The 72,089-nt window shown below is 43.1% G+C and overlaps 1 protein-coding gene and 2 long non-coding RNA genes across 5 annotated transcripts; all 3 read right to left on the bottom strand.

Moving 5' to 3' along the window:
* Window positions 1-10,442: 10,442 nt before the first annotated feature.
* Window positions 10,443-11,969, bottom strand: LOC123653219. Its single transcript, XR_006742894.1, has 2 exons — window positions 11,030-11,969; window positions 10,443-10,636 (listed from the first exon to the last, which is right to left on the bottom strand). It is a non-coding gene; the product is annotated as an uncharacterized LOC123653219 (long non-coding RNA).
* A 10,587-nt stretch (window positions 11,970-22,556) lies between these two features.
* On the bottom strand, window positions 22,557-28,881 carry SOCS2 (suppressor of cytokine signaling 2). Of its 3 annotated transcripts, none has more exons than XM_036456378.2 (3): window positions 27,516-27,831; window positions 25,718-26,081; window positions 22,557-24,060 (listed from the first exon to the last, which is right to left on the bottom strand). In XM_036456378.2, the coding sequence occupies exons 2-3, from the start codon at window positions 25,854-25,856 to the stop codon at window positions 23,603-23,605; spliced, it is 597 nt and encodes a 198-aa protein (XP_036312271.1). In that variant the 5' UTR covers window positions 25,857-26,081; window positions 27,516-27,831; the 3' UTR covers window positions 22,557-23,602. The 3 variants fall into 3 exon arrangements, 2 of the variants coding, with proteins under 2 accessions (XP_036312271.1, XP_036312272.1); XM_036456379.2 differs by lacking the exon at window positions 27,516-27,831 and adding an exon at window positions 26,855-27,118; XR_006742893.1 differs by having other exon boundaries at window positions 24,021-24,062; window positions 25,873-26,081; window positions 27,516-28,881.
* Window positions 28,882-32,223: 3,342 nt separating this feature from the next.
* LOC123653218 lies at window positions 32,224-53,280 on the bottom strand. Its single transcript, XR_006742892.1, has 4 exons — window positions 53,270-53,280; window positions 48,825-48,832; window positions 41,843-41,845; window positions 32,224-33,463 (listed from the first exon to the last, which is right to left on the bottom strand). It is a non-coding gene; the product is annotated as an uncharacterized LOC123653218 (long non-coding RNA).
* Window positions 53,281-72,089: the final 18,809 nt, after the last annotated feature.

The raw sequence follows: 72,089 nt of genomic DNA, 5'->3' as shown, positions 1-72,089 counted from the left end.
TGCTTCCTTTACATGAAAAGGTGAACATTTTCAACTTAATAATAATATAATTTAAAAATGTGCTAAGTTTGCTGAGAACAAATCCTCTATCTGTGAAATTGGGAAGGAAAAAGAAATTCATGCTTGTTTGCTATTGTACCTCAAACTGGAGAAACTGTGGCTACAGTGCATGACAAGTGCTTAGTTAAGGTGGAAAAGGCATAAAATTTATAGGTGAGGACATGAACAGAAACATGTTCTGATTGATGGCAGTGTGTTCCACCAGAAAGCACTGAGCCTATAAGAACACTTCAGCAAGGGATCCCTAAAACAAGTGACAACAAACTATTTACAGCAAGTAAGGGATGGTTACTCAGGTTCAGGAATAGGTCTCTACTGAAAAACATAAAAATTACTGGAGAGGCTACATTGGCTGAAGAAGAAGGTGCTGCTGCCACATTTCTGGCAGAATTAAAGTTGATTAAGGATACTCTCCAAAGCAAGCCTTCAATTATAGTGAAACTGGGCCCTCCTGGAAGAAGATGCCCAATAGAATCTATATTCAGAGAGCTGCAAAGGAGGCATCAGGACATAAAACATGGAAGGCCATGCCCTAGCCAGTTTGGCTCAGTGGATAGAGCATCAGCCTGCTAACTGAAAGGTCCCAGGTTCAATTCCGGTCAAGGGCACATTCCCAGGTTGTGGACTAGATCCTCAGTGGGGGACTTGCAGGAGGCAGCTGATACATGATTCTCTCTCTTCATGAATGTTTCTATCTCTCTCTTCCTCTTACTTCCTCTCTGAAATCAATAAAAATATATTTTTTTAAAAAAAAACATGGAAGGCCAGCTTTGCCAAAACCAGTTTGGCTCAGTGGTAGAGCGTCGGTCTGTGGACTGAAAGGTCCCAGGTTCGATTCCGGTCAGGGACATGTACGATGGTTGCGGGCACATCCCCAGTAGGGGGTGTGTAACAGGCAGCTGGTAGGTGTTTCTCTCTCATCGATGTTTCTGGCTCTCTATCTCTCTCCCTTCCTTTCTGAGGAAAGCCAATAAAATATATTTAAAAACAAACAAACAAACATGGAAAGCCAGCTTAACTGTGGTACTCAGTAGCAATGCTGCAGGCATATGGTAAAGCTGAGAGCAGTGTACAGAGCAAAGAACCCATGCATTCTAAAAAACAAACAAAAATGATCTACCATGTTTTAGAAACGTAACTAGAGAGTATGGTGACAGTCACCTTGTCTATGGAATGGTCCCACCAATGTATGACAAAAGGAATGTTGAGTACAGTAGAATATTTTGAGAGAGAGAACACATTCACATAACTTTTATTGTAGTATATTGTTATAATTGTTCTATTTTATTATTTATTATTTTGTTCACCTCCTTCTGTGCCAAATCTATAAATTAAACTTATAACAGGTGTGCATGTATAGGAAAAAAACAACACATGCAGGGTTCTGTATTATCTGCAGTTTCAGGCATCCATGAGGGTCTCAGAGCAGAGCCCCCTCTGATAAGTGGTGACTACTGTATCTATTTTACCATTTTTCACACAGTTACAGATACCTGAAATTATCCTATTTAGTCATATATTTATACATTTAAGGCAAGGGTTTTGCCTTATTCACGACAATGTTCCCAGGGTCTAGAGTAGGACCTAGCACATAGTAAACACTCAATAAATATTTGATTTATTTATGTAAATTTTTAAACATACAAAACTATCCTATCTAATAAAAGAGTAATATGCAAATTGACCACCACTCCAACACAAGATGGCTGCACCTATGTGGTCAAAGATGGCTGCCCCCATGTGGACAAAAATAGCCACCACAAGATGGCCTGCAGGGGAGGACAATTGGGAGGGACCAGGTCTTCAATGGAGGGCAGTTGTGGGCAATCAGACCAGCAGGGGAGAGCAGTTGTGGGGGACCAGGCCTACAGGGGAGGGCAGTTAGGGATGACCAAACCTGCAGATGAGGGCAGTTAGGTGCAAACAGGCTGGCAGGGGAGCAGTTAGGCATATATCAGGCTGGCAGGTGAGTGGTTAAGGGTGATCAGGTTGGCAGGCAGAAGCAGTTAGGGCAGTCAGGAAGGCAGGCAGGTGAGCGGTTGGGACCCAGCAGTCCTGGATTGTGAGAGAGATACCCAACTGCCCATTTAGGCCTGAACCCACCAGGATAAGGCCTAAACGGGCAGTCAGACATCACTCGAGAGGTCCCAGATTGGAGAGGGTGCAGGCTGGGCTGAGGGACACACATACCCTCCTCCATGCACGAATTTTGTGCATTGGGCCTCTAGTATAGATATAAAAGCCTAAGTGACTGTTACGACCGGATGACTGGCCCATAGCTATGACCCATGCTGATGACCAAGGGGCAGACACTCAAAGCAGGAGCTGCCCCCTGGTGGTCATTGTGCTCCCACAGCCAACCTCCTGCGGTCCCTTCTCCTAGTCAGCTGGCCTGTCCCAATCGGCCCCTACCAACCCTGATCACTAGCCAGGCTGAAAGACTCCACTTGTGCACAAGTTTGTGCATTGGGCCTTTAGTTATTAATAATGAACTACAGCTGAAACCGGTTTGGCTCAGTGGATAGAGTGTCAGTCTGCGGACTGAAAGGTCCCAGGTTCGATTCGGGTCAAGGGCATGTACAATGGTTGCAGGCACATCCCCGGTAGGGGGTGTGCAAGAAGCAGCTGATCGATGATTCTCTCTCATCGACGTTTCTAGCTCTCTATCCCTCTCCCTTCCTCTCTGTAAAAAATCAATAAAATATATATTTTTAAAAAATAAAAAAATAATGAGCTACAACATTTGCTAATGACTGATTACTATAATCGTGTTGCATTAATTTTCCTTATGCACCTTACACACAGGCTCACCATTTCTCTCCACTAATAGTAGAACAAATATTTTAGCAGCCAATTGCCATGTCATTAGTCTTGGACTGACTTGTTTGGCGTGCACAACAGGAAATATTTCACTTTCAGAGAACAAGAAAAATATATTATTTGTGTTACGCTTATTAATTTGTGCAGTTATTCAGTGTCTGGTAAGTTAATGTTGAAGAAAAATATTAATTTTTATTTAAATATTCTATTATTTTATGTTAACAATTACTCATTTATTTCAGCCCTTTGTATTCAGCATGTCTCTTTTGAAATAAACCTATGTTTCTATGAAAGTTGAAGCTTTTGTTTTTTGGCGGCCCACATAAAGTTACACCTTGATTGATTATTTGGCCCATGTTAGCCGTTGAGTTTGACATGCTTGGTCTAGACCCTTTAGTAGCTCTTTGTTGGGGTTCTGATATCACAATGACTTCCCATTGAGTAACTCAGGCTGCACTGCATAGCTGAAGATCCCAGATATGAAATATCAAATCAGATATTAAAGTTGCATAGCCTGGCTTGAAATCCCAGCTCTGCCACTTAGTAAGGGATTAACCTACTTCAACCTCTGTGAGCCTCAGTTTCCTCATCTGCAAAATGAGGACAATGTAATTAATTATATGCCACACCTGGAGTTCAAATCAAATAATATAATGTACAATGCTTGGCATAAAACTTGACACATAGTAAGGATACAATTAAGTCAAAAGACATAGCCTATTACCGGTGAAGTAAACCCAAATACATCAATTTGTTCAAGTATAAAACCAGGCGAAATGTGAAGGTTCTTGCTGAGAAGTATTAAATTGTGGGTACGTGGAGGTAGGGATAAGAAAAGAAGTGAAGCAAACTCAATAAAATTACCACAATTGTCTATGCCCTCTATTTGCTATGAGAAAGTAGCAGGGAATCCCTTGACCAGTGTGGCTCGGTTGTTTTGGCATCATCCTATGCATCAAAAAGTTGCAGGTTCGATTCCTGGTCAGGGTAAATGCCGGGTTTGGGGCTTAAAATCCAATAGGGGGCATGCAGGAGGTAGCCAAAAATATTTCACTCTGACGTTGAGGTTTTTCTCTCCCCTGGTCCCTTGCTCTTTTTCTAAAAACCCATTCAAAAACATTTTTATTTTAAAGAGAGAGAGAGAGAGGAAGTAGCTGGGACAACCATACCCCCATCAGAAAAAAAAAAAAAAAAGAAAAGAATATAAAGTGAAGTGGCTCATTTTGTTTGTGTAATCCTATAGACTACCATAGGGTATAATAACAAATTCAGTGCCGAACAATAGAGAATTAGGTTAACTAGACACAAAACCTAAAATAGCTATACACTTGAAGTTCCAAAATACTAGAGTGAGACTATAGATTGTGGTTGTTTAAAATTAAACAGAAAAATGTGGGCACTTCTTTTCTTTGGTCGTGAACCAACTAAATTTAAAACGTCTGAAACTAGGTTTGATCTGAGAGGAGCACCAGGCTCTACTTTCAGTTGCCGAAGAAAAGCATGCCAGCTCCAGAAGCGCACACACACGAGAAATTGGAGACTTAATTTATTCTCAAAAGGTACATTAACATTGACTACAAACCCACTTGAAAATATAAAATCAAGACTATAAAGAAAGTAGAAGGAATTGGTCTTTCCATTGAATTTCTAACGACAAGGTAGGTGTGAGACCTGTCTTCCAAAACATATAAATCAGGTATTAAAAGATGAAACAATCTAAAATAAAACTATTTGTAAAACTAAATCACAAAAAGTAGTTAAAATATGTGAAGTATTGCTAAAGTGACTTGGAATCAGTAAAATGGGTGTCTATTATAAGAAGAAAAAAAATAAAGGTAAATCGTATTTTATTTTCAGTAATGAGTGAGATTCCAAAAGCATAACCATTCACCTTTATAAATGCTTTTAAATCAGTAACATTTATGACAAAAAGTACTTGTTTCATTTTTGACAAGATATTAAGTACATCAGTAAATCTAAGTTTAATACTCATCACGTGTTTTGCAAAAAATAATGATATTGAGGTAATAAAAGAACTCTTAAGAAATCCCTACTTTTAAAGTATTGCTGTGGAGGGGAGGGATAAGGGGGAGAGATCAACAAAGGACTCGTGTGCATGCATATGAGCCTAACCAGTGGTCACGGACAACAGAGGGAAGGGGGCATGCGTGGGGAGGGGTTTGGATGGGAATGGGGGGATAAGGACAAATATGTGATACCTTAACCAATAAAGAAATTTAAAAAAAATAATAAGTATTGCTGACAAGAAGAATCAATACTCTGTGTTTCTGGTTGGATTATTCAATTTGACATATTAGTTGAATGTAGTAAAATTTCTTTTAATTTTTATTTAAAATACAAAGTTTTAAATGATCAATGATCTACGAGCACAAATTTTTCCTTTAATTTCAGTGTCTGAGAGCTCATATTCCCCCACTAACTCCCTTATATAACATTTTTCCTAGCAAAATGGGAAAATATGTATTCATATTATCAACTGTCAGAACAACAGAATTCTCTACAATGAATTAATTTCACATTATTTACAAAAGAAAAGAATTACATCTAAAGAAATAAAATGAGAATTATAAAATGAACTAGAATATTTCTTATGGAAAATAAAAATGGAAAAGTCATATCAATTCCATTAGTAAATTGTCAATTAAAGAATAGATTTTGGGGGAAAAATATCTTCTAAAGTCTAAATGGACTTAAAAAGTTAGAAGAGTTAGGCAGTGGAGATTACAATAGTCAAGAGACATCTTTGTTTCACTTTTAAGCTTTTTTTCAGAATATGTAAAGAGATCTAAAAATGAAAGTACTGTAATATTGAAGGTCAATTTTGGTCAAAGTAGGAAAAAGAGATTCAGAGTTAAGTTAAAATTTCGTATCTTGTCAGCTGCATCCTTTCCTAAATTTAAATGCATTTTTAATTTAAATTAATTATCATCAGAATTCAGATTATAAAAAAAGTATGGTTGTAAAAGTATTAAAAAGCAGCTGGATTCAGAAACCAATTTATTTTCCCCTTCTTATTTCAAAAACAATTTTCAAAGTTCTAAAGCCATCCCCCAGGTGCTTCCTGCCAGTTGTGAAGGACGTTCTATTTAAGGGTGACAGGGAACAATCCAAATCACCTCCTCTCTTCCTGCTGGCTCCCAATGTGTTACAGGGAAATTGAGAGTTTGAAATGGAGAGTTTTAATTAGACAAGCTCTCTATGCTGTTGGTTTGTTTCCTTTATTTTAAGGCAGAAGTCTTTGTATGATAATGGAGTAGCTTGCACAGCCATAGAGAGTCAGACCTTAAATGGAAACTTCATTTATGTTTACTTTGGGGCTTATTTGTTTTTTGACACCTAGATTCTACTCCAATGCGACTGCCTTTGTTTAAGAGGAGTTTTGAGGGTGAGGGAGCTGAGTTTTGAAAGAGCCACTTTCCAAAGAAGCAGGTAATTTGTGAAATAAAATACTTGTCAAAATCCTGTAATTCCCAAAGAGTTTGCTATGATCTAAAAGGTACTACATGTGCCACTTTGATCACTTATTAAGCAATTGAATAGCAACTTGAGCCATAGTTTTTTTGCAACTTGACTTACAGCTTGGTCTCTGGTTATAGTTTGGTTTCATCTGTAATAGCTGTTAAACTAAAAAACTTAAAAATAAGAAATGAAGTTGTTTCTGGATAGGTAGAATGCTTTGAGCATTTGAAGTCATAAGCAGAAGGGGAAGAATCTAGATAACACGGTTGGCGCACTGTGGTAACAGCCACTGGCATAGTTAATTCCCTCTCCAGAACCACCTTTTCCATTGCAGAAAATCAATTCCTTTGTCCCCAAAACTGAACACCCCTCTGGTATCACGAGTGGTGGTATACCAAAATTAACAAACACAAAAGGAAGGAGAGAAATCTAGGAGAGGGGGATAGAGTGGGGATGACAAGGAGCTGGAGAAGGAGGAACTTTTTACCACAGTTGTGCTCAATCGGATGTCTTTTGAACAGAACTAATTGAAGAGGATATTATTAAACATTACATTTTGTGGGGGGGTTTTCCCATTCTGTCCCAGGATTTCTATCTGGAGTCACCGGCAAAGCTTGAAGCCATGTGCCTGCCTTTTAGCTCTGAAGTCTCTGGTCAGGCGGCTCTAAGGCTCTCCAGGCTGCTGGGCTCAGCCTCTTGCTGGTTCTAAACGCGGGCCCGGCTCTTAGCACTCCAGAGACATTCCTCCTGGAATAAAGATTTAACTTGCAGTTCATTTAATTAGCAAAGGAGCAAGCTTATTTGGTCTCAATTCTAATTATGCTATTTTAAAATTAATAGTATTTTAAGAAAAACCCTCAATTATATTTACAACTTATAAGATAGGAATTTATTTAAGACTGAAATATTAATTAGTGCACCTTTTTTGGAATATGGTTTGGAAATACTTAACATGTTAATACATGGTCCTGGCTGGGGAGCTCAATTGGTTAGAGCATCGTCCTGATATGCCAAGGTTGTGGGTTCAATACCCATCAGGGCATATAGAAGAATCAACCAATAAATGCCAAAATAAGTGGAACAACAAATCAGTGTTTCTCTTCTTCTCTCTCTCAAATCAGTAAATAAAAATAAAAAATAATGCTAATGCACATATTCTTTGACCCTAAAATTCCACTGCTGGAAATTTATTCAAGATATATATCTCCAGAAACACGTTAGTATAGAGATATTTCTTGCATTGTTGTTTGTAATAGCAGAAAGCTAGGAACAATTGGTAAGGGGACTGAGTCAATGAATAGTGGTGCATTCTATACCATGGAATATTGTGCAAATGTGTATGAATGAGGTTGAACTTTTTGTTACCATAGGTACATATAAAGCTATGTAGATAGATTCTCAAATGTTAAATTAAAAAAAATTGCAGAATTGCAAAATGTAGAATTCTATCTAGGTGTGCTTTTTAAAAACAATTTAAATATATGCTTATCTTGCATTAAAAATCTCTGGAAGAAAAGAAAAAGGATTTTTTTTTTTTTAACAACAGTCACCTCTGGAGAGCGGGAGAGGTTGGCCATTTTATTTTTCCCCTCTCAGCCTTCTGCACTGAGTAGATTTCTAACCATGGTAATAACCATGCCATTACTTTTAGATGACTTGAGAACCAGCTCATAATAGGAGGTTCCATTACACGTACATTAACAGAAACAGGACAGGACGGACGCTCTTTTCTGAGCCCGCAGGCGGGAGCCTCTCTGCCTAGCCACATTCTCCTCCGCGTCAGGGGCACTGAGGCTACGCGAACAGATGTTAACCCCTTCCGCGTAAACACAGCTGTTGACTCTCAACACGCCATGCATCCGGTGTGCTTTCCATTTCAAACACGTTGGCCTCGTCAGTTTCTAAACACCTCCTTTCCTCCCAGTCTAGCTTGCAGGCAGAAGGTCCCGGAGCTGAGCGGCGCGGCGCGGCGCTGTCCGGGAGGAGCTGCAGGAGCAGGGACCGGGCTGCGCTCGGCAGCTGCTCACCGGCAGCTGTTCGGGCATCAGCGGCGGCGCCACGGCCAGTCCCCGGCCCCGTGGGCAGCCCGAGCGTCCCAGCCCTGCGAGCCGCCGGGAGCAGCGCGGGTCCAACATTCCCCAGGAGGAAGAGCGGAAACTGATCCGAGATTCCTCCTCCCGCACACAGGCACTTTCTTCTTCTTAAATTCTGTGGGGTTTTTGGTTTGTTTGGTGTGTTTTTTTTTTGTTTGTTTTTTTTTCACTTCTAGTGCTGTCCTTTTCATTCTCCCTTAACTAGTTCCTAGAAACATCTGCCTGCTTCCTTTCTGGTCTGCTAGGCGTAAATCAAAGTCACTCCTTCCCCGTCTCGCTGGGGCCGGGGTTGACCTTCTGTGTTAACCAGGAACCTTCTCTCTTCCCGGGCTTCATCTTTAAACGCTTTTGAAGAAGTTGCGTTTGAAAGTCTGCAGCTTCAATATTTCTTCCAAATCTAAAATGTTCCTCCTCTAAAAAATTATATTTCAAGAAAGCATTTTTTTTTAAGTCATTTTGCTCCAAGGTTAGTATTGTGAGCCTTAACTACTACAGTGCCAGCAAGTACGGGCTTGTTAACCAGGCACGGTTTAAGGGAGAAGCCAGTAAGTTTAAAAAAAAGTTAACTCATCGTATTACCAGGTAATTTCTCTCATTTCTTCACTAGCTCTAATGTGCTTCTCGAGTAGATATAATATTAATGAAGGGCTGTGATTTTCATGTGTAAACTGGGAAGCTAATTTTTCCCGAGTCCGTTTCTCTCAAACATTACTCTGCCTATCCTCCAGAAAACAGCAATCAAATCTCCAGGTTAACCCCAAAGTAACCCCCACCCCCCGCGTTCCAGGATTGAGAAATGTTATTTAGAAAATAAAGGGGGAAATATGCATTTTTCTAAACGTTTGGGGGCTAGTCTAGTGTCAGTAGCTAAAACTGTATTTTACTGTATCGGTAACTCTTAAAAGTCCAGATACTTATTTTTGCCATAAATCCATACTAACAATCCAGTACTTTGTCAACTTTCTCAGTTTGGGCACTAATGGAAGGGTGCTATTAACAGCCCTCAAAACTGAAGTTCCTTTATTTCTTTTGCCATTTGAGAAAAAGTTTGAGAAAAAGTTCTGCTACAAAATTGTAATAACATTAAGTTCCTACAAATCAACTTGGAGATATCTAAATGTGTGTTTCCTAGAAAAAGCACCAGACATCAGTTTTACTGGCAAACTTCAAAGTATCTCATACCACAGAACTATATACATTTCTGGACCTCACAGGAAGCACGGCCAGGAACTTCAGCCAGCCAACCAAAGGTCTCAGCTGCCACTCCATCTGCAACTCAGCAAGGCAGCAATAGGGAAATTAACCACTGCTACCAAGACAGGACAGGCACTCCCCACCCCCCACTCCCCACCCCCCAAAAAAAGTAATGGATAGAAATTTCAAATCCACCTTCTCAATTTCTGGTGGGTTTTGTTGTTTTGTGGTTGTTAATCCTCACCCAAGGATATTTTTCTACTGATTTTTAGAGAGAGTGGAAGATAGAGGGAAAGACAGAGACAAACATCGATGTGAGAGAAACACATCAATTGGTTGCCCCTGCATACGCCCTGCATGCCCTTGATGGGAACTGAACCTGGGACTCTTCGGTCCACAGGCTGAAGCTCTATCCACTGAGCCAAACCAAGTATTAGATAGCTCATTTTGTGATCACTATATTTAACTAGAGAACCAGTCATGAAATTTGTGCATTGGTAGGGTCTCTAGGCCTGGCCAGCTATCAGGGCCGATTGGGGCCTTCCTTCCCCAGGCTTCTGGCTGCTGACCTTCCTTCGTTCCACACCGCCCCCTGGTGGTCAGCACACATCATAGTGGGCAGTTGAACTCCCAGGCAGTCAAACTCTCCAGAGAACATTTTGCATATTAGCCTTTTATTATATTGGATTATATGATTTCTGGGCGCAATTTCTCGTTTTTGATTACATAGAATTATGCAACCCACCATCACACTAAACTCACACAAAAACAACCAGAAAGCCCAAGTAAATGGGATTTTTATTTGCACATTCTGTGTAATTTTATGTAAAAACAAATGACAGAAAACTTGAGAATTTTAGGTAAAAGCACCATGTCCTAGAATGTCACAGTTGGTATAAATTCTGGAACTGGAGTATGATACAATTGATGTACATAAGAACCTTGAAATAGGAAGTGCCTTTGGAATCTATCAGTCATTTATTCAACTCCTAAAATGAAAAACATAGTGAGGATTACAAGGCATTTCCTGCAGAGAATTCCCAGTCTAGCTAAAAAGATAACACTGTATAAGTTTAAAAAAACAACAACAAAAAACTTACAGGATTGTCAGATAGAGAGGAGCAAGGGATGGTGGTTTTTGGTTGTCTTTCCATAGTGCCTGATTTTAAACCACTTACTTACTTACATGTATGACTTTGAAAAAGGTTTGAGTTAAGTCATGATTGCAATGGAAAGGGGGGAAAGGGACAAACATGGCAAGAAATAGGAAGAATTCTGCTCTGGAAGTAGGGTGCATGTGGGTCCCTCCCTCTGCTTTCTGCCAGGATTTATCAGCAGGTTCACTCTGCCCCCAGAACCTCCCACAAATTCTCCCTCCTCACCTTCCTTCCCATTCCTGCTTTAGGTTGAAGTGACCTCCTCACGAACACCTTCCTCTGGTGCATGAGTTCTGAGCTTTTATGACCCCTTTGGCAGTCAAGGTGAAAACTATGGAACCCGTTCTCAGGACACAGTGTTTAAATCATATAATTAATTATAGAGATCACAAAAGATGGATTCTAAAATGCACATATACATCATTTTTAAGTTGTGGTGTAATAATACATGTTCTCCTTTATTAATTCATTAAATGATAAGATGTAGCTCAGGGTCTAATGGCTATAGTAATTTGGGTTTAGTGAAACATGTAAAGTGTATTTTGAGATATCTGCAATAACTATACAATGATACCAAAATACCTGACTTCTACTGGCGATAAACTCACTTCTTCTGCTAATTCTACTGTCATCTGCTGCCTACAAATAGTTGAAGAAGATGCTTAATTTCAGTTAAGAGTTTAGTGACAATAACAATGTCATTTTCTTTTCTCTCCAAGCATACCAACCATGGACCTCTTGCAAGTCCTAGGACTGAGTAAGAAGCCCTGCTCTGGGTCCTGGTTCTCCAGATCAGCCTCCCATCTTGCCACCAAATCTGATGCTGTCATCCTTCTGCTCAAAAAGTCTTCAATGGGTCCCTTACTTTCCAGGTGGCATACAAACTTCTGAAAAGCAGGCAAAGCCCTTGGTGCTCTGGTCTCTGCTCACCAACTCAGGCTTATTCCCCATTCCCAAAACTATTAGTTTCCTATTTTGCATTAGAAGCTTCACACAATAGAACTTTGCTCTCTCATAGCTTCATGTCCTCTTGGCTTGGAACTCCCTCATCTGTTAGTCAGGCCAACTCCTTATCTTTTTCTTTTAAATCCTCATCCATGATATATATATTTTTTTCTATTGATTTTAGAGAGAGGAGAACAGAGAGGGAGGGAAGAAGAGAGAGAAAGAGAGAGAGAGAGAGAGAGAGAGAGAGAGAGAGAGAGAGAGAGAGAGAGAGATCGGTTGCCTCCCTCACCCAGAAATTGAAACTGCAACCTAGGTGTGCCCTGACCAGGAATGTACAGGATGGCACTTAATCAACTGAGCCACCTGCTGAGCTGGCCAACTCCTTTCTTTTCTCCACGCTGAGGCCTTACCTGACACCTTCAAGAGTTTCATCTCTGCTTCCCCTACTCTTTGTATATTTGTTATCTTATTGTATAGATGACCCTTGAACAATATGGGGGTTACAGGCACCAAATCTCCTACCTCTCACAATCGAAAATTCACAAATGACTTTTTACTCCCCTAAAACTTAACTACTAACATCCTACTGTTGACTGGAACCCTTGCCGATAACAAAAACAATTGATTACCACCCATTTTGTGTGTTATATATGTTATATGCTGCATTCTTACAATAAAGGAAGCTAGAGATAAAGTTATTGAGAAAATATATTCACAGTATTAATTGGGGGGAAAAATCCTACACAGTCAAACCCTTGTTGTTCAAGAGTCAACTGTACTATAACTGCTGGTAAGTGTGTCTTCCCACTACCCACAATCTCCTTAAGGGCAGAGACTATTTTTAACTTTCTCCAGGATTTTGCCTTGTGCCTAGCACAAGTAGATACTCAGTATGTATCTATTGAGCGATTGAGTGAATAACTAAATAAGTGAAAAAAATAAATATATGGGGAGGAGTGAGGGATTGGAATGGAGGGTTGAGGACAAATATGTGATACCTTAATCAATCAATCAATCATCAATAGAGAATATATGCAGAATTATCACAACTATGTAAAAAAACAGCATAATTTTCAGTGTTGAAATAAAAGTGAAAATTACTCAAAAAAAAAAAAAGATAAATATAAAGAGAAGTCAACCTCTGGCTGGTATTGCTCAGTAGTTGAACATCGACCCATGAACCAGATCACCAGTTCAATTCCCAGTCAGGGGACACACCCAGGTTTGAGGCTCAATCCCCAGTAGGGGTCGTGCAGGAAGCAGCTGATTGATGTTTCTCTCTCCCCCTCCCTTTCTTTCTCTCTTTCTCTATCTCTAAAATCAATAAACATATCCTCGAGGATTAAAAATAAATAACACTACAATTTCTGATTTGGGTTAATGTAGAAAAATGAAATGGAGAATGAAAGGGGAAATTATGTAATAAAATTTTGAATTAATTAATTTTTAAATATTTTAATTTTTTTCAAAGATAATAACTCATGATACAGTAGAGGATAATTGTCCATTAAAACACAGCATTTTTTCTGGCATTCTGATTATACATAAATATGCTATAGAAAAGACCCCAACTAAAAACAGGTTGCATTCTAAAACAAGACTTGTAGACCAGTTGTCTGGAATTTATAATACAACTAGAGACCTGGTGCATGAAAATTCATGCACTGGAGGAGGGGGGGGGGATCCCTCAGACTAGCCTGCCCCTCTCACAGTCCAGGAGCCCTCAGGGGCAGGAGGTGACCCAGTGATCAGGGGAAGGCAATGCCCCATCACACCTCTGCTGCTGCCACTGCCAGCAGTGCAAGCCTCAGCCAGCCCTGGTTACCTGAGCCTCAGGCAACCCTGGGCGGCTGTGGCCCTGAGGGGACTGGGGGACTCTGGAGGCAGGCTCACTGAGCTTCCTGCCACCCATGGGGCTGAGGGGACTGGGTACCACAATCTTGTGGCTGTGGGCACTGCCATCTTTGAGGGTGGGGCAGTCAATTAGCATATTACCTTATTGGCTGTGGTCACCTCCATCTTTGTGATGGTAAGAGGGTAATTAGCATATTCCCTCTTTACTAGATAGGATTTTCCTTAGAAGCCAATTTAAATCAGTGATAAGGTATCCAATTTTCACGCTAAAGTTCATTTGATTTATAATGTGCCGGAATGGATCTACATTTAATTTAAAATTGGCAGAAAATAATATTATTCAACACTATTGCAATATAGCTAATTAAGCAAAATACTAAGCAGTAGAAGTGAATGTCAGCATTATTTGTCTTGAATATTGACAAGGGGGGAAAGATGGGTTTAAATATAGCAGGGCGAGGAAGCCCAGGGAGACATTTGTGAAAAACAGAAGGAATCTCTAGTTATTTCAGAGGCTTTTGAGATGAGTAGCCCTAGCTCTTTAATATGTATAATTTCACTTCAAGTCCTAGGACCTTCCCTTGTGGCTCACAAATGACTCACACAAAGAGAGAAATTATTTTGCAGTAATTGAAAAGGTTTTAGAAGACAACAAAGAAAGGAAGAATGAAATTAAAGAAGCTATGTGGATCCTATAAAGTTTACTTAGGTTGAATTAGCCAAACTAAAGAGAAAAAGGAAGAAAGTATACATGGCATGGTATATGTGGTGGTGATTATTGCTGCTCACCAAATATTTGATTTTCTCCTCTTGGGCCCAGGGGACTGCTTGGCACCTTGTGGTTGGGTGGCACCAGAGTCCTGACCAAGGGATTGGGAGAAGTGATAGGGCAATTAAATGCTAACAGAGATCCTTGAATTTCTCCCTCCACACTGGCTCAGCAACCTAGCCATAATGGAGGAGGTAGCTGCTTTGTCAGCCTGGGTTCCTGAATGACTAAGAAAAGAGCCTACCTATGACACATGACAAACATAAATGGGTAGAGAAATCTTCATTATTTCAAGATACGAACAATTGTAATTTTAAGCCTCTGAGGCTTTGGGGTTCTTTGTTTTGCAGTATAACCTAACTTATTATGACTGACGCATTCATTATTCATATAATTTGCCTCCAGAGAAAGGAAAAGGGTTATAAGGAAGAGATGGTGGGTTATAGCTGCACTGGATAGATCCATAAAGGAGATTAGAGAAAGCAAGGAGAGGTATAAAATCTGATGGAGGAAATCCTTCCAAGCTGTATGCTTCAGGTTTGGGGAAATCTTGTATCATCTCTGAAATAAAAATCCTAATAATACCATACTCACAACTGGGCAGACAGCGTCATAGCCCTCTACTAACTGCATATGACTAAAAGGTACATGGCCTAGCAAACACCATTGAGGTATATGCTGGCTGCAGGCCTCAGAGCTTAGAAGCATTTGTAAGCATACTGAGAAATAAGATATAAGAATGAATAAAAGCATGGGTTTGGAGTCAGGCTGGCTTGAGTTCAAATCTCAGCTCTCCCTCTTAAGTCATTAAATCTTTCTGTGTCAATCTCCTTATCTCTAAAGTGGATATAAAAGCAGAGCCTACTTAAAAGGTTTGTTGGGAGCACTAAATGAGGTCATATTTGTAAAGTGTCAAGTGTAATGCCTGGCATTACTAAATGTTCTTTTTCCAGTTCCCTGGAAGGGAAGCCCAAGAATTAGTTTGTTATAGAATGGCCACCTCACTGCCATGCCTGGAAAATCATAAATCCCATGGTAGCTGCAACCTGGAACTCTTGGGACTTTCAGCCATTAGCAGGCTCAGAGATGTGCTTCTGCCTCTGCCTGTAAGGTCTGCACACACCCACCCTCCTAGAGTGTGCCCCAAAATCAGAGGTGTGCCCCACTTTAAAACAGATCCAGAGAGATCCAAATAGGCAAAGACTAATAGATTAGGGCAGAATCATTTATGCTCCAAGATTCTTTTCACTGTACCAAAGAATCTAAGAATTCCCTTAGAACTTTCCAGTTTTTCTGTGATATCTTTTCATCTTCTTTTCTTTCCTTCCTATTCTGTTTTCCTTCTTTCCTTCCTTCCTTCCTTTTTTTTTTCCTTCTGTTTTTTCTTTGACTTGTGACAGAAAAAGAAAACTAAAGCTCAGTAGTATCCTTGTCCACTGAAGATCAATCAGAAAAGCAAACAATCTATGTAAATGGGAAAAATTATTTGCAAAACATATCATTTGCCCTCAGCTGTCTGGGATCACATCTGTGATACTGACTCTGGGAGCAGAGCAAAGATAGCCATCCAGGTCCCTTGATAATGAAAATTCATTCGAAGCGTTATTGTGATGATGGCCAAAACACAGCAGATTCCTATTTCTCCATCAGAACCAAAATCTGAAAATCCAAGTCCAAAATACTCTTTGCTTATAAGGGTAGCACTCAAAGATCCACAGCCAGACGAAAATGCAAAATTCTTTTAACCAGTTGTTGAAAAGTCCAGAGTTAAGAGGAAGTTACTGTTTTGTTTTTGTTTTTCAAAATAAATGAGAATATATTAAGGCAGAAAGACAAAATCTTCCTACCGTTTAAGTAGAAACTGAGACTACCCAGAAATGTGGAGCTTGCCTCTCCTCTGGCACTCCCACCCCATTGGGAGAGAGACTGTTCTCCTATCCGGGCACAGGGAGTACTTCCCTGGAGCAACCAAAAAGCATGAAAGCTCCTCATTTTACAGACGGAATAACAGGCTCTGGGAGACTCAGGGTTTTGTTCTTGGTCCAACAACAGAAGTGGACCCCAAGTTCTCAACTTCCTAATCCAGAATTCGGCCCAGTGCACCTCAGCTTCCTACTTTCCTGGGAATGGACTCTGAAAGCTACCAACCTCCCCCAGTGTAGAAGCTGGCCTTCGAAGAGAAGCACGGGTCTATGGAACCCAAAGCTCCAAACTCCAGCACAAATGTGAGCCTTCAGACAAGGGGTGTCGGTGTCTGCACCTTCCCCAGCCTTCTCCCCAGCCACTGCCTCCTTCCCACCCCTTCACACCTATCGGCTCACACCTGACCAGCCTCCTGAACTCCACTCTTTTTTTTTCAAGCCATTTTCCAAAGGGCCTCCAGAGGATATAAAATAAAAGGCTAGTTCAGTTACTCGCCCATTTAAAAGAAGCTTTTCTCCACAGCCCTCTGGATAAGTTCCAAGTTCTTCAGCAAGGCCTACAGGTCTGTGCCCTGCTTACCTCTATCCTCCTCTTCAACCTTTTTGCGTAAAGACCTCCAAGGAGTCTAACGACATTAATTTGGCCCTAGCCGATTGCTCAGTGATCAGAGCATTGGCCTGCAGGCTGAAGGGTCTCAAGTTCAATTCTGATCAAGGACATGTACCTAGGTTGCAGACTCAATACCCAGCATGGGTCAGGACGCATGCAGGAGGCAACTAATTTATGTGTCCCTCTCACATCAATGTTTCTCCCTGTCTCTCTGCCTCCCTCCCATTCTCTCTAATAATGGAAAACATTTCCTAGGGTGAGGATTAACGATAGATGATACATACATACATACATACATACATACATACGTTAATTTGTAGGGTCTGCCACCTTCCATAATGTAAATATTCCCACCATGGCTGATTTCTCTTTACCAATGACTTAACTAGAGTTAGTGTATTTAACAATTGCCTCCCAGTTCAGCACACCACTCATTCTCCAGCCTCCTCAGTTTTCTCATCTTGCCATCTTTTTAGTCACTTTGTTTTTAATTAACACCCCCCTTGCCCGATGGACAGGGAAAATAAAGTGAGTGAACAAAGAAGCAGGCAATTTTTCTATCACTGGCTCTAGCAAAGGAGATTGAGTGGGGAGAAAGTTGAAACCAGTATTAGCTAGATGTTTGTGCTCTACCCCGTGCTCTCTGCCCCTAATACTGCAGATAACTAAAAGCAGATGCCATAATCAAATATACAAAATGCAAACACACTTTCTGACCACAACCTGGAAAAAGCAAAGAAGAGAAATAAACTATGCTGGAAACCCAAGAAGGGTCACGTTTATCAAGATGGCAGACAGGAGGTTAAAATGGGAAACCAAACAACTTCTCTGGGTAGAAATAACATGGAAAATATTTTTCTGAATGTTAAAGATCTAGCAGCTCTCTGGACCAATATCTAAGCAGGAAAAAACATACCAAACAAAAACTGTTTAGCAAAATGTCAATTTTTATCTTAACACGATTGGAAACCGGGGGACGATTTTCTGGAGTTCTGTGATCGAGTCTCACTCTCTCCACCACAGAAATGGGCTCCTTGGGTGGAATTTATGTGAAGACAGAAGAGGAAGGCAGCTGGCCGTATTTCCTTCCCTCTCTCTAGGACTCTGGCTTGCCTTCCCCTCCCTCCTGTTTCTGACAGAGGCAGCGCCACATGAATGATGGCTCACAAACTGTGTGCCTGATCTCCAGGGCACGTCGGAGTTCCTCTGCATTACGGAGGTCGTTTCACGTGAGACGGCCTGTAAAAGCCGTCTTATTCCTGTGGCTCACTGAACATTCCTGACGCGAACCCCTCTCTGGGATGACACGTGCCAGAGAGGGCCTCTTGCTGACAAAGCTCCGGGAGGGCAGAAAGGAATATCCAGCTTTGCTCCATAATTTCAGCTTACATTCTTCCCAGGCATTGGGGATTCCCGGGCTTTTAAAGGCTACAGTAGCAACAGCTGTTACTTGACTTTGGCAATATGGTTAAGGGACCTGAACTCAAGCCACATAGAAAAAAATATGTAAAGATGGGAATTATATACATATATGAGCATATATATATATATATATATATATATATATATATATATATATATGTATGCCTGCGAAGGAGTGAAACAGGACTATCACACAATCATTCTCACATAGACAAGGGGAAGGAAGGAATGGAGGGCACTTCCATTTCAATCAAATGAACTGCAACTTAAGAAGCCTGATACTAAGAGGAAAAAAATTAAAGCATGCACATAACAAAAGTGTCGTTGGTATTTGAGGCTGGCTATTTGTTTCAAAATCTGAAAAGAATCAGAGAGTAGAGGAGACAGATTTAATCTCAAGGTATTCTAAACCATTGAGTTACCCAACGCAGGGAGAATATAATGAGCCTCTTTCACTGAAGTATAATATGGTCAGCAGAGCTGTGTCTGAGGAGCTCAGAGGGCAACTTAATGACACAGAAGGGAGAAAGTGAGGCAGGCATTATCTGTGCCATCATGCCCATGAGCGAGAAAAGAGGTGGGCAGCCACCCGGACGTGGCCGTGTGTGAGTCACATCTGGCAGAGGCAGAAATGAGATCATGAAAGAGCAAGGATGGCAGATGGTTAGACGTTAAAACAGCAAATGGTTACAAACCTTGACGAGTTAAAATGAATGCAAAACTCTGATGTGGACCAAACCATCCTGAAGCCCAGCAGAAGCCGATTATTTGAGGCAGGGTGCAAGGAGGCGAGAATTGGAATTATCCTGTACAGTATTCCAAAGGCCAGCTAATTTCAGAGGAAGAAAACTGTGGTGTTAAAAGAACTGGAGGGCTTACTGGGCAGCAAGATAGAATACTGACAATTTAAACAGAGTAGAAGGGTGCAGTTTTTACAAATACTAAACTGTAAAACTATTTGATATGTGTTGGCTGACTCTGCCACTGATTTGCTGGGTTATGTGTGTGTTCCTGTGTGCATATACATGCAAATTTCCTGACTTCCCTTGGCCGGATGGTCTTCGTCAGGTAAAATGACAAAACTAAAATACAAGATTGGAGCCGAAACTGATTTGGCTCAGTGGATAGAGCGTCGGCCTGTGGACTGAAAGGTCTCGGGTTCGATTCCGGTCAAGGGCATGTACCTTGGTTGCGGGCACATCCCCAGGAGGGGGTGTGCAGGAGGCAGCTGGTCGATGTTTCTCTCTCATCGTTGTTTCTCTCTATTCCTCTCCTTTCCTCTCTGTAAAAAAATCAATATATTAAAATAAAATAAAATAAAAATACTATGACCAGGCTGCACTACATGTGCCACTCACGACAGAAGCATAAACCAAAGGACTTGTATACATGCATATAAGTACAACCAATGGACACAAAACTCTGGGGAGGGAGGGTATGTATGCGAGGGGGGGCAATGTTAAAATATGTACACAGATAATAATTTAATAAAATAAAATAAATAAAATAAAAATATTATGACCAACTCTATAAAAATAAAATAAAATACATGATTGGAAAAGTGGGAGAATACAAGGCCCCTTAGTCAATGAAAGGCCGAGATTGAATGACATCACTTTTTTGCTCCCGAGGCCAGAAGGACCACTGGGAGCCAAGCGCGGCCTGGGCCCAGCTGCTCGGTGTAACCACAGCCACTTCCCCGCCACCGCCCTGCGCCTGCCCACACCACGCACAACGCGAGCAGAACACAGCCTTGTCTCAGGACATTCCATCCCATGGATTATGTGATGACGTCCCTTCGCCTACCCTCTACCAGGGTACAATTTTCTAAAAGCAGAGAAAATCCTTCCCAAGAAAATAAACACTGCAAAACAACTGTCCCATTCTCTTACCTATTTGGATTACATAATTACTATGAAGTCAAGACTTTTTACTGACACGCCAGAAAAAAAAAAACACATTCAGCTCATAAGCTGAACGGCCTTTTCTCCACAGTCCAAAGCCCTAAAATCAAAACAAACAAAACAAAAAAAACCAACTCCCTAAAAAGCAGCCTCCACTGCCCATTTGGATAGAATGAAAATCTCGACGGCCTCCACTCTGCTCCCAATGGAAAGTCAGATCAAAGTTTTTAAGTTTGAGGGGACAGGTTAAGTCCTGTATCCTACATTCTTCAACAATAACAACGATAATACACACCTTCACTAATGTCCCAAACTGCCCTACGAAGAGATCCCTGGGTATTTTTCTTGGCTGTGTTGAGGGTGGTTTAGACAAGTGTACATCTTTATTGTTCAATGGCCTATAAAATGGGAGTTACCAATAACTGGTAACTGGCATTATGTGCCAGCCACCAAGGGAAACAGTGAACCCCTCTCCACCCACCCCTGCACCAGGAGAGAACCCACTGGCCCCAGCTGACCGAATCCCACAGAGCACAGCACTAATTACGGTACCTATACTTTTCCAGTTGAGGCAGCAATAAAAACGCTGAGGGTTCCTTTTATAGCCTGCTCTTACTTGTTCGTCTGGATCAATAGAGAAATGGCAGCAATTTGCTCTTCGTAATTCCTCTCCAAGAATAAAAAGGGTTGAGATGTTCCTGGAATGCCTCCTCACTCACAAATTAGAAGCGTACCTCCCGTGATCACTGTACTTTGCTCATGCAGTCTATGTGAGCATTAAATGAGATAATGCACGCAAGTACTGAGTTAGAGTCCGGCACAGAACATCTCAATAAATAATGTTAGTAATTGTAAAAAAAAAAAAAAAAAAAAAAAAAAAAAAGAGGGGGGGGGAGAGGGAGAGAGAGGGAGAGGAAGAGAGAGGGAGAGACAGAGGGAGACAGAGGGAGAGAGAGGGAGAGGGAGTGAGAGGAAGAGAGAGGGAGAGAGAGGGGGAGACTGCCTCTAATGCTTATCGATGTACTTGAAATAGACAAGATTGAAATGTAAGGCAACAGTTCCACAGAACACTTGAGGTGTCTTTGAAGTTCTCTGGTTTTCTCATTGCTACTTGCTAGCAATAATGCAGAACTTTCCACAGCTCCACAGGTACTCATAGCCCACTACGGCATCCAGTTCTCAGTAACTGCAGAGTGTGTGAAACAACGAGAACAGAAGTGCGCAAGACGTTGAAGAAATCCCACAAAGTCCTCTGGCACTGGCCGTGTGGAAGTTCTGTCAGAGAATCAAATATTCCACACCAGACAACTGTTTTCAGTGGAGAAAGAGAGTAAGAAATGCACAGAACCCGAACATCTTAATGAAAAGGTTAAACCCTGATCATAGACCAGAACCTTAAAAGTATGGCTCTTTAACTTTTAGGCTACAAATGAATTCCTAGAGGACGACTTAGCGATCTTTCTTTCGTGTTTGGCTCTGCTGTTTGAATACACAGGCACAAAACCATTTCTCAAGAGCTTCATGAAATATTTAAGCAGTTTTTACTATAATTTATAAGCAAAAATTATACGCTTCTGTCTTAGCATAATTCACTTGGGATACACACAATAAACTAGGCTCATCTTCCCAGTGTTACACCATTATATGTAGCTATGCAGGGAAAAATTTTTTCAGGTGGCAAAGTCTGGACACCAAAAAAATTTGCAACAGTCATGAGCCTATGTGACAAAAAAAAAAAAAAAAAGCAATAAAACTTTATTTTATATTATGCCTATTCAACCCAAAAGACTAGAATATATCAGTTTTTGTAGTTTCGAAACCATGTTTTTGGAAATACAAAGGGCATTAGTGTTATGCCTGTTCATCTTGTAAAAGGGCCACTTGGCAAGTCTTGCAGTTCCTAAACCATGCTTTCCAGAACGCAAAGGGCAAGTATGACCACAGCTTCAGAGAAGGGCAAGAAAGGCCTTACTTCTTACTGAATATGTGGCTTATCCCACTTGACATAAGTTTTTTTTGTTTTTGTTTTTTAATATATTTTATTGATATTTTACAGAGAGGAAGGGAGAGAGATAGAGAGCTAGAAACGTCGAGGAGAAAGAAACATCGACCAGCTGCCTTTTGCACACCCCCTACCGGGGATGTGCCCGCAACCAATGTACATGCCCTTGACCGGAATCGAACCTGGGACCTTTCAGTCTGCAGACTGACGCTCTACCACTGAGCCAAACCGGCCTCGGCTTGACATAAGTTTTTATGGCAACCCGCTTTTACCATGAAAGTATATATTTTCTACAATTCAAAGTAATATAAGTGCAACTTGTAAAAGTCAGGGTTTTTATTTAATACATTCTAATCAAATAGTAACAGCAGTAAATAAACACTTTGAAAAACAGGCAGGAATCCCCTTGTATCTGGAAGAAAATTAAGTCCGAGAGTTTTCTACATGGTAGAAGGGAGACAACTGCTGATGTCCATAGTGAGAGAATTCAAGGACAACTTGGATATTTCTAAAGCCATTTCCAAAAAAAAAAATCATGGCAACAGGTTGGGACACAGCTACTTCCAAAGGTAAAATGTCTATATCTACATGGTTTTATTAACGGGGTTTGGGTTGCACCTGTATAGCATGACATTCTTGTCTTTAGCCTTAATGGAAAAGACGAAGTCTTTTCTGTTTGCACCAGTTTGAAATATTTCTGAAGTAAGGCTCTCTTAAAATAGATTACTACAGTACTCATTCACATGAAAGAGGAGTTCATACATGTAGTAAAAAGACAAATACAGGATTTCATGGTTTTTTGTGAGTTTGTTTTTTGTTGTGTTTTTTTTTTTTTTTGGTTGACTTGGTTAATTGCATAAAATGAAGGATACTCACAAGCATATCCGATCAACAAAAACCCTAGCAACATCAGAATGCAAACTACAACATATCCAAAATAGACTCGGATCACCAGGCATATAAAATGGAAGCTAAGCCTGTCAGGTTCCTTCCCCTTCTTTAGTTCTCTGTGGAGTCCTCTCTCCCTTTCTCTACTACTGGCGCTTGGACCTTCAACCAAAGAGAAAGGAACCTCAGAAAGGCAAGGCATTCTGATCAAAATGTTACTTCGGCCTTTACTTGGGACATTTAACTTTTAACTTAAAAGGATCGGCTGGTCTTAGCCTTAGGAAGGGAAGCATTTCTCAGGTGAACATATCTGAGGGGACTTGACCTAGCTACCTAGTCACACACGTAGGTTAGATTGATTCAGCTGTTCTTAGAATTCCGTGTAGTTATCCAGAGCAGTCACTCAAGTTTTGGTTCTCTTTTACATAGCTGCATTCGGAGATACTCTACATGAGGCATGTTTAGAAAAAGAGAAACACTTATACCTGGAATTTATATTCTTCCAAGTAATCTTTTAGTCTTGTTGGCAAAGGCAGTCCCCAGATGGCACCGGTGCATTTGTTAATGGTGAGTCTGCAGAGATGCTGCAGAGGTGGTGCTGATGTGTAGAGCGGTTTGGTCAGATAGAGGTGAACAGTGCCGTTCCGGGGGGCTTCTGGGCCCGTGCGCTTATCCTTGCACATCTGAACATAGTAGTCGATCAGATGAACCACACTGTCAAATTGTTTAAGCTTGGACTTGACACATATGATAGAGTCCAATCTGAACTTCCCATCTTGATACTCGATTCGCAGATTAGTTGGTCCAGCTGATGTTTTAACAGATATTGTTAGTAGGTAGTCTGAATGCGAACTATCTCTAATCAAGAAAGTTCCTTCTGGTGCCTCTTTTAATTTCTCTTTGGCTTCATTAACAGTCATACTTCCCCAGTACCAACCTGGGGTTTTGTTCAAAAAGAAAAAAGAAAAGAGGGTAAAATTGTTATTATAATGTTTTAAACGGGGCAAATACTTGACAACATTTTTTTTTCCTAGCTCTAAAAAGAAGTGTGAAAGTTTACCAGAGGCTACCATAAATACTTTTAGTAGAAATTTAATGTAAGTGTGGGTCCATGTTATTTTGTGAACACAAAGTGTGAGCAGTTTGTTTGGTGGTTTTTTTTTGTTTTTTGTGGGTTTTTTTGTATGTTTGTTTCTTTGTTTTTAATCTTCTGGAGTTGTTCTTTAAGGTATTTAGATTTTCTCTGAATGAAACAAAAGGATATTTCAACATGACACACTGGCATGATGCTTCCAGCACCACTCAAGTGAAATCAAAGTAAATTAGAAATCAATCAGAAGTTAAAAATAAAAGCCATGCCCTTAAAAAGTGGAAAACTGAACTCTACTAATTCCAAGAGAGAAAGGCAGAAACACCATTTTGGATGGCTGGTGTCCCCTTAGTCTCCCCAAATCTGTCAATGGCTGCATCTCTGTTCCAAGCCCTAGAAAGCACTGCTGTTTACTTGTTTCAAAAACGCAGTTCTGCTTCAATTACAACTTCCTTATCAGTCATTGAGAAATGAGGGAAACCCCAAACGATAATTAGTATTTCAAGTTCGCAATCTTTTGAACTTTGCCCTAATTCAAACCCAATTCCAACTGTCTGCGGGTCTCCCCAGCATTCCCATTTGGTCTGCCTGCACCATCTCCGGGCCGTTCCGTGTGCAAAAATGACTTAGAGGCATTCTGCATTTAAGAAGTTTTAACAATACCCACCACCCCTCAAAAAAAAAAAATTGCTAGCTAGTATTCTGAATCTGCTGGTCCCTCCAAGCTGATGGGAAAAGCACATGGCCCGCACGAAAAAGCACAACCGCGAGTGGGGTTGTGCTCTTTTTCCTAACGCTACCAAAACTTCAACTTTGCCCCAAACGTAAGCTTTTAGGATCCAGAGATGTTGTAAGCCTGCAAGGTTTGCCAGAATGTATTTTTTTTCCCAATCCTTTCTCCTTTCAGATGCCCAGGGACTCCAGCTAGCCGCGCGTGGCGCAGGGCAGCCCTTGGAAGGAAGACCTCCGGAAGGGCCTGCTCCGCGGGGGCTCTGGCGGCCGCGGGGTCTCTCGGTCCCTGGACTTGGCGGCAGAGATTCCGGGCGGCGGCGGATGCTGCGCCCGGGAGCCGGATGCAGCAGGAGCTGCGGGCAGCGCTGCGCCCGCTCGCCGCCCGCACCCGCGGGCAGGAAGGAACCAGGAGCCGTGTCCAGCTCGGGTTCGGCCGAGTGCCGACCCCCGCCGCTGAGCAGCAAGCAAAACAGTGAAAGGTTCCCGCGCCCTAAGGGGCCATCTCTCCAAGGAGCCCTGGGCGCGCCCTCCTTCAGGCCCGAGTCCCTCAAGAACCACTTTCCTTTCACATTCCCAAGAACCCATCCTCTCCGCGGTCCCCCGCTCCGAGGCGGGGACAGGAAGGAGGAGACCGGTTCTCCATCTCATTCTTTGCTTCCCCAGCTCGTCCCCGCCGCCCGGCTGCACGCCCCGCCGGCACAGCCCCCAGCCCTGTCTTGGGGGGGGGGGGGGGCGCCCCCTCCCGCACGCGCGGCCGCCGCCCGCGCCCTACCTGTGTGGCTGAGCTCCCGCAGGGCCTTCGCCAGCCGCGCCGCCTCCGGGGACGGCTCCTCCGAGGACCCCGTCGTCCCCCACTGGCTCCGCGTGCCTTCCGCGCCATTCCCGGAGGGCTCGGCGCACCGCAGGGTCATGGGCAAAGGGTCCCCGCGGCGAGCACAGGTGGCCGCCCGAGCAGGGGTCAGAGAAGGGCACGGGTCCTTCCGGGAAGTCAGCGGGAACCCCAAAACACGTCCCTGCGGAGTATCCAAAATGGTGGTGGAGGAGGGGGAGGGGGCGGGGAGCTGACGGTTCTTCCTCCCCGGGTCCTGGTGGGCAGATGGCAAAGTCCCCCGCAGGCGCGCTCACCCCCGGTTTGCCTGCAGAGAGAAGAGAGCGGGGCTGGGTCAGTCGGAGCCGGACCCCTGGGCCGGGGGTGTGGGTGGGGAGACAGCGACGTAGAAAATCCCGGGGACTCCTCCGCGCCCTAGATCCTGCACCATTTAACCCCCGGTATCCAGGCCCCGCTGGAGAGCCAGAAGGATTGAGGGAGCCAGCCGGGATCCAACTCGCCAGAGTCAAAAAAGGGGAGGGGTGGGGGGAGGGGGCGGGAGAGGCAGGATGAGGGTGGGGAGCCGGGTGTCTTCCCGCCCAGGGCAGCGGAATGGAAGCGCCAAGAGTCACCTGCAAGGCGCAGTGGTAAAATGTGCCCTCGTCAAGGGCAAGTGGAAAAACTGCTCAAAGGCAATCACAGGAGAGCCCTCAAAACGGCACCCCTCGGTCTCCCGCTCCCCACGGCCCCGAGAGCCCCGGGAGAAAGTGCGGCACCAGCCCGGCTCCCCGCCCCGCGGCGCCACGGGGCTCCCGGGGCCGGAGCCGCCCGCCCGGGGCGCCGAGGTGCGCGGGTAGCTGCATCCGCAGCCCGGAGGCGGCCCGGCTCCCCTCCCTCCTCTTCGGGCAGAGGCGGGGGCCGCCGCCGGGCCGTGGCGGCCGCTCCCGGGGCCGGGCTGCCGCAGCCGCCGCGGGCGCTGTCGAGGAATCGGCCGCAGCGCGCGGCCCGCAGCCTCCGCGGGGGTCGGAGCCCGGGAGCCCGGGCGGAGCGGCGGCAGCGGGAACCGCGGGCCCTGCAGGGCGGCCACAGCTGAGCCCTCACCTCGGCCTCGGCCGCTGTCTCAGCACCCGGCGGCCTCCCCAGCGGGCCCGGGGCGGGGAAGCTGGGGAAGGACCCCAGAAAGGAGGGGGACCCGCTGAGTTTTCCCCGCTGACTTCTAATTTGGGAACGAGATGCCCGGGGATGTGACGGACCAGACCTGCCGCGGCGGCGGCCGGCGTTCTCCGCGTGGCGGACAGACACTAGCCCCGGGGATCATCGCCTGGAACCCCAGGGTCCGACACCCGCTCCTGGGCTCGCACCCCCCCCCCCCCCCCACACACACACACACTTTTCCCTCCGCGGGCAGCTGCAGGGTTTCCCTCCGGCTGCGACCAGGAGGTGGGAATGACAGAGGGAGGAGGAATGCGCCCAGGCGGGAGGCAGGCGAGGGGAAAGGAGCGGGAGATCCGGTTATTGGGAGGACTATTCATTTGGGTGACGGTTTAGGAGAGAAAAAACACTCCGGAGACTGCCCGACGCCGGGAAGGAAGCGGAGAGAGCCGGCCGCGGTGCCCGGCAGCGGGGCAGCACCGCGGCTCGGACTCTCCGCCCCGGGCGCCTCCGAACTGCGGAAGCCCCGGCCGCCCGGCGCCCGCGGCGGCGCCCCGAGCCCTCCCCGGCCACCCCGTAGGGGCGGCGCCTGGGCTCCCCGCGCCCGTACCTGCCGCCGGCCCCGGCCCGCGCTCCTCCGGCGTCTCGGCTGCGGGAGCAGAGGGTCCTGAGGCGTGGCGCCCGCAGCCCGGGGGCGCCCTGTCCGCGGCCCGCGCTGCGCCAGAGGCGGCGGGCGAGGAGGCTCATGCTTCGGGGGAAGCCCAGGCCCGCGAGCCGCGGTGGCGGCGGCCAGACTTGGCAAGAGTTAAACGTCCGTTCCCGGAGCGGCGTGTGCGCGCGACTCCCGGGCCCCACGCGCCTCCGGTGCTCCCCACCTCCCTCCTCCCCCGGCCGCGCTCGGAGCGCCCCGCCCGGCTGCGGCGGAGGCCGCTTTCCAGGAACTTTCCAGGAATTCGCCCCACGTGACCGCGGCCCCAGCTCCGGCTTCAAATAGGCGAGAGCGCCACTGCGCAGGCCTGGGGGAGGGAGAGGGGGCGGGCTCTGCGCGCCCGGAAGGGGGGCCACGGGGCGGCTGGCCCCACCCGACCTCCGCACTCCGGGTGGTTCGGGGACGCGCAGAACACCTCGGCCACCATCGCCCCCGTTTGGGCGGCCAGAACCTGCCCCCCAGCCGTGCCAGGCGTGAGCCGGGATCGAGCGAATAGCAGACATCCTCGCCCCTCTGCGGGGATCTCTCTTTCTTAGCCCCTCGGTCCCTCCACGCGACACCGCAAGCCGCGCATTTTGTGAGCAGCGCGCCAGAGAGATGGAGCGGGGGGTTTGGGGGGTCGTCCCCGAAAAGGCCACTCCCGGCAAGACACTTGAATGGGGTGGGGAGGCCCCTTTCCAGCCCAGCGCCCGGTGCCCACGCCCAACAGCCGGAGGGAGCGGGCCGGAGGCGGTGCCCTCGGCTCGGGTCCTAGAAGGCAGCCAGCGGCTCCTTAGGCGGCGCTGGCCGCTCTCAGCTCCCTCCCGCGGGCGGCCTCTGGCACCTGCCCGGCCAGGTTCCTCCCCTCCAGGCCGCTCCTCAGGCTCCTTTCTGCAGCCGGGCGTCCCCAGCTCACCTGGGCGGACTGTTCGGGGGCGCTCCCTGACGCGCGCGCCTGAGAGGTGCTGGGCGATGAGCCCCGGTTCCAGCAGTCCGCAGGGCGCGTGTCTCTGCGATTTCCTGCGGGGCTGGCGCCCAGGGCCCGGGAATTCAGAAAGATCCCAGCCGGCCCGGGGACCCTTCACCGCCTCCCACCCGCTTGGAGGTCACCTGGCCTCCGTGGGAACTCATCTCCTTGCCTGCACGCCCGCCCCCGAAATGTGACCTACTTTTTAAAAACCATTCACATTCACGGGAAACCCAGTTCCAAAACTTCGATAACCATTTTTTCTTTGAAATACCATTCTATTGCATCACTGCTCAAAAGCTTGAAAGGTCAATGGTCACTCTTGGTTGAAGCGATGGCTATGGGGAAGTTGGGCGAGGAAGGGGGAGGAGGTGTGGGGAGGCGCGGCTCACAAACCTTGCGGAGTGCTCCCTCTGCTGGCTCTGGGAGGAAGCATAAACTCGCTCCCCCCTATGCAGGGAGTCTGGGATAGTAGTAGTTTTCTCTGGTGTGTGTGTGTGTGTGTGTGTGTGTGTGTGTGTGTGTGTGTGTGTGTGTGTTTGTTTGTTTTTAATACATTTTATTGATTTTTTTACAGAGAGAAAGAGAGAGGGAATCGATGAGAGAGAATCATCCATCAGCTGCCTCTTGCACACCCCCACTGCGGATGTGCCCGCAACCAAGATACATGCCCTTGACCAGAATCGAACCTGGGACCTTTCAGTCCACAGGCCAACGCTCTATCCACTGAACCAAACCGGTTTCGGCTGTTCTAGTATTTTTTTATACAGTCAACATTTGCCCAAAATTGCACATAGGCCAGTATCTTCAATTACTCTAAGAGAACAGAGTAAGTTTGCAGAGGTTATAACTCCAGTCCTGATGGACCTCTCTCCTGAATTCCAGACCTGACACTCCCATCACTTTTGAATGTCCAATAGGCATCTCCGGTTTAACACGTCTCAAACTAAGTCCTGATAACCCCTTAAAACAACACTTCTTAAAACACACACACACACACAAAAAAAAAAAAAAAAAAAAACACACACACACACACACACACACTCCTCCTTCAATCTTCCACATCTCTGAAAATGTCAACTCCAGTCTTCATTTGCTCAGGTCAAAAACCTTAGTCATCCTTCATTGCTCCTTCTCACACACCCCATATCCCACCTGTTACCCAATCCTGTGGCTCTTGACTTCACAATAAACCCAGATTTGAAGCACTTGCTACATCATCAGCCACTTCATCATTTGAAGCACTTGCTACATTACCAGTCCAAGTCACCCCATTTCTGCCTGACTTACTGCTGCAGCCTCCCTCCTGGCATCCTTGTTCCTCTTACATCTGTGCACACCTGACAGGAGCAGTAAGAGTGATCCTGTTTAAACTAAGTCATTTCATGTCCCTCCTCTGCTCCAACCCAAATGGCTGCATCATACCAGAGTGAAAGACAAAATCCTAAGAACCACTGGAGAATCCAACAAGATCTGGTCCCATTTACGTCTGGTCTCGCCTCTTCCTGCTGTGTTCCTGGATCACTCTTTCCCAGTCACATTCGACCCCTTGCTATTTATAAAACATGCTGCTCTTTCTCCTTCCTCAAGGCCTTCATCTATGCTGTTTCCCTACCTATCATTTTCTTCCTGTCAGATACCTGCATGGTTTACTTCCTCAGATTTTTACTCAGTGTCACCTTCTTAGTGGGACCTTGCCTGATCACTCTATTCATAATCAACCCTCCCACAAACACTGGTCTCTCTCCCCTGGTGTAGTTTTTCCCTTAACACTGATCACTATCTAACTTAGTTTATATTTTATTTATTAGTCTGGTTTTCTGTCTTTCTCCCCCACTAGAATGTAAACTTCATGGGGGCATGTATTTGCCTTTGCATTGTTCATAGATCTATCTTACTTAGCACCTTGAATAGTTCCCAACATTTGGTAGGCAATCCACATAATTGTTGAATGAATGGATGGATGGATGAATGGATGGATGTTTTAGCAGCATGGCTTTAATATTAAACTGCCAGGGCATGAATCCTTACTCTTCCACTGCTTGCTACATATTGATCTTTGACAAAGTAGCCTCTTACAGAGATAATAATGAAAATTGCCTTTATAGTGTTGTTCTGAAAATTAAATGAGATAATCTATGAGAAATGCTTTGGTACTCAGCAAATAATAAAGATGAACTGTTATTTCAACTACCATCCTTTTACTCTCAGTGAGTTTGGATTTTTTTTCTCCCTGTAAGTAGGATCATCGTGTATTCATCTACATGAAGCTCAACAGTCACCTCCTGAGACTGCCTGAGACCCTCTTGGAGTTCATTCCCTGGAGCTCGTTCTCAGGTTTAAATCTGTAGGGTTACAAAGTGATTTCATTTGTTTCTAGATGTTCAGAAACATATCTGTTCTGTTCAGTGGGATAGGAGGTGCATGCTGCTCCGGTGAGCTCATTCTGCATGAGGGGAGGGGAGTGATTTTCACATCATTGGAGAGTTTCTTCCGTTGCCTGCACTGAGAAATTGCCAAGCCTTGAAAATCCCCTCTATGTGCCAAACCCGAACTGGACAGTCTTGGTTTTGCAATGCAGATGTTCTAATACTGCAATTGACAAGTACTCCACACAGCTTCTGCCAAGTTGCAGAAAGAATTTTTTAGGTTTTGGGTTTGTTTTTTTTAGGGTGGGGGTGCTATCAGATATCCTTGACTGTTGTGTCTGAAGCACTTGTGGGGAGAAGGTATGCTTTTAAGTGGTCAACGTCCCTTCCATTTGTTTGTTTGTTTAAATTGTAGAGGAAGGGCCTGGCTTGTTTGATTCAGTGGATAGAGTCTTGGACTGTGGACTGAAGGGCCCCGGATTTGATTCCAGTCAGGGGCACATGCCTGGGTTGTGGGCTTGCTCCCCAGTAGGGGGAGTGCAATAGGCAGCCGATCAATGATTCTCTCATCATTGATGTTTCTATCTCTCTCTACCACTCCCTTCCTCTCTGAAATCAATAAAAAATATATATATTTTAAAAAATAAATTTTAGAGGAAGGGAGAGTGAGAGAGAGAGAAGGAAACAATGATGAGATAGCATCATTGATCAGCTGCCTCCTGCATACCCCCTCTGAGCATCTAGCTTATAACCCAGGCATATGCCCTGACAGGGAATCAAACTGTGACCTCCTGGTTCACAGACTGATGCTCAACCACTGAGCCATACTGGCTGGGCACCATCACTTCCTTTTAGATTTTGCCATTTCATCATTAGCACCACACACACACAAACACACACACACACACACACACACACACACACACACACGCATGCATACCATTCTCAGACTCCCAGTGATTCTAGGACCTACTCTTCTGAGGAATATGTGATCCTGACTAGCCAAAAAGAATATCCCATGCCCCTGGATACAGGGGTCTGTCTAGTATCAAAGCCCAAGAAAATTTGGTTAGGGTTTGATGTATGCGTTGCAAGAGAAGCAATCCCTTCCCTTCTGAGATAATGAGGAGTAATCATCATGTAACCAACTCTTTAACCCGTTGGAGAATGCCCATCAAAGAATGAAGGCAAGAGGGAAAAGCAGAAGGGGGAAGGGGTAATTCCTGAGCGCTTGAATCCAATATGCCTGAAGCTGTTCTATCCTTGGGCTTCTCAGATATGGGAGACAATGAGCTTATTTTTTCCCAGCCAGGTTTGATTTGGATTTCTATGCCTTGCAACCAAAGACATAGAAATGTCTTGGGGTGTAGTGGGTTGGATGTGGAGGGACCCATGGGAAGGGGGTAGAATGGAGAATTGAGAAGACAAAGAAGAGAGATACCTTCTATTTAATGAGCATCACTTACTTTTCCTCTGTGCTTCTCAGTACCAATTCCCTTTTACAATGTCCTTCTTGCTCCCTCTCCATCATGCAGGACACTCACCAGTGGACAAAGGAGGGGGAAGAGGAGCCCACACCACTGGCTTCTATGCTCTGGGTTAGGGATGGGGGAGGAGCCAGGCAGATGGCTTTCCCCTAGACTTTTGGGACCCAGGAACCTGGGAGATGGTCATGCCCTTGGTCTTTCCTCCCTTAGACTTTGAGGTAAATCATATTCTACAATAGAACAGTGGTTGTTAATGTTAAGTCACATATCTCTTAGAAATTCTGGTAAAATCTATAGACCAGAGCTCACAAACCACATGCCTATGGGTTATATGTGACCCCCCATCCCCACCCCAGAGTGCTTTGGTTAGTATGCCGGGATTCTAAAGTTCTGGAGATTTCACCACCAAGGAGATCCTAAGATCTCTCAACACTGGGTCCCCTCCCTCAAGGCTGTGACCAGTTGCAGCAGAGTGATGGCTGCCGCTTGGGAAGGTGCAGGCACCACAGCCCTCGCCATCCTCTGTGGTCTCCCCAACACCGAGCACTCCTTGCCATGGGCTGTGACCCTTGCATTGTTGTTTTCCCTAGGTGGGGAAGTCTCTACCAGAAGCGAGGAAATAAAAGATAGACCCAAAGACTGCATATTTCAAGACAAATGGAAAGAAGTTATTTCTCTGCGGAAGTGAAGCATACTTAATAGGCAAGTGTGGCAGGGTTCTCCCACCTGACCTATTTCACTTTTTTATACTCTGGCCTGGCTCCATGTAATACTTCTCTACAGAAAAATGTTCTGGAGGCACAGATTCAGGGGTTAACCTGAAGCCTGACTCTGAGTTCCCAGGGGCCTGTTGATCTCAGATGAGGTCCTAAGCGTGGGTGCTTTCCATTAATGTACTGAGAGATGAAGGTCTGCCTGCAGCATTGTACAGGATTCTCTTTTTTGGAACTGGTCTATCCAGACCTGGGGTGGGAAACCTGTTTTCTGTCAAGGGCCACTTGGATATGCATAACATCATTCCCAGGCCATGCAAAATTATCAAATTAGCTTGCGATGTATAGTCAAACATTTCATTAACTCACCCCTAATATGATGGCTGGAACGGCTTCTCTTTGGTAAGGCCTGTGATGTTAGCTGGTATTGATGATGATACTACTCGCCACTGCTTTTCCAGGTTTGCTTCGGTCAGTCTGGGGCGCAGTAGTCTCTTTGTGATAAGTTTTTAAAAGAATGGCTAGCCAGGACCGGTTTGGCTCAATGGATAGAGTGTCTGCTTGGGGACTGAAGGGCCCCGGGTTCGATTCCGGTCAAAGGCATGTACCTTGGTGCGGGCACATCCCCAGTAGGGGGTGTGCAAGAGGCAGCTGATCGATGACTCTCTCTCATTGATGTTTCGAACTCTCTCTCTCCCTTCCACTCTGTACAAAAATCAATAAAATATATATATTAAAAAAAAGAATGGCTAGCAGCAGTAAGGTGTTCGAAACACAGATGCATATTTCAGTGCATGTCACCATAGAGTGGGAAATTCACCATTGCTTATGTAACGTTTGTAGAGCTCAAGCAGTGGGAGGTTGTTGTACCTAGCTTTCAGCTCGTCATTGTTTTGTAGCTGAATGATTTCGTGTTGTGTGTTATTAGGCACATCAGTTGGTTCCACATTGAACAATGTAGCAAAGATGTTCAATCCCATTTGTTTTCTTTTCACATCCTTGAATCTTTCCTTAAATGCCTCAGTTAGTTTCACACATTTGTTCTTCCGGATTGGGGAATGCACTGAGTTACTCCTTTCGAGTTGCACTTTCCTCAGCCTTAATTTTGCTTCAAATGACCTCAACGTTTGAAAGCAGGGAGCTGAGAAGCTGGTTGGGGCCCTAAAGCTTGATGCTCAGCTCTGAGAGGTTCTTGGTAATGTCCACCATGAACGCTGATCACACAGCCACCTGCTATCACTGAGTTCCCTGGCAGGTTTCCCCTTCACCTCCATGAACTGCTTGACTTCATCCCATCTCATGAGCATGTCCCCAGGACTCAGCCGCTCCACTTCACAGTGATAAATAGGATCACCGTACTCAGACTCAAGATCATTCAGCAACTCCTTAAACAGGTGGCTGTTGAACCCTCTGCTTTTGACAAAATTTATGCATGGCACTACTGTTGCCATCACATTGTTGAGCCGCAACGACTGTGTACAGAGACTTTCTTGGTGTGTGTTGCAGTGGCATACAATTTAATTACTGGAATCAAAACTGAGATGATTCAGTTCTTTCTTGACAAATGGCAATTAACCCTTTTTGCTAGCCAATCATGGCTGGAGTTCCATCTGTAGGAAAGCCACTTAACTTCAAATGTTAGCTCCAATTTTTTCATTGATAAAACAAGTCTCTCAAATCTTCTCCTCTTGTACTGATATGCGTGGCTTCCAGTGACAGCAGCTCCTCTCACATGTCAAACTCTGCAGTTATCCCATGAATGAAAACAGCCAGTTGGGCAGTATTTGTTATGTCTGTTGTCTCATCATAAGCCAGAGAGAAAAATTGGAATTCTCCTGCAGAATCCTTCAGTGTTTTTTTCAATATCTTGTGCTACGTCTGTAATCTGATCTGAGATGGTTCTCTGAGAAAACGAACACTCTGAACAATTTTACTTTGTCTGGTGCTAATAGCTCAGCAGCGGCCACCATGCACCCTTTCACAAACTCTCCGTCTACATGAGGCCTCAGCTTCTTTGCCATTAGCTCGCTCTCTACATAACACATCTCAATAAGTTTATCTCTATCACAACAGGGCCTAATGAAAGCAGGATTCCAACCTCCGCTGAAGATCACTGGTTTCATCCAGATGCATTTAGCCTCCCAATTCACTGGGTTTAGCATGTTTTGAGCTGCAGTGATGCTCCATATTGGCTATTTGCATTATTGCTAACACATCGCCACAAACTAGGCATACTGGTTTGCCTTTGATTTCAACAACAAAAAAAATAATCTTTTGTTCATTTCTCTTAGAAAGATCAAAAACGCTGCATCAAGTTTTCTTTGTAGTCACCGTTTGTAGGATGTCACACCACTTAAGTTTTAATAACAATCCAGTGTGTTTGTCACAAGTGATGCAATTATTTTGCTTTGATTGCTGTTCTAATCCTGCATCTTGAATTTGAACATATCCAACAACAATCATATAATTGACTCCTGAGGTTTTTTTCTGTGTACTGTAGTTTCCTTAATCTTTATCTGAGATTCAGTTTTCGTGAGGATTGTTGATCATGGATGTATGGATAAGGGTTGGACTGAAGTTATCATCTGTGTCAACAAAAAGTCAACAACGTCGTTGACAATCATTTGAGGCAACGTCATCAATTTTCCAAGGATTCATCTCATCACATCTCCTCTCATCGTCACCAGACTGCTGTAGTTTGCCACTGTAGTTTTGCAGTGTGTGTACCCAGCCTGTCTGGCACTGACTGTCTTCTGAGTTTATTACCACCAAACCAGCACTGCACGAAATGTTAAAGGGACATTGTAAGAAGAAATAGAGAGAGAAATAAAGAGATAGTGAGGAACACAAGCATAAAGAATGAAAATGGCACACTAGCTGATTTTTCTCAGTGGATAGAGGGTCAGCCCACAGACTGAAAGGTCCTGGGTTTGATACAGATCAAGGGCAAGTACCTTAGTTGCAGGCTCATTCCCGAGCTCTTGGTGGGAGGTGTGCTGGAGGCAACCAATCAATGTAACTCTCTCGCATCGATGTTTCTCTCTCTCCCTCCTTTCTCCTCTCTCTAAAAACCAATGGAAAAATATCCTTGGGTGAGGATTAACAACAACAACAAAAGGATAAAAATGACAACAAATAAGAAATCATCAAGAATAACACTAAATGTTAATGACTTAAATGCTCCAATCAAAAGACTTAGTATAACTGAATGAAAAAGAAAACATGGGAGAATCCAAGATGGTGGCATAGGTAAACACCTAACTGCAGCCTCACACAACAATTTCAATAAAATACAACTAAAATACAAAATGGACATTACCCAGAACTACAGGAAAGTCAACTTACTGGAAATTCTACAACAAGAAGGAAAGAGAAAACCAGAAGGAAAATCAGAGGAGCTGCAAAAGCCTAAGGTATGGAGACACGTTGTGTGCCCAGAGAGGACGGAGCCGGAGAGGAGGGGGAGGCTGAGTGCCTGGCTGGCATTCCCTAGTGGGAAGGAGATAAAGCTCCAGACTGTGCTGAACCCCAGATCCGACAGCACTGAACCCCAGTTCTGGACGAGACCCTGGGGACCCAGACACGTAAGGAAGGGGTCTGGGCTGTAAGGTGGAACCTCAGGGGAGCAGCGAAAGGCAGTCCCAGAGGCGCGCACATTATGCAGAGGACAGACTGTTGACTCTGCCGCTAGATTGCCCTAGCAGGAAAGAGACAAAAGCTCCGGACTGTGCTGAACCCCAGTTCCGACTGCACTGAACCCCAGTTCTAGGCCAGACCCTGGGGACCCAGGCTCATACAGAGGGAGCCTGGGCTGTAAGGCAGAAACTCAGGGGAGCGGCGAAAGAAAGTCCCAGGGGCACACACATTGTGCTCAGAGAATGGGCAGTTGACTGTGCCACTGGATTGCCCTAATGGGAAGGAGACAAAAGCTCCAGACTGCTCTGAACCCCACTTCCAACCCCACTTCCACTGAACTGAACCCCAGTTCCGGGCTCATAGGGGGAGAGCCTAGACTGTTTGGTAGCAGGTGAAACTCGAGGGCACCTTTCTCTCAGAGGTCCTTGCAGCGAGTACTGAAGGACACTGAGAAACACTGAGACTCAGGAGTCTCATAGGGCATGGCTGATGGAAGCCAAGGCTGTAGGCTCCACTCTGAAACTCCACACCATCCAAGCTGAACACAGAGACTTTTAAGGCTACCAACTCAGGGAAGCTGCGAAAATGCCGAGACAAGGAAACAGATCACAAATGAAAGAAACGGAGGACAAAAAGCAACTGGATATAGAGTTCAAAACCATGCTTATAAGGTTTTTCAAGAATTTCCTAGAAAAGGCCAATAAAATAAACAAGACCAATGAGGATATGAAAAGGGATCAACAAGAAATAAAGAATACATTGTCTAAAATAAAAAAAATATATTATACAGAGTCCTAAAAACAGAATGGAAGATCGCAAGAATCAAGTCAAAGATTTGGAACATAAAGAGCCAGAAGACACTCCGCAGAAGCAAAAAGACAAGAGAATCCAGAAAGTTGAAGATAATGTAAGAAACCTCTGGGACAATTTCATGTGAACCAACATCAGAATTATGGGGGTCCCAGAAGAAGAGAGAAAGCAAGATACCGAAAACATACTGAAAGAAATAAGGACAGAAAACTTCCCCCACCTGGTGAAAGAATTAGACTTACAAGTCCAGGAAGTGCACAGAACCCCAAACAAAAGGAATCCAAAGAGAACCACACCAAGACAAATCATAATTAAAATTCCAAGAGCAAAAGACAAAGAGAGAATATTAAAAGCAGAAAGAGAGGCCAGGACCCGTTTGGCTCAGTGGATAGAGCATCGGCTTGGGGACTGAAAGGTCCCGGGTTCGATTCTGGTCAAGGGCATGTACCTTGGTTGTGGGCAGATCCCCAGTAGGGGGTGTGCAAGAGGCAGCTGATCGATGACTCTCTCTCATCGATGTTTCTAACTCTCTATCTCGCTCCTTCCTCTCTGTACAAAATCAATAAAATATATTTAAAAAATAAAATAAAAAATAAAATAAAAGCAGAAAGAGAGAAACAGGTAATTACCTATAAAGGAGCACCCATACGATTGTCATCTGATTTCTCAACAGAAACCATGCAGGCCAGATGGGAATGGCAAGAAATATTCAAGGTGATGAATAGCAAGAACCTACAGCCAAAAATAATCTACCCAGCAAAGCTATCACTCAGAATCAAAGGCCAGATAAAGAGCTTCACTAATAAAAAAAAAAAAGCTAAAGGTGTTCATCACCACCAAACCAGAATTATATGAATTGCTTAAGGGGGTTTTTTCGGAAGAGAAATAAAATAAAGATAAAAATTATGAACAACAGATACGTAACTATCAACAAGTGAATCTAAAAACCAAGGGTATTTTAAAAAATCTGATGAACAATATTAACTGGTGAATATAATAGAATCAGAGGTATTCTCAGGGAAAAGGGGAGTGAGGGTGTGTGGGAAGAGGCTGAACATAAACTGTGCACCTATTGATGAGGACAATGGGGGTGGGGAAAGGGCACAGGGTGGGGTGGGAACCTGGTGGAGGGGAGCAATGGAAGGGGGGGGAAATGAACATTTGTAATAATATGAACAATAAAGATTTATTAAAAAATAATAATAATAAAAAAATAAAATAGGAGAAACCAAGATGGCGGCATAGGGTAGACACCCGAATGCAGCCTACCACAACAAATTTGAATTTAGAACTGAAAAACAGGGGAGGCATTGCCCTGAAGTGCCAGACGGCTGGCTGAGAGGAGGCTCTGCCATCTGGGAAGGAGAGAGAAGGCACGCTGAACCTCAGGAACTGTGAAGGTACGGAGAACTGTGTGCGTGAAAAGACGCTGGCTTAATCCCGGTGCAGAGAGGAAGGGCTGGACCGAGATTGCTGCTGGCTTACTCCCTGCACGCAGAGAGGGCGGGCTGGGCTGAGTTCGCTACTGGTTTACTCCTGGCGCGGAGAGGGTGAACAGCTAACGCGGCTGGCTTTCTTGTCTGAGAGGAAAACAGAATCACCCTATTGCTCTGATAAACGGCCCCAGACAGGGAGAGGCCAGACTGTCAAGCAGTGGGCAGAGATCTCTTGGAGGTGTGTGAAGCCAGAGGCCATTACTGCGGGACTTGGGGAGGAGCCGAAGGGAAAACAAAGTTTGTCTGCACCAACCCGAGACTCCACCCTACCTGTGGCTGAGCACAGAAGCTCTCCCAGAGGCTGGCTTTCTCTAAAGAGGGACTTGCAGGAATCCAAAGCTTGTCTGCGCCTTTACCAAAGAGGTGTGCGCGCCTGAAACCAATCTTCCAAAACTCTCCACGAACAGGACTTTTCTAAGGCAAGACTGACAGGGAACCAAAGATTGTCTGCGCCACCCCGAGACCCTGCCCTATTCAAGCAGAGTACTGAAACCCTCCTAGCTGAGACACTGCTGATCCTCACAGCCAATTGGCTTGGAGATCAATGCTTCCCAGTGATACCAACAATAAGCAAGGCTTAACAACAAGACTGCACACACAGCCCACAAAGGGCTACACCAAGACTGTCCACTGCAGGTAACTGGGAAGGCTGTGCTACTGGGCTCTACCAGAACACCTAGCACACAAAGCTATTCCATCAAATCAGGGAAACAACTAAAATGCAGACAAGAAGAAGGACACAAAGGAAGGAGCTGGAGGAAAAGAAAAGATTGGACATTGAGCTCAAAACTACAGTTATAAGGTTATTCAACAATATCCTAAAAAAGGCTGATAAAATAAATGAGACCTATGAGGATATGAAAAGGGAGCAACTAGAAATAATAAGGGATCAACAAGAAATGAAGAAAACATTGTCTGAAATAAAAAATATTATACAAAGTCCTAAAAACAGACTGGAAGATCGCAAGAATCAAGACAAAGATTTAGAACACAAAGAGCCAGAGGACACTCCTCTGCAGAAGGGAGAAGATAAGAGAATCCAGAAAGTTGAAGATAGTGTAAGAAACCTCTGGGACAATTTCAAGCCAACCAACATCAGAATTATGGGGATTCCAGAAGAGAGAGAGCAAGATACCGAAAGAGTACTAGAAGAAATAGTGACAGAAAACTTCCCCCACCTGGGGAAAGAAATAGACTTACAAGTCCAGGAAGCCCGCAGAACCCCAAACAAAAGGAATCCAAGGAGGAACACACCAAGACATATCATAATTAAAATTCCAAGAGCAAAAGACAAAGAAAGAATATTAAAAGCAGCAAGAGAAAAGCAGGTAGTGACCTATAAAGGAGCACCCATAAGATTGTCAGCTGATTTCTCAACAGAAACCATGCAGGCCAGACGGGAATGGCAAGAAATATTCAAGGTGATGAATAACAAGAACCTACAGCCAAAAATAATCTACCCAGCAAAGCTATCACTCAGAATCAAAGGACAGATAAAGAGCTTCACAAATAAAAAATAGCTAAAAGAGTTCATCACCACCAAACCAGAATTATATGAATTGCTGAAGGAGGTTATTTAGGAAGAGGAAGAAGATAAAGATAAAAATTATGATCAACAAATACATAGCTATCAACAAGTGAATCTAAAAACCAAGGGAATTTAAAAATCTGATGAACAATATTAAATGGTGAATATAATAGAATCAGAGGTATGGAAGGGGAGTGGACTGACGATTCTCAGGGAAAAGGGGAGTCGGGGTGCGGGAAGAGACTGAACAAAAACTGTGCACCTATGGATGAGGACAATGGGTGATGGGGAAAGGACAGAGGGTGGAATGGGAACCTGGTGAAGGGGAGCAATTGAGGGGGGGAAGAGGATCACATTTGTAATAATCTGAACAATAAAGATTTATTTAAAAAATAAAAAAATAAAATAAATAAATAAATAAATAAATAAATAAATAAATAAAAATAAAAATAAAAATAAAATAAAGAAAGAAAGGAAGGAAGGAAGGAAGGAAGGAAGGAAGGAAGGAAGGAAGGAAGGAAGGAAGGAAGGAAGGAAGGAAGGAAGGAAGGAAAGAAGGAAAAGAAAACATGACCCATATATATGCTGTCTACAAGAAACCCACTTCAGAGCGAATGGCATACTCAGGATGAGAATGAAGGGATGGAAAACATTTTTTCATAAATGGAAATGAAAAAGGACAGGGGTAGCAATACTCATATCTGACAAAATAGACTTCAAAATGAAGGCTATAACAAGAGACAATGAGGACACTTCATAATACTGAAGGGATTGATACAATAATATGATATAACCCTGATAAACGTATATTCCCCCATATAGTTGTGGAATTTAAACACCACCAGACAGATATTATAGACCAGTGGTCAGCAAACTCATTAGTCAACAGAGCCAAATATCAACAGTACAACAATTGAAATTTCTTTTGAGAACCAAATTTTTAAAATTTAAACTTCTTCTAACACCACTTCTTTAAAATAGACTCACCCAGGTCACGGAATTTTGTGGAAGAGCCACACTCAAGGGGCCAAAGAGCTGCATGTGGCTCGCAAGCCTCAGTTTGCTGACCACAGTTCTAGACAAACAAAATTAGCAGGGAAACAATGATCCTAAATAACACACTAGATAAAATGAATTTAATTGATATTTACAGAACATTTTACCCAAAGCTGCAGAATATATTGATATATTCTTTTCAAGTGCACATTGATTATTCTCAAAGATAGACCACATGTTAGGACACAAACTAAGTTTCTACAAATTCAAGAAGACTGAAATCATATCAAGCATCTTTTCAGATCACAATGATTTGAAACTAGAGATCAACTACAATAAAAATACCCCAAAGCGCTGGGACCGGTTTGGCTCAATGGATAGAGCGTCGGCTTGGGGACTGAAGGGTCCCGGGTTCGATTCCGGTCAAGGGCATGTGCCTTGGTTGCGGGCATATCCCCGGTGGGGGGTGTGCAGGAGGCAGCTGATCGATGGCTCTCTCTCATGGATGTTTCTAACTCTCTATCTCTCTCCCTTTCTCTCTGTACAAAATCAATAAAATATATATTTTTTTAAAAATACCCCAAAGCATTCAAACACATGAGGCTAAATAGCATGTTATTAAATAATGAATGGTCATTGAGATCAAAGAAATAAAAAACTCCCTGGAAACAAATGAAAATGAATACACAATCACACAAAATCTAAGAAACACAACAAAAGCAATCCTAAGAGGGAAGTTCATAGTACTACAGGCCTACCTCAAAAAACAAGAAAAATTTCTATCAATAATAAACTAACCCTAGAACTTAAAGAATTAGAAAGATATCAACAAGAAAAGCCCAGAGTAAGTAAAAGGAAGGAAATAGTAGAGATTACAGCAGCAATAATAAATGACACAGAAACTAAAATTTAAAAAAAAAATTTTTTTTTTAAATCAATGAAACCAAGAGCTGGTTCTTTGAAAAGATAAACAAGATTGATGAACCTTTAGCTAGACAATCAAAAACAAAGAGAGAGAACCCAAATAAATAGAATAGAAGTGAAAGCAGTGAAATAACAACTGACATCACAGAAATACAAAGGATTGTAAGGAAATACTTTGAACGACTATATGCCAACAAGTGGATGAAATGGACAAATTCCTAGAAAAATATACCCTTCCAAAACTGAATCGGAAAGAATCAGAAAACCTGAATAGACCAATAACAACTGATGAAATTTAAGCAGTAATAATAATTAAAAAAAAAAAACTTACAGAAAAAAAAAAAAAAAAGCCTTGCCCTAGAGGGCTTCACAGGGATGTTTTATCAAATAAAGCACTAACATCCATCATCCTCAAACTATTCCAAAGACTCAAGAGGAAGAAACACTTCCAAGCTCTTTCTATCCTAATTCCAAAACCAGATGAAGAAACTATGAGAAAGAGAATCATAGGCCAATATCCCTGATGAAAATAGATGCTAAAATCCTCAACAACATATTAGCAAATCGAATCCAGCAATATATTTAAAAAAATCATATACCATGACTAAATGAGATTTATTCCAGGGATGCAAAGCTCATACAATATAAGCAAATCAATAAATGTGATACATCTCATAAACAAACCGAAAGACCAAAATCACATGATTATATCAACAGATGTAGAAAAAAACATTCAACAAAATCCAACATTCATTTTTAAAAAATGTTTTTATTGATATCAGAAAGGAAAGAAGAGGGAGAGAGAGAAACATCAATGATGAAAGAATCATCAATCAGCTGCCTCCTGCACACCCCCTACTGGGGGTTGAGCCCACAACCCACACATGTGGTCTCACTGGGAATTGAACCTCAACCTCCTGTTCCATGAGTGGATGCTCAACCACTGAACCACACTGGCTGGACCCAACAAACATATTTGATAAAAACTCTCAGCCAAGTACAGATAGAAGGATCATATCTCAACATAATAAGGGCCATATATGACAACCTACAATCAACATCGTACTCAATGGGCAAAAACTAAAACCATTTCCCCTAAAAACAGGAATAAAACAGGGATATCTGCTTTTACCACTTTTATTCAACATAATAATGGAGGTTCTAGCCACAGTGATCAGACAAGAAGAAAAAATAAAAGACATACAAGTTGGAAAGAAGAATGTAAAACTCATTATTTACAGATGACATCATATTGTACATAGAAATCCACAAAGACTCCACCATAAAACTACTAAATTTAATAGCAGGAGACAAAATTAACACCCAGAAATTGATGACACTTTTATATACCATTAATGAACTCTCAGAAAGAAAAGCTAAAAAACAAAACAAAACAAAACAAAAAAACAATCCTATTTACCACTGCAACAACAAAAAATTGATACTTAGGAATAAACTTAACAAAGGAGGTAATAGGCCTGTATTCGAAAAACTACAGAACATAGAAAAAAGATATAGAAGAAGATATAAACAAGTGGAAGAATATACTGTGTTCATAGATTATTAGAATTAACATCATGAAAATGTCCGTCCATACTACCCAAAAAAATTCTATAGATTTAATGCAATCCCTATTAAAATACCAATGGCACATTTTACAGATTTAGAACAAACACTCCAAAAATTTTAATAGAACCAAAAAAGACCTGAATAGCCCCAGAAATCTTGGGAAAGAACAAAGTTGGAGGGATCACAATACTGAATATCAAGCTATACTACAAAACCACAGTAATCAAAATAGGCTGGTACTGGCACAATGTTGGTAAACTTGTTTGGAAAGTTTATAAGGGGGACATTTCGATAAAAAGGAAGTGTGTGGAAGGACATCTGCCCTGTTTATCAGAATTCTGACTTAGGGGAGACTTAGGAGAGTATTGAAGATGGTGACCTTAATTATTCCTTGACCTTTCAAACAAGTCTGTGCACATGCAGACTTCTGGGTGTTTACCGGAATCTTTATGCTTAATCTCTGGATGCCTTTGCCTAGAGGACAATGGAAACACATGTGTCCTCCAAAGATTACTCGCCCTACTAATTGTATATAAAGATAAAAATTCCAATAAAGGCCTAATGAGGCAGGCAATAGAGGCTGCCTTGCTGCTATCAGTCAGGTTGCCCCTTAGCCTTCTCTTTCTTTTTTTTCTTCTTTTTTTAAAAATATATTTTATTGATTTTCCACAGAGAGGAAGAGAGAGGGATAGAGAGCTAGAAATGTCGATGAGAGAGAAACATCAACCAGCTGCCTCCTGCACACCCCCCACCGGGGATGTGCCCGCAACCAATGTACATGTTCTTGACCGGAATCGAATCTGGGACCTTTCAGTCCACAGACCGACCCTCTATCCACTAAGCCAAACTGGTCTCGGCTTAGCCTTCTCTTTCACAAACGTGTTGAAGTAATCTGTTCATCTGTTGTTTAGGGGCTGCTGATCAGCCCCAGCAGCACAAGAACAGACATATAGACTAATGGAACAGACCAGAGACCACAGAAATCCACCCAAGCCATTACGCTCAATTAATATTTGACAAAGGAGGCAACAGCCTACAATGGAGTCAAGAGAGTCTCTTCAATAAATGGTGCTGAGAAAACTGGTCAGGTACATGAAAAAAAAAATGAAACTAAACCACCAACTTACACCATACACAAGAATAAACCCAAAATGAATAAAAGACTTAAATGTAAGTTGTAAAACCATAAAAATCATAGAAGAAAACATAAGCAGCAAAATATTAGAAATCTCACATAACACAATTTTCACTGATAGGACACTTGGGGTAAGGGAAATAATAAAAATAAACAAATGGGCCCACATGAAAAAATAGCTCTGCACAGCAAAAGAAACCATCAACAAAATGAAAAGGGATCCCACTGTATGGGAGAACATATTTGCCAATGATACATCTAAAATATATAAAGAACTCATACAACTTAAAGGAAGAAAAACAATCCAATTAAAAAATGGGCAGAGGACTTAGACACTTCTCCAAACAGGACATACAAAAGGTCAAGAGACATAAGAGAAAATGCTCAATGTCATCAATCATCAGAGAGAGGCAAATTAAGACTACAATGAGGTACCACCTCACATTTATCAGAATGGCTACCATCAATAAATCAACAAACAGTAAGTACTGGTAAGGATGTGGAAAAAAGGAAACCCTAGTACACTGTGGATGGACATGCAGACTGGGGTAACCACTATGGAAAACAGTATGGAATTTCATCAAAATATTAAAAATGGATCTACCATTTGACCCAGTGATCCCACTTCTAGAATATATCCTAAGAATCCTGAAACATCAATCAGAAAGGATGCATGACCCCTATGTTCATAGCAGTGATGTTTATTTATTTATTTGTTTGTTTATTTATTTATTTATTTTCCCCCACCCCCCTTTTCTCTGCCTTTAATTACATGTTTCCCCAAACAGCAATGCTATTTATAATAGCTAAGATCTAGAAACAGCCCAAGTGCACATCAGTAGATGAGTGGATAAAAAGGATATGGTACATATACATATAAAGCTGTATAAAAGAAGGATATCTTACCCTTCAAGACAATATGGAGAGTTTTATGCTAAGCAAAATAAGGCAGGCAAAGAAAGACAAATATCATATGATCTCACATATTGTTGGGAGCCATCAGAGTTGAGACAAGCAACTCCATCTTAAGAAAATACAACTCCATCTTAGAATTAAGTTCCTTCTAGCAGAAGTTATGCGGTGCCCTGCGGGTTTGGCCAGAAGCTAAAGATTAACCTGCCGCTTAGCACATCTTGCTCCAGAGCACAGTGTCAAACACAAGGCCCGCGGGCCAAATCCGTCCCGCCAGGCCTTGCAATGTGGCCCGCACCACGCTGTCATCACTGCACTCCGCTGCGTTTCCATCACAATGACAGTTTATGACTGTTCAGTAAACCATTCGGCCCGCGATTTAGGCTGGATTTTAGATTTTGGCCCCTTCTCTGATTGAGTTCGACACCCCTACTCCAAAGGATCTCTGCAACTCCCCTTCTTGATCCTCCCCCATAGCTAGCCCAGCCTTGGAATGTTACACCTTGGAATGTTACGCCACCCTGGCAGTTAGCCATCCTGTGTTGCCAGATACCTTACCACCTTGTCACTCAGTGCCTAAACCAATTATACACTGTCAAAGACCCCGCTGCGTAGGCAATCCTGCCCCCCTTTGTTCCTGCTGTATATATACTGCCATTCCAAAAATAAAGTTTGAGGCTTGATCAGAACTTTGTCTTGCCTCCATTTCTCCGTGCCCCTGTCCCTTCTTTTGATCCTCCACAGGTCCTCCCTCTCCCCACATTGCTGTGCCCCGCGGGTCGGGGTAACATATATGAGGAGTATAATGAACAAAATAAACTGACAAACAAAATAGAGCCAGACAACGGAAACATGCAACAGACTGATGATTCTTACAGGAAGTGGGAGAGCAGGAGGAGATTAACCAAAGAATTTATACACACACTAGAGGCCCAGTGCATGAAATTCATGCACGGGGATGAGGGCGCCCTCAGCCCAGCCTGCACCCTCTCCAATCCAGGACCCCTCAGGGGATTGGGCCTAAACTGGCAGTTGAACATCCCTCTCAAAATCTGGGACCACTGGCTCCTAACTACTCACCTGTCTGCCTGCCTGATCACCCCTAACTGCCCCCTCCTGCCAGCCTGGTTACCCCAAATTGCCCCTAACTGCCCCCTCTCTGCCAGCCTGATAGCTCCTCACTACCTCCCTCCCCCAACCTGGTCGCCCCATGCAGCCTCCTGCTCAGTCGTTTGGTCGCCCCTCTCTAACCCCCCTGCTGGCCTAGTCACCCCAAGCAGCCTGTTCAGTTGCCTGTTCGGTTACAATGGTCACTTAGGCCTATAGATAGATAGATATTTAGATATTTAAATAGATGATAGATAGATAGATAGATAGATAGATAGATAGATAGATAGATAGATATGCATAACCCATGGACGCAGACAATAGTGCAATTAAGGCCTGGGTAGGGGGTGGGAGTGCTGGGGAGGAGTTCAATGAAGAAGGGGAAGGGGACATCTATAAAACTTTCCACAATAAAAATACATTTTTTAAAAATTAAATTAAATTAAAATTAAAATTTTTGAATGAATGAATGAATGCATCTACAAGTGAGAAACCTAAAACACTTTGACTACCTTCTTTCTGTCCTAGATCTCTTTAACTCTCATCTTCCCTTACTAGCTGTGTTTCTCAGCATAATCTATGGCTTAGCCTTCAGACTCTGGTCTGTCTACTACCAAGAGAAACTTGGCCCTCTTGGAACTTCTCCTTAATCTGCATGAGCCTGGCCTCACAACAATAGTACCTAGTAGACAGCATGTGAGAGACTAGCCCACTCAACAAACATTCATGAGTACTTAAAATGTACCTGGCCTTGTAGACAAGTATAACTCAGCCCAATCCTAAGGAGATCTCAATCTAGTGAAAGAGACAACACCAGCAAAGCATTCTAACAAAGGATAAAAATTCATGGAGGCGTGTGCAGACTGGTTTTGCAAACTGCTGGAAAACACTACAACCATCTTGGAAAACTCAGAAAGGCTTCATGGAAGAAGATAACTTGGTCAAGCTCCTTAGTTTCTCTGGATTCTTATTTTCTCATGAAAATTTTTGATTCAATAAGCTGTTATGTTTCCTTGTTCAAATCATCTTCTAAACTCTGTTCCATGATCTTGCAAAGAGCAATTGATGGTGTTATTAGGCCTAAGCCTGGGGAGCTTCGAGGTATGTTTGGTTTTCCAGAGAAGTTCACAAAGTTCAGGGCCTGTTGTGATGATGTGGTAAGCAGAGCAGGCAGAAGAAACATCTATTAGTAAATAACAAACATCACTCCTGGCTTAGTCATGGAATTCTGAGAAGCAACAGCACCCAGTGAACCAACCTAGAGATTGGCAATCATGGGAGAGACTAACTTTATCTACAGGCATGTGACAGAGCTCTAGAAGGCAAACTTTATTTTAAATATATATATATATATATTTAAACATATATATATATATATATATATATATATAAACATATATATATATATATATATATATATATATATATATATATATATATATATATATATATATAAATAAAGTTTTAAATATATATATGTTTTTATTTATTTCCAGAGTAAGGGAGAGGGAGAGAGAGATAGAAATATCAATGATGAGATAATCATTGATTGGGTGCCTCCTACACACCTCCTATTAGGAACTGAGCCTGCTTCCCCGGGCATGTGCCCTTGGCTGGAATCAAAACCAGGACCTTTCAGTCCGAAGGCTGCCCCTCTATCCACTGAGCCAAACCAGCTGGGGCTAGAAGGCAAACTTTAAACAGAACATACAGTATCCACCTCCTCAAGCCACAGGGCAATCTCCTTTCCCTGTGGAAAGGCAGTTGATCACATGTACAGGCCTTTTCTGCTGTCCTTGTACCTTAAAATTATTATGACCATGTCCTACCATAAAAGAAAGCAGTATGATATCATCAGTGTGCCTTTAAATGATGGTTTTAATCTCTCTTCACTAATATGGTATAGCATATACCTGATTTTATTCTTTTTTAAAATATATTTTATTGATTTTTTACAGAGGAAAGGAGAGAGATAGAGAGCTAGAAACGTCTTTGAGAGAGAAACATCAACCAGCTGCCTCTTGCACACCCCTCACCAGGAATGTGCCCGCAACCAAGGTACATGCCCATGACCGGAATCGAACCTGGGACCTTTCAGTCCGCAGACCGACACTCTACCACTGAGCCAAACCGGTTTCGGCCTGATTTTATTCTTATAACAACATTGAGGATGGTAGGGGGAAAAAATACCTACTTTACATGTAAGTAAACTAAGCCAAAGTAGATTAAATAAGTTATTGTGTACTTGCAAATAAGTTGTCTTTAGGAAAACACTATAGGATTTAATGTGAACAAAGACAAAATTTTAAGTAGAAGTATAAGTTGGAGGGTAAGTTTTTTTGTTTTTTGTTTTTAATAGGTCATTCAAATTATTGCTGGTGTTATTTCAACAAATGTGGCTGAAACATTTTCAAAGGTTATTTACAATATTTAAACATAGGCTAGGGATAAAGAATTGGGGGAAAGTTGGTTTCTTTCCATTTTATTTTAAAATACTCCCAATCAAGAAATCATACATTTCAGTGTGTGCCAATAATTCTAAAACAAACACTAAAATATTGTTTCTTATCCATAACCAAAAACAATCTATTTAGAAATACACAAACTGTGAACATCATGCTGGCAAATCCTACCATTTTCCCGCTAGTTTTCCCAGTGTTTGCTGGGAAGGATATATATATTTTTTAAATATATTTTATTGATTTTTTTACAGAGAAGAAGGGAGAGAGATAGAGAGCTAGAAACATCGACGAGAGAGAAACATCAACCAGCTGCCTCTTACACACCTCCTACCAGGGATGTGCCCGCAACCAATGTACATGCCCTTGACCAGAATTGAACCTGGGACCTTTCAGTCCACAGACCGACGCTCTACCATTGAGCCAAACCGGTTTCGGCTGGGAAGGATATTTTTGTTGCAAGTTCCCCTCTATTATTCTCCCATTTAAAAAAAAAAAAAAAACATAAAAAAGATAAATTTGTCTGACAAAGTCATCAGGAAATCCTGTCTTTCTGAAAAAAATATTTTTTAGCTCAAGGTGTATAATAATACCTTCCACGACCACCACGTTTCCCCTGCCACATGTTCATTGTCAAACAAATTAAATGTAATCTGTATATTGTAGCCATTAAATGGGTATTAAAAGATGGCATAATAAATTAAAATGGTATAAATAAACAATAAGATATTCCTGATAGCACCTGGGAAATTAGAAGACAGTTGTAAAATGCCAACATCTCACACAAAGACCACCACAAAAGAATAAGTCACCAGGCATCAAAGCTCAATCAAGAAAAATTGGACAATTTGTATAGACATTTTTCTATTAAATAGACTCCAGATTCAGAAGGCTTCACTGATTAATTTTAGCAAACAATTAACAAATAGCACCTGTTTTGCATAAACTTTTCCAAAGAAATAGAAGAAGTGGAAACCTTTTACAACTCATTTTAGAGGCCAACATTATCTCGATAGCAAAACCAGATAAGACAGAAAACTATAGACCAATAGATTTCATGCACATAGTCACAGAATATTAGCAAACTGAATTCAGATATATATATATAAAAAAAGATGACCCACTTGGGTTAATTCCAGGAAAGCAAGAATGGCTCAACATTCAAAATCAATAAATAAAATTCACAATCTCAATAGACTAAAATAGTAGAATCATATAATCATCTCAATACATGTTTTTTAAAAAATTTATAAAATTAAACATCCATCATAAGAAATTTCAGCAAACTAGAAATCAAGGAAGAATCAAACAAAGAGACAAATCATGCTCATGGATGAGAAGAATTAATATTGTTAATATGTCTTTTTTTTAAATACATTTTTATTGATTTCAATGAAGAAGGGAGAGAGAGAGAGATTAAAACATTAATGATGAGAGTGAATCATTGATTGGCTGCCTCCTGCAGGCACCCTACTGAAGATCAAGCCCAAAACCCAGGCATGTGCCTCCAACCAGGAATCAAACTATGATCTCCTGGTTCACAGGTTGACACTCAACCACTGAGCTACACCCATTGGGCAGATTCAACACAGTCTGACATAAAACTTGAATATTCTTTTATTTTTGTTGTAGAAACTAACAAACTGGTTCTCAAATTATTTGGAAATGCAAAGAACCTACCTAGAAATGATTATTTAAAAACAATAACAAAGTTACAAGATTCATTCTATCTGATTTTAATATTTATTCTAAAGCTACAGTAATAAAGACAATGTAGTACTGGTCTAAAAATAAACATATAAATTAAGAAAACAGACTAGGGAATCAAAAAATATAATCAACTGATTTTCAACAAAAGTGCTCAGGTAATTCACTGGATAAAGAATAGTTTTTCAACAAATGGTTCTTGAACAATTTTACATCCATAACGAAAGAATGAATTTTGGCCTTACTTCATACCATACTCAAAAATTAACTTGAAATGTACAGTGGACATAAATGTAAGAGACAAAACTATAAAACTTCTGAGAAAACATAGGAGAAATCTAACTTGGATTAGGCAAAGATTTCTTATAGGACACAAACATCACATAATCACAAACCATAAAAGAAAATGTTGATACATTGGACTTTATAAAAATTAAAATTTCTGCTCTTCAAAAGATAAAGTTGTTATTTAAAAAAATAATGTTAAGAAAATGGGGAGAGGAGATAGACTTGGAAAACTAGAAAATTCTATATCTAATAAGGAACTTGTATTCAGAATACTTATAAAGAACATTTACAGTTCAATAAGATTATTAAAAAATCCAACTTAAAAAAGGTCAAAATATTTAAACAGATACTTTCACAAGTATATATATGTATAGCAAAATAGTGCATTAAAAGATGCTAACTTGAATTTAAACATGAGAAGATACCATTGCACATCCACTAAAATATCTGAAACTGAAAAGACTGACATTGGTGAGTATATGTATCAACAGAAATTCCCAGATTGCTGGTGAGAATGGAAAATGGTAAAACCACTTTAAAACAGATTGGCAGTTTCTTATCAAGGTAAACATACACTTATTATATGATCCAGCAATTACACTCTGGTATTTGTGTAAAAAATGAACTTACATATCTATACACAAAGACCAGTACATGAATGTTTACAAACATTTTATTTAAAAGTAGAAGCCCAGTACATGAAATTCATGCACTGGGGGTGTGTTCCTCAGCCCAGCCTATAATCTCTCCAATGTGGGATCTTTCTCACAATCCAGGACTGCTAGCTCCTAACCACTAGCCTGCCTGATTGCCTCTAACCGCTCCCCTGCCAGCCTGATTGACACCTAATTGCTCCCCTGCTGGCCTGATCAAACACCCAACTGCCCTCCCCTGCAGGCCTGGTTGCCCGCAACTGTCCTCTCCTGCCAGCCATCTTATGACAATGTGGGGGTAGCCATCTTGTGATGACATGGGGTGGTCATCTTGTGGTGTGAGGATTAATTTGCATATCATTTCTTTATTATATAGGATAACTAAGAATTGAAAACAGCTCAAATGTTCACCAACAGGTGAACAGATAAACAAATTGTGCTACACCAGACCATAGAATAATACTCAGAAAAAAAAAGAAAAAAAAACTGACACATGCAACAATATGAATTAGTCTTAAAAGAAATATGTTAAGTATGAGAAGCCAAACACAAAAGGCTACACATTATACTAGTAGAATTCCATTTATGTGACATTCTGGGAAACAGATCAAGTGCCAGGAAATGGGGAAGGGTGAAGAGAAAGGCTACAAAGGAGCATGATGGGATTCTTGGAGTTGATAAAAATGGTTTATATCTTGATTAAGGCAGCAGTTACATGACTGTATACAATCAACAAAACATTTAATTAGACACATTGAAAGGATAAATTTTAGTTATGTAAATTATTCCCCAATAAACCTGACTGTTTAAAAAGTAAAACTGAAAAAAACTATCTTGGAAAAGGACATAGAAGGAGGGAAAGCTAAGAAGTCAGTGTACATGGAAGACTCTACTACTGAATAACTTTCCTTCCAACTTACCTATATTTGGCATTTGTATGGTGCTCACTCTGGGAAGACAGAAAAGGGATGTAATGGTTTTTTGGTTTTGTTTTTTTTAAAATCCGTATACCTAAAAGGTCTAGGCATACTTCCACATCTTAATTAAAGTCTTCAAGAAAAAAGAATAGTTCAGGTTTAGTGAAATTACAGAGAGGAAAAGTTGCTAACTTACCTTAGTATTAAAAACAGGTTTAAAATAACACTCCTACCAGATCATAAATGTTCTCACCACAAGAAATAAATGATAGTTATGTTCTCTGACAGAGCTGTTAGCTAAAGCTATAGTGATTAATCATATTGCAATATACATATAATGTGTAAAATTATACACCTTAAATGTACACAATGTGCTGTGTCAATTATATTTCAATTAAAAAAAAACCTAAAAATAAAAATGCATAAATAAATAATAAAGTAGCACTGCTCTATTTCCCCAGAGGGGATGAAGGTAATTTATACACATTCATGGTAGCTCTGTCGGTGGATAGAAATGCAGGAAGAGCAAGGTGCTGTGGACTGAACAGTTTCAGCCTAGAGAGAGACATGGCTGGATTTACATATTGAAGAGATCTCTCTGGAAGTCATGAGAAAAGTGAATTCGATCAGGGTAAACTGAGATAGACATTGTTGTTGAAATTATCCCTTGACAAATTATGATAAAGGGCAACTAGAGGCAATAGAATCAGAGGTGGCAACTCAGTGGGGCCTGGCCATTAGTTGAACATGAGAGTTGAGAGAAAAAGTAAGATTAGAGTTTCTTCTAACTTGGTGAGGAGTGTTATTACACAAAAGGAACCTACAAAGAAAGGCAAGAGGGCGTTCTTGGAAAGAGGAAGTGTCCCTGTGTGACTCTTGTCCATGTTCTCTGTGCATTTCACCTTGGCCTTTTCCATAAGCTCTTTCTTCTCTGCCTCAGGTAGGATTGAGAGCCCTTCCTCTATATTCTTACATTATATTAAACTAGAGACCCAGTGTATGAAATTCATGTATGGATAGGGTCCCTAGGCTTGGCCAGTGATCAGGACTGATCAGGGCCTTCCAGACTTCAGCCAGGGTCTTCCTTCTGGCTGATCAGGGCCTTTCAGACTTCAGCCAAGGCCTTCCTTCATTCTGTGCCACCCCCTGGTGGTCAGCGCACGTCATAGCAAGTGATAGAACTCCCAGTTTCCCAGTTGAACTCCTGTGGGGACACTTTGCATTAGCCTCTTATACATATAGTCTAGAGGCCCAGTGCATGAAAATTCATGCACTGGAAGGGTGGTCCTTCAGCCCAACCTGCCCCCTCTCACAGTCTGGGAGCCCTCAGGGGGTGGGAGGCAACCCAGAAATCAGGGGAAGGCAATGCCTCATCACACCTCTGCTGCTGCTACTTCCAGCAGCGCAAGCCTCAGCCAGCCCTGGTTACCTGATCTCAGGTGGCCCTGGGCGGCTAGGCAGCCACCATTGAGGCTTGCCTGTGCCTTGGGCCAGCCCTGAGCAGCTGGGGGCCTGGGGGTACTGGGGGACTCCAGAGGCAGGTGTGCAGAGAGGGAGGGCCCAGCCTTGCTGCGTGCCTGCTGCCCCGGCGGGGCTGAGGGGACTGGGCACCACCATCCTGTGGCTGTGGGTGCTGCCATCTTTGAGGACAGGGCAGTCAATTAGCATATTCCCTCCTTATTAGATAGGATAGTTAATAAAAATAATAAAGGAGATGACTTGGGGTGGTGAACGCACAATCATATATACAGGTCATGTAGAATTGTACACCTGAGACCTATATAGTTTTATTAACCAATGGCACTCCAATAAATTCAATAATAATAATAATAAAGTGCCTATTTTATGTCCATCTTTCCAACTTAACTAAGAGCTACCAAGGACAGGACCTGTATCTTCTCCATTTTTTATCAAGTCCAAACTTTTTATGATGGCTTACCAGGCCTACACAACCTCACTTTTGTGTCCCCCTCCTCTCCACTAAGCCCCTCTTCTCTCACCTCCTGACTTCATATTGCTAGTCTCTCCACCTAGAATGTTCTTCCTCCCCACAATCCCTCCCATACTTGAAAATCTCTTACTCACTTTTTAGGTCTCAGCTAAGCCATCATTTCCCTTAGGATATCTCCAATAACTCTCCAAACCTGGTATGGGGGCCCCTCCTGAATGTTCCCACACACCTTTACCATAATACCAACCTATCATAAGTGTTTGTTTTCCCCATTAGCCTGTATATTCCATAAAATCAAAGACTATATGTCTTATTCACTAGAGTAGCTATAGTATTATTATTATATCATAACATTGTACAATACATATTATAACATTTGCACTAATAAAAGAAAACATGCAAATTGACTGTTCCTCCGCTGTGCCCACCAGCCAATCAGGAGTGAGTATGCAAATTAATCCAACAAAGATGGCGGCAACCTTGAAGCTGGAGCAAGCAGGAGGCTTGGGTTGCCCCCAGTGAAGGAGGAAGTCAAGCTTCCCACCTGCCCTAGCCTCTGCTCAAGGAGGGGCTGGGAGCCTGGGTCACCAGGGGGCATGGCTAGCCTGAAAATAGTCCTCAGCCCCTTACCCAAGCTGGCCACACACCCCTGGAGTAAGAGTCCCTGCTGGGTTGGGAGGGGAGGAGTGGCCAGCTTGGAAACAGCCCTCAGCCCCTCACCCAGGCTGGCCATGCCCCTCAGCAGGGACTCTTACCCCATGGGGGGGTGGCTGGCCTGCAAACCACCACAGGCCCCTCGCCCAGGCTGCCCCACACCCCAAGGAAACCCCCACCCTGATCTGGGACACCCTTCAGGGCAAACCAGCTGCCCCTCACCAGTGCACCAGGCCTCTATCTATACTAATAAAAGGGTAATATGCTAATTAGACTGGGATACCTTCTAGGAGACTTCTCAGACATTCTTCTGGACAAAGCCATGGTGGCAGGCCAAGGTAGAGGTGGTTACAGATCAAGAGGGGAGGGCAGTTGTGGTTGATCAGGCCAGAATGGGATGGCAGTTGTGGGTGATCAGGCAGTGGGGGGGAGGAGGGGCCATTGGGGGTGATCAGATCATTGAGGTGGGAACAGTTAGGGGTGAGCAGACCAGCAGGAAAGGGCAGTTGAGAGGGACCAGGCCTGCAGGGGAGGGCAGTTAGGGGTGATCAGGCCTGCAGGTGACTGGTTCTGTAGGGAAGGGCAATTGGGGCGGGACTCAGGCCTGCAGGGGAGAGCAGTGGGGGAGACCAGGCCTGCAGGGGAGGGTAGTTAGGGGTGATCAGGCCTACAGGGGAGGGCAGTTAGGGGCAAACAGGCTGGCAAGGGAGCAGTTAGGCATCAATCAAGCTGGCATGGGAGTGGTTAGTTAGGGGATGATCAGGTGGCAGGCAGAAGTGGTTAGGAGTAATCAGGAAAGCAGGCAGGCGAGCAGTTGGGAGCCAGCAGTCCTGGATTGTGAGAGAGGTCCCATCTTGGAGAGGGTGCAGGCTGGGCTGAGGGAATTTCGTGCACCTGGCCTCTAGTAATATATAATGTAATACTATGATATATTATGTTATTGATAACATTAATAATAATAATAATAATAATAATAATAATAATAATATTGGCTAATGTTTATTAGATACTTACTATATACCAAGCATCCTTCCTGGTGTTTCTGGTGGGGTTTTTTTTCCTCTCAATGTTTTGATGAATTAATTCAGACTTTATAGCAACCCTCCAAAGTAGGCCCTATTATTATCATACCAAAGGCCCAGGAATGAAATTCCTGCACAGGGGAGGGGGTGGGAGGGATGGTCACTCAGCCTGGCTTGCACCCTCTCACAATCTGGGACCCCTTGAGGGATATCTGACTGCTGGTTTAGGCCCGAGCAGGGATCGGACCTAAACTGGTAGTTGGACCTCCCTCTTATAATCTGGGACCGCTGCCTCCTATCCACTTACCCGCCTGCCTCCCTGATCACACCTAACTGCTTGGCTGCCTGCCTGATTGCCCCTAACCACTTGCCTATCTGCCTGATCATGCCTAACCATTCTACCTGATCACCTTTAACCACTTGCCTGCCTGTCTGATTGCTCCTAACCACTTGTCTGCCCGCCTGATTATCCCTAACCACCTCTGACTTCTAAGAAGAGTACTTATAAAAAAAAAATAACAGCTATCTGATGTGTGCTCTCTAGTTCCCAGTTTATATATCCATCAGAGAAATGATGTTCCATAGGTGTTTACAGAATTGATTTGAGGTGAGGAGGTTGCCCTTGAGCTGGCAGCTTATATGCAGCAGAGAAGAGAGGGCAGACCAGGCAAAGCTCACATAAACACCAAGCACCCATAGCAAGCTGGGTGCTGGGACAAGGGCAAAAACACTTTCTACATGCTACTCGGAGGCCCTAGCTCCCTCTTCCTGATTCCTTTATCAAACCCTTGTAGTCTTGTGACCTGGGGACGCTCCTGCTCCCTTCTAAAATAACTCCACACCCCATTCTCACCCTGCCTTACAGCGGCTCTCTCCTGTGTGCATGTTGTGTACCCTGACAATTTTTATGGATAGCTGCTAAGCCAAAGACACACACTGTGAATAACGGAGGTGGCCCAATGGGGCTGTTCACTTGGCATTGAAGCGTCCCCAAGGAGCTACTCAGGGTTGAGGGAGTCGGGCAGCAGTGCTGCTCAGCCTGGGCTGCACAGTGGCAATACCTTACAGTTTTTTTAGGTGCTGATGCCTAGAATGCCCCCTCAAATTAATTAATCAGGATCCCTGGGGTGGGCCCCAGGCACTGGTGCTTTTAAGTTCCCAGGGAGTTCACTGGCTGAGACCCACTGCAGAGGAACTCCATCTCACTCTCTCTGCCTTTGTCTCCCTGCACTAGTTTTAGAACAGTGTATGCTTTCCGGGTGAGCCCTGGAGAGCAAGCAAGGCCAGGGAGGCCTGACTTTCAGGAAGCCTTGTGGACATGAGCCAGTCCTTTGTGGCTGGCCCAGCTGCAGGCTTGTGCTTCTGGGCATCATTACCTGGTTGGTCTCATTTTCTGAAGAGGAAGTGGTACCTCTCCACTGTCTCCTGAAGGAACAGGACGGCAGTGAGAATTGGATCTCTGTCCTCGGGGCTGCATCTGTCCTTTTCTGAGTAACACCTGGAGATTTCTACTCCTTAAGAGGTATCTAAATGTCCTTTGCAGACTGGAAACTCAATCCCCAAGGGAATATGGGGTGCAGTGATCTACCCACCCCTTCCTTACACTCAGATTCTCCAGTGCCAATTTCAGAGGATCCAAGGTGTGTGTTTGTTAAGGCAAATGGCACTGTCCTTACAAATCCCTTGATCTGGCTTTTAGCAATAGTGGTCTTTGATCTGAGGTATCCCTCCCCACCCCCGCCCTTCCCTATACTTCTCTGGTTCCTTCTCCAAATTGAATTCACAGCAGAGAGGAAATATGCTGGGACTGACCAGCAGACCCTGAGAGACGGATGAACAGATTGCTCTCACACACGTTTCTGTGAAAGAGAGGGCTAAGGAACTACTTGGCTATCACCACCAAGTAGCTCTGTTTGCCTGCCTCCTTTGGCTTTTATTGTCATAACAGCTTGAACTAAAATTAACCTCTAGATACAATCAGCAGGGTAAGCATCCTTGACAAAGCACATGCTTCTACAAGGTCTGGTTTAAAAGACTAAACATAGAGATTTTAGCTAAACACCCCAATCCCTGTTGGGGGGATTGGACTTGTTTGGAAAAGTCAAGGTAGGGGCTGCTGCCTTCAGCAAGTACCCTCAGAGGCCCCCCGACCTTTCAGAGAATCCTCCTTACAGACATTCAACCAAGTCCTGTGCTTCCCCACCGAAACAGGCAGGAAACAATAGATAAAGGCATCAGACACAATAGCCTGCACAAAAAATAGAGGAGTTGTTATCACTAGTATTATCACCACTAGTAGTATTGTGGCTAACATATATTGCGAATGGCCCAGGTTCTCAGCACTGTGTGCTAAGCACTCTCCAGGCATCTGGCATTTTTTTCTCACCCAATCCTCTGAGGCAGAAAATACCACATTTACAGAGAATAAAGGGAAAGCCACACAGTAAAGCAATGCTTTGACTCTTGGCCAGCCCTGCTTACCTAAGCCTCAGGCAGCTCTGAGCGACTGGGCAGCTCCCATTTGAGGCTTGGCTGGCCCTAGGCAGTTGCGGGGCTGAGATGACTGGGAGACACCAGAGGTAGGCATGTGGAGTGGCTGGACCCCGCCAGGCGGTACTGAGGGGACTGGGCTCTGCCATCTTGTGGCTATGGGTGCCGCCACCCTTGAGGGTGTAGCAGTCAATTACTATATACCTTCCTTTTTGGCAGTGGGCACCACTGTCTTTGTGAGAGTTTGATGGTCAATTAGCATACTTTCTCTTTATTAGATAGGATGAATGTTTCCTAAGTGAAGTTTGATTAGAGCAAGCGGGGGGGGGGGGGGGGGGGGGGGGGGGCTTTGAGTCTGGGCTCACACACAGTCCTGCTACCTGGGAAGAATTCTAAGCCATTTAGTCCCCATCCTCCCTGCCCAGGACCCCTGTCACCTTCCACTGGAGAGGCAGCCAGATTGCCTTGATGAGGGGGCTTGTGTGTGCCTCTGTCCTCTGCCTCTGGCTTGCACAGAGTGCGGGATGCACACCCCTCGGTGCTCCCGCCAGGACAAGGTGGCGGCAGCTGTCCCCACCCCAGGCTGGCAGCATTACAGCGGGCGGCTTTTCAGGAAACTCTGGCCTCCCTGATCCAGGCACTAAGTGTGTCCTGGGTGGAGGTTGCATTTCCTTGAGGTGCCAGGGGCCATGGGCTTGTGGGAAGGGGAGATTGACTCCCCACCCTATGCAGGGCCCCGCATTTCCCTTTTGCACCAGAGCCTGCGATTACGTAGCAGCCCTATCTCTGGAGCACCCAGACCACCTGAATGAACATTCTCGTGGCTGGTCCAGCCATGTCCAGGTGAACTAGATGCACACGGAAGTTTTTGAGCCACTGAGTTACAGGGAAGCAAGGAGAAAGCTTGAAGGAGGAGATGACACAGCACAGTGGAGAGGAAAGCAGCAGCCTGGGAGTCAGACACCGGGGGCTCACATCCCACTCATTTGCAGAGTGACTGTGGGTGAGTTACTTCACTCTCTGTCTCTGTAAAGGTGCATTAGATGTTGTAAAGCTTGTAGAGCAATGTTAAGGAGCATAGTGCTGACAAATGGCAGGCACTCCATAAGTAGGTATGTTTTTGTTTTTGTCTTCGTTTTCTGAAAAGCAGCAGGATGGCACACACAGTCTTTCCCCAAAATGGGGACTTCATTTTTGGCTTTATTTTAAATTCTAGGTGCCCTCCAGATGCTCTCCCCCAGGTACTCCTGGGTGTCATGTTTAAATACCCCATCACTCTGATTCTGCCCTAAACACATTTCCATCGCCTCACTGTGAGGGCTAATTTTGTGTCCACTTGACTAGGCTGAGCGATGCCCAGATGGCTGGTGAACGTTATTTCTTGGTGTGCCTGTGAAGGTGTGTTTGGAAGAGGTTAGTATAGGTAGACTGAGGAAAGGAAACCACCTATACCAGTGGTCGGCAAACTCATTAGTCAACAGAGCCAAATATCAACAGTACAACGATTGAAATTTCTTTTGAGAGCCAAATTTTTTAAAATGTAATCTTCTTCTAATGCCACTTCTTCAAAATAGACTCGCCCAGGCCGTGGTATTTTGTGGAAGAGCCACACTCAAGGGGCCAAAAAGCTGCATGTGACTCTCAAGCCACAGTTTGCCGACCCAAGGTCTAACACATTGAGGGCCTGAATAAAACAAAAAAGGAGAGGAGAAGTGAATCAGTTCTCTGTGTGCAGGGCCGTCCACCTTCTGGCCTCAGACATGAGCATTCTTGGTTCTTGGACCTGCAGACCCAGACTGGGACTGATACCATACCGCCCCTGGTTCGCCCTTCCTCAGGCCTTTGGGCTTGGACCGAATTACCCAGTGGCTGTCCTGGTTCTTCAGCCTGCAGACAGCAGCTAGTGAGACTCCTATTGGTACCATTTCTCTGGAAACCCCTGCTAACACAACCCCTTTACATCTTATTGGATTCTTCAAGCAGCAGCTTCCTGGATCTGAGGAATCTCTCACTTCTTTTGGAAGAACTAGCAATTGAATGACCTCTCAGTCTCCTGCTGATTTCAATGGATCAGTTTGCATTTTCAGACACTCCCTAGCACCTCTCAATGCTACTTTGTAAACACTGCTGTTGTGTCCAGCCCAGATTCCCTTTACCGGGCAGTGTGGCCAGCCCCTGGCTGCTTCAGGCTCACCTTTGCACCTTCTCTGGACAGTTGCCTTTGACCCATGGAAGCCTTCTTGCTCAGAAATGTTATTCAGTCCCTAGGGCAGCCACAGCCAATGGCTAGCTGAAACGGGTTTGAAGCAGCTTTGCGGTATTGTACTTGGGTGTGTTCTGACATCACATCTGACACCAAATGTGTAGCTCTTACAAACAATTCTTCAATACCATCTGGGTGTTCAGCCATTCCGTTCTAACACAACCTGGAGTTGGGTCAGATCGCACAGGTAAAGGACTCTATCCCACAATATTGTCCCCACTTCAGATGCCAGCCTCAAATGGGGACCCCAAGTGACCCACACTTCCACCTGACCAGCACAAATTCAAGAGTTCCCATGCTGACTATTACAGTTCATTACAAAGGATACAAATGAACAGCCAGATGAAAAGATATGCAGGGTTAGAAGGGTCCCCAGAGCGGGGGCTTCTGTCCCTGTGGAGTTGGGGTGTGCCACCTTCCTCCCAGCACATGGATGTGTTCACCAACCCAGAAGCCCCACAAATTCTGTCTTTTAGGGGTTTTTTGGAGGTTTCCACACACATGCTTTATTGGTTAAATAACTGACCATTGGCGATGGACCTCAATCCCCAGCCCCTCTGCTTTCCCCAGAGGCGGAGGTGTGGGGCTGAAAGTTCTATGCCTCTTGTCATGCAGTTGCTTTTTCTGCTAATCAGCCCCCATCCTGAAGCTACCAAGGGCCCCACAGGACTCACTCTCTGGTATACAAAAGATCTTTTCTAAAGGTTTTGGGAGCTCTGTGCCAGGGCTCAGGCACAAAGACCAGATACGTATTTTTTATTATAGCACAGGCACAAGTCATCCTTCAAGGCTCCTTGTGGGATCAGGCTACATCCATCCCTCTGCTAGCTTCTCCCTGCCCTGTCCTGCCTCACTCATATCCTCAAACTTGCACACACATCCTCTCTGCTTTTGGAGAGTCCAGCCTAACACACCTGTAGCTTTCTCCCCCCACATGTGTTCCTGTGTCTTTCACCTGACTCCTGTGAGAGCTCCTGGAGGTTTAACCCATATCTAGTATATCTCTGCCTTCCTATAACACCTGCATGATGCCTTGCACATATAAAATGCAAATTTTGTGGAATGAGTATTTCATATTTTGAAATTATTACATGACTGGGGAGGATTGTAAAATGACTGGCTTTTTTCTTATTCCCATTCTGCATTCCCACCCCCAAAACCTGGCACATGGACAGTTTAATTCTCCCCCATGAAGACAAGGGCAAAGGATTTCAAGAAACTGCTCAACAACAGGTCATGTCCGCCTATTGCCAGAGATAAAGAAATCTGGTTAGTGCCTTGAGTACCTCTGTTTTTTCCAACTATGCTATTCGATCAAGTTAAACAGTCCCTAAGAGTAAATAAACGTGGCAAAGATAAAACAAATATTTTTTTCCAATTGGATTGGTTCATTCCTTTTGTAGGTCAGATGAGGGAGAACCAGAATGTTTTGATTAAATCAACTATTGCCATGAAATGATTTGCTTGTTTACTAATGGGCTGTCGTATTTCTTGTCATTATCTACCAAAGTGGGGATTCTTGGTATTGCTGAGAGGACTGCTCTGAATAGGAAAATGACAAGGTAGTTTAACCTAATGTTCTTACTACGTTACAAAGTGTGAAAACACTGCATCAAAAGCAAAGGCAGTCCTAACAGGTTTGGTTCAATGGATAGAGCATCAGACTCAAGGGTCCCAGGTTCGATTTTGGTCAAGGGCAAGTATCTTGGTTGAGGGCACATCCCAAGTAGGGGGTGTGCAGAAGACAGCTAATTGATGTTTCTAACTCTCTCCCTTCTTCTCTGTAAAAAATCAATAAAATATATTAAAAAAAAAAAAAAAAAGCAAAGTCAAGAACAACCACACATAATTGCAGAGCAGAGAAAAAAGAGAAGCAGGTGGGCTCTCTGCATCCCTTTTAGTAGTCTCTCCCTGCTTTATGTTTCTGATAACCAATTCTCCCACTTTCTTTTCATATATTATATATGCATCACACCAGATGCATGATTTAATTTCCTGATAGAGGAAAGATGGCACACCCCCTGTGACTCCCTCAGCAGGCAATTACCGTTCTTCCTAGAACCTAAAATTAGGCCTTCATGACCACAAGATGCCATTGAATTCATGGTGTTGCTTGTTCAGTTATAAATCATCCTGAGTGATGGTGACCCCATGCTACTAGTAATGGTAATGATGATAAATGACATTGATTGGATGTATCAGGCATTGTTCTAGTACTTTACACGTATTAATTAATCCCCCATCACAATTCAATGAGGTAAATAACTTTAACAGCCCCATTTTACACATGAAAACTGGGCCTCATAAATGTTAAATAATTTGCCCAAGCATAAAAGTTCCAAGTGACAAAGCTGGCTTTGGCCCGGCATAGTCTGGCTCCAGACGTAGGCTTACTAAACACTATAGATATTGCCCAGTAGTATTAGTCATAACAACTGTTAACATAGAGTAACATTTATTGAATCTTAACTATATGCCAGCAATGATTCTTAGTTATGTGTGTTAACATTATTAATTCTCATTAAAAACCCCATCAGATAGATATTTACCATACTCGTTTTACTGTGGCACCGAGAAGTTAAGTAACTTGCCCAGTGTTACTCAGTTGGTGAGTCAAGGAACTGGGTTTCCAGTCTGTTTGGAGTGCCTTCGGCGGCAGTACTCTTAGGCCTTTCTGCTCTAGCTCCACAGGTAAGCTTTGGCTGTGGACAGGTGCACACTGCCATCAACCACACTTTGTAAATTCCATGTCCCTGAGAGAATATCCAGGAAGTTATGGAACATAACTAGTCTTCCCTACACATCTGTTCTGATCTATTTGTTTGCCTGCCCAGAATTTTCCTCTTTGTTTTGATAAGAGCACTCAAGTTTCCTTTGGGGGAAATATATTAGTTTTCTATCATTGCTATAACAAATGATCATAAACTTAGTGGTTTAAAACAACACAAATTGCTCTGGCCAAGTAGCTTGGTTGGTTGTGGGTTCAATCCTTGGTCGGGTTGCATACGGGAGAAAATTGATCAAAGTTTTTCCCTGCCATTGATGTTCCTTTCTCTCTCTTCTCTCTAAAATCAATAAACAGCCAAGCTGGTGTGGCTCAGTCTGTTGATTTGTTGATGATAGCCATCTGACAGGTGTGAGGTGGTGGCTCACTATGGTTTTGATTTGCATCTCTCGGAAGATCAGTGACTTTGGGCAGTTTTTCATATGTCTCTGAGCCTTCTGTATGTCCTTTTGTTAAGTTGTATGAGTTCCTATATATTTTGAAGATGTATCATTGACAAATATGTCTGCCATATAATGGGTTCTCTTGTTATTTTGTTAATAGTTTATTTTGCTGTGCAAACGTTTTTTTATTTTGATGTAGTCCCATTTGTTTTTTTCTCCTTAGTTTCCATTTTCCTAGGAGAAGTACTAATAAAGATATTGCTATAAGAGATGTCAGAAATTTTATTGCCTATATTTTCTTCTAGGATTTTTATGGTTTTGTGATTTAAGTATTTTATCCATTTTGAGTTTATTCTCGTGTGTGGTGTAAGATGGTGGTCTAGGTTCTTTTCTTTTCTTTTTCTTTTCTTTTTTTTTTTTTTTTTTTTAATGTACCTGTCTAATTTTCCCATCAACATTTATTGAAGAGACTCTCTTTATTTCATTGTATGCTCTTGCCTCCTTTGTCAAATATTAATTGAACAAAATGGCTTGGGTCGATTTCTAGGTTTTCTGTTCTGCTTCATTGATCTATCTGCCTGTTGTAGTGCCAATACTTGGCTGTTTTGATTACCATGGCTTTGTAGTATAGCTTGCTATCCGGTATTGTGATTCATTCCAAGTTTGTTCTTTCTCAAGATTGCTTTTGCTATGTGGGGTCTTTTTTTATTCCATATAAATTTTCGAAGTGTTTGTTCTAAATCTGTGAAATATGCCATTAGTATTTTAATAGGAATTACATTGAATCTATAGGTTTCTTTGGTTAGTATGAACATTTTAATGAAGTTAACTCTACCAATTCATGAATATGGTATATTCTTCCACTTGTTTATATCTTCCTCTCTTTTTCCAATGTCCTGTAGTTTTTAGAGTACACGTTTTTTACCTCCTTGATTACTTTTATTTCTAATTTTACCTTAAATTTTTTGTTGCAATGGTAAATGGGATTGGTTTTGGGGTCATATTGTTTGTTTTTAGTTTCTCTTTCTGAGAGTTCATTATTGGTATATAAAAATGTCATCAAGTCCAGACAGTATGGCTCAGTTAGTTGATCATTTCCATGTATTAAGAGGTCACTGATTAGATTTCCTGTCAGGGGGCTTGGACCACAATAGTGGCATACATTAGGCAGATTATCAATGATTCTCTCTCATCACTGATGTTTCTATCTCTCTCTCCCTTTCCCTTCCTCTCTCTTCTCTAGAAAAATCAATAAAAATATATTTTTTAAATTCATCGATTTCTAGGTGTTAATTTTATATCCTGCTACATTGCCAAATTCATTTATTAAATCTAGTAGGGTTTTTTTGTGTGTTTTTTGTTGTTGTTGTTGAGTCTTTAGGGATTTCTACATACAATATCATGTCATCTGTGAATAATGAGAGTTTTACATCCTTCTTTCCAATTCGGATGCCTTTTATTTTTTTCTTCTTGTCTGATCACTGCGGGTAAGACCTCCAGTACTATGTTGAGTAAAAGTTGTGAAAGCAGACAACCATGTCTTGTTCCTGTTTTTAGGAGAGGAGAAATAGTTTTAGGTTTTTCCCATTGAGTATGATGTTGGCTGTAGATGTGCTATATATGGCCTTTATTATGTTAAGGTCTGATCCTTCTATTTTTTCTTTGCTGAGAGTTTTTATCAAATATGTGTGTGGGGTCCAGCCAGTGTGGCTCAGTGGTTGAGCATCCATCCATTCATGAATTGAGGTTCAATTCCCAGTGAGATCACATGTGGGCTCAATCCCCAGTAGGGGGTGTGCAGGAGGCAGCTGATTGATGATGCTCATCATTGATGTTTTTCTCTCTCTCTCCCTCTTCTTCCCTCTCTCTGAAATCAATAAAAACATATGTTTTTAAAAATTGCTGTTGGTCAGTTAATTATCCCCTTATTGAGAAACCAAGATGGTGGCCTAGGTAAGCACCTAAGCTGCCGCCTCGCACAACAATTTCAAAACAACAACTAAAAGACAGAACGAATATCATCCAAAATCACAGGAAAGCTGGTGGAGTGGGAAATCTACATGGATCAGATTGGGAGTCGCAAAGCGCTGAGGTAGGGAGACGCTCATGCGCAGAGAAGAAGGACAACTGAATGCCTGGATGGAGGGAAGGGAAAGGAAGCCCCCAGCTGCACTGAACCCCAACCTGGGCTGAAACCCCGTGGACCCTTTCTCTACAGTCTGGGTAGAGTCCAGACTGTAGAGAAAGGCACCTGGAGACTCAGAAACTAGGAGACTGGTAGATATGGGAGCCACAGCGGGCAGGGTCTACAGGCGTGCACAAGTGAGTGCGTGCAGAGAGGTCTGACCACGGAGGTTGCCGCGGCCTCTCCGTAGTGGAAGGAGTCAGAAGCTCCAGACTAAAGAGACCCAACCAATTCCGGGCGAGCCTCTAGGGCACCCATGCTCTTGCACAGGGAATCTGGACAGTCAGGCGGAAACTCAGGGGAGCCTCAGAATGCAGAGGTTAGGCAGAAACTCAGGCAAGCGCACAAGGGCAGGGCTGACGGGAAGTGCAGGGCTGACGGGAAGTGCAGGGCTGACGGGAAGTGCAGGGCTGACGGGAAGCCAAGACTGTCAGCTCAGCCCTGAGACTCCTCCCCATCCAAGCTGAGCACAGAGACTTTTGCAATTTTGAAAGTCTGATCCTATAAGACTGTCTCCAATACAGAAGGTATCCTGGAGTAGACACAGCTGATACTCACATCCAATGGGCATGGAGGTCAATTCCTTCCAGTGATACCAACAACAATCAAGTCTTAACTACAACAAGGCTGTTTGCACAGTCCACAAAGAGGAGCACCAAGAGTGTCTACCTCAGATAACTGGGGAGGCTGACCAACTGGGCCATATAGGACACCAAACACACAAAGCCATCCTACCAATTCTGGGAAGCAGCAAAAATGCCGAGACAAGGAAATAGATCTCAAACGAAAGAAATGGCAGAGAACAAAAGACTGGATATAGAGTTCAAAAACACAGTTATAAGGTTTTTCAAGAATTTCCTAGAAAAGGCTGATAAATTTAATGAGACCCAACTAGAAATTAAACATAAACTGACTGAAATAAAAAATATTATACAGAGACCCAACAGCAGACTGGAGAAACACAAGAATCAAGTCAAAGATTTGGAATACAAAAAGCCAAAGGACACTCCTCTAGAGAAGCAAGAAGAGAAGAGAATCCAGAAAGTTGAAGATAGTGTAAGAAGCCTCTGGGACAACTTCAAGCGTACCAACATCAGAATTATGGGGGTGCAAGAAGAAGTGAGAGTGCAAGATACTGAAAACCTACTTGAAGAAATAATGTCAAAACTTCCCCCACCTGGACTTACAAGTCCAGGAAGCGCACAGAACCCCAAACAAGAGGAATCCAAAGAGGACCACACCAAGACACATCATGATTAAAATGCCAAGAGCAAAAGACAAAGAGAGAATCTTACAAGCAGCAAGAGAAAAGCAGTTGGTTACCTATAAGGGAGCACCCATATGATTGTCAGCTGATTTCTCAACAGAAACTATGGTATGCATGCCAGAAGGGAGTGGCAAGAAATATTCAAAGTGATGAATAGCAAGAACCTACACCCAAGATTACTGTATTAAGCAAGTTATCATTCAGAATTGAAGGGCAGATAAAGAGCTTCACAGATAAGAAAAAGCTAAAGGAGTTCATCACCACCAAACCAGTATTATATGAAATGCTGAAAGGTATTCTTTAAGAAGAGGAAGAAGAAGAAAAAAGATAAAAATTATGATCAACAAATACATATATATCAACAAGTGAATCTAAAAATCAAATGAATTAAAAATCTGAGGAACAGAATAAACTGGTGAATATAATAGAATCAGGGGCAAGGAAAGGGAGTAGATTGATAATTATAAGGGGGAAAAGGAGTGTGGGGAGTGCAGGAAGATTGGATTAAAATTGGACACCTATGAATGAGGACAATGGGAAGGGGGGCAGGAGGGAGGGAGATAAGGACAGAAGGTAGGGTGGGAACCGGGTGGAAGAGAGCTATGGGGGGGTAGGGGGAGGAGAAACAATTGTAATAATCTGAGCAATAAAGATTTATTTAAAAAATTGCTGTTAGATTTTGTTGAATGCTTTTTTTCTGCATCTATTGATATAATCATGTGATTTTTTGTCTTTCAGCTTGTTTATGTGATGTATCGCATTTACTGATTTGCTTATATTGTATGAGCCTTGCATCCCTAGAATAAATCTCTCTTGGTCATGGTGTGGGATCTTTTAAATATATTGCTGGATCTAATTTGCTAATATTTGGTTGAGGACTTAGCAGTATGTTCATCAGGAATATTGGTCTATAATTCTCTTTCTTGTAGTCTCTTTATCTGGTTTTGGAATTAGGATAATGCTGGCTCCATAAAAAGAGCTTGGAAGTGTTCCTTCCTCTTGGATTTTTTGGGATCATTTAAGGATGGTGTTAGTTCTTTTTGAATGTTTGATAAAACTCCCCTGTGAAGCTGTGTAGGCCAGGGCTTTTGTTTGCTGGGAGTTTTTTTTTATTACTGCCTCTATTTCATCAGTTGTTATCGGTCTATTCAGGTTTTCTGAATCCTCCTGATTCAGTTTTGTAAGGTTGCATGTTTCTAGGAATTTGTCCATTTCATCCAGGTTTTCCAATTTGTTGTTCATAGTAATTTCTTATAATAATTTGTATTCCTATGGTATCAGTTGTTACTTTACCATTTTTGTTTCTAATTTTATTTGTTTGGGTCCTCGCTCTTTGTTTCTTGATGAGTCCAGCTAAAGGTTTATCAATTTTATTTATCTTTTCTTTTCTTTTTTTAAATGTAGGCAAGTGTATTAGTGACCAGTTGTGATTTTTATTTTATTTTATTTATTTTTTTATATATATTATTGATTTTTTACAGAGAGGAAGAGAGAGGGATAGAGAGTTAGAAATATCGATGAGAGCCGGAACTGGTTTGGCTCAATGGATAGAGCGTCGGCTTGGGGACTGAAGGGTCCTGGGTTCGATTCCGGTCAAGGGCATGTACCTTGGTTGCGGGCATATCCCCAGTGGGGGGTGTGCAAGAGGCAGCTGATCGATGACTCTTTCTCATCGATGTTTCTAACTCTCTATCTCTCTCCCTTCCTCTCTGTAAAATATCAATAAAATATATTTAAAAAAAAAAAAAAAAGAAAGAAAGAAATATCGATGAGAGAGTCATCGGCCAGCTACCTCTTGCACACCCCTTACTGGGGATGTGCCCGCAACCAAGGTATATGCCCTTGACCAGAATCGAACCCAGGACCTTTCAGTCCTCAGGCCAACGCTCTATCCACTGAGCCAAACCGGTCTTGGCTTATTTATCTTTTCAATGAAATAGCTCTTGGTTTCATTAATTTATATTTTTTTTAGGATTTTTTCAGTCGCTATATAATTTATCTCTGCTCTAATCTTTATTGTTTCCTTCCTTCTACTTTTCTTTTTGTTCTCTAATTCTTTAAATTGTAGGTTTAAATAGTTTATTATTAATTATTCTTGTGGGTGTTTTTGTTTTGTTTTAGGTAGGCTTATAGTGTTGTGAACTTTCCTCTCAGGACTGCTTTTGCTGTGTCCCATAGATTTGGGGTTCTTCTGTGTACATTTTCATTTGTTTCCAGGAAGTTTTTTTTTATATTTTCCTTGATCTCATTGGTAACCTATACCTTGTTTAATAACATGCTGTTTAGCCTCCATGTGTTTGAGTGTTTTTGAGTGTCTTTATTGTAGCTGATTTCTAATTTCATCCCATTGTAATCTGACAGGACTGTTGATATGATTTCAATTTTCTTGAATTTGTAGAGACTTGTTCTGTGTTCTAACATGTGTTCAGTCTTTGAAAATGCCCCACGTGCACTTGAGAAGAATGTATATTCTTCAACTTTGGGGTGAAATGTTCTGTAAATGTTAATTAAATCCATCTCATCTAGTGTGTCATTTAGAGTCACTGGGTTAATTCTCTTTGGCTTCTGCCACCACAATTTTCCTCAATTCCCATTCAATTTTCAACTCGCTCAATAGTCCTTCTGCCCCACAGTCCACTAAAAGTATACTTGTTGGAGTTAAAAATTATAAACCTGCTGCCAAATTTAATGGACAGGGGCATCACAATGTGGGTATCTCAACAACTATGTCATATCTCATCATGTCTAAGTGGAACTCACCATCTTTCCCCCGCAGTCCTTATCTGGTGTTGAGTCTGCCCAGCTGCATGGCTCCCCTCCATCTGGGAACAGTATTGCTTTTATTTGCAGTAACTCGGTGTAGTTAGGACACATCCAGTCCAACTCTGCTGACTTCCTTGATTTTGGATCTCTGGCTTCCATAACTGTGAAAAAATAAATTTTGGTTAAGACACCTAGCTTGTGGTAATTTGTTAGCATCCACCAAACACTAATACATACTGCTTCATTCCAATGGGTGGGGGCCAGTAAATTCTGCTTAGGAGATCTAACATAGATATAGAAAATAGGGAATTTCATAGCTTCTTCAGGACAACCTTCCCCATTGGGTACTGCTGGGGGGTGGAGTCCTTACAAGATCTCAAGAAAAAGTATTTTCTGAAACTCACATAGAGTGATTGTGTGTGTGTGTGTGTGTGTGTGTGTAATTAAACTTCTATGTTTCCAAAGTCCTATTTCCCTTAATCCAGTCCTGGAAGAAGTGTAACTGGGGTTTCAGTAGAGGAGCCAAGTCCAGTACAGCATCAGGCTAGCTGCAGTGCATTAGTCCATTGTGTGTGGAGTTCACATTTGGGGAAATTCAGGAGAGCGCACTCTAAGATGCAAGAGTCCCAAGAGCAGTAAGAGCACAAGAGCACCAGAGAGAGAACTCCTTTGTTTGGGGGATTAAATATCCTAGATTTTGTGCTCTTGTAGTGGCCACACCCATTCTAGAGAAAAACCTTTGTTCTTAAGTGTTACTAACAAGCACCTTCCTCTGTCACCCCAACTTTCCTGGGCATGTGTCTATTTCCCCCTCATTGGATCCTGGGGTGTGTAAATTTGCAGCTCCCTAGTAAAGTTGTCCAAATGACAGGCCTATAATGGCTGGCTTCTCCCTTCGCTCCTTTCCAGATATTAATAACTAGGTTAATTACAACAGTATTACTGTCACCGATCTTTCCAGAATAAGATAATTTCCATATTGGCACAGACACTTAGCTCACCAAAATAGGACCCTCCATCTCTTCCAGCAGCCCTCGTTAATTATACCTAGAAGTTGTAG

This window comes from Pipistrellus kuhlii, unplaced genomic scaffold, assembly GCF_014108245.1.
Source record: "Pipistrellus kuhlii isolate mPipKuh1 unplaced genomic scaffold, mPipKuh1.p scaffold_m20_p_3, whole genome shotgun sequence".
Classification (NCBI taxonomy): domain Eukaryota; kingdom Metazoa; phylum Chordata; class Mammalia; order Chiroptera; family Vespertilionidae; genus Pipistrellus; species Pipistrellus kuhlii.
Note: the sequence above shows the minus strand (reverse complement) of the source record. Positions and strands in the feature narration are given on the sequence as shown.

What these genes read in the sequence shown, in the direction of transcription:
- SOCS2 (XM_036456378.2), bottom strand. Translation starts at nt 25,856, where the DNA reads ATGACCCTGCGGTGCGCCGAGCCCTCCGGGAATGGCGCGGAAGGCACG. An exon ending in GCGGGAGCTCAGCCACACAG is followed by an intron (nt 24,061 to 25,717) that starts GTAGGGCGCGGG and finishes ACAAAACCCCAG; the next exon opens with GTTGGTACTGGGGAAGTATG.